Genomic DNA, 70,647 nt, shown 5'->3' on the forward strand with positions numbered 1-70,647 from the left:
ACACGGCTTTTCGAAAAGATTTACCTACGGGGGTGTACAACTTTACCCACACGCGCCGGCCGACTCTTAATGCCACTATAGATTAACACACTTCCTTGGTGTCTTTGGCGAGAGGGTGGTCGACCAAAACCTTTCCCTTACTTCGCCTATTCCATGAGTCAAACTAGCGGGGAACTCCGTCATCGTAGGTAGCCACTCTCGAGGCGGTCCCGGTCATTATGCGCGGGGGATCCGGTTCAATGCCTTCGGCATCCTTCACCCTAGCCACGCCTGTATGATGCACTTTGAAAACCTTTTCCACCTTTCCCCCATGCGTATGGCAAATGGAACTCGCAAACTAATTGACTCATGGGTAAGCTAGGTAAGTTCGGGCCAAGGGGTTCCCATGGGCCCCGTGTGGGCTGTACGCTCGGTCTTGGTTCCGAAGGCGAGAACTCGGGTCCTAGTATCGGCGAGAACGAGTCAAATCACCACATCCCCATGTGGCGGCCCATCCAAGCCTTTAAACATGTTTATTAACAACAGCTACGATCTTACCACGTCATCTGTCAAACTAGGTTCATTCGTAGCTACGATTCATCAACCGGATGGATCGGACTTCAACAACTAAGCATGGCTAAGCATAACACATATACGGCTCTAGCGATGCGAACAAGCTCGGACCTAGTTTCTTTGGGAGCGGTGGATCGGTAACTACGGGTTACAAGGATGGAATTATGCACACATAGGATATCTACAACTGCTCGATAAAACATATTTGAAGCGGATGCAATATGTAAGAACCAGAAGTAAAGCATTTCGAAACCATATATGAACCAGGTTAGGGCTTGCCTTGTCCCTCGTTGTTCGACGTCTGCTCTTCGGTGGCGTTGATCTCGAGGCTCGCGTTCGGTCCCTATCGATGAAGAACCAAACACGGAAAGGAAGAGCACAATCAAGACAAGGTACAATGCAATGCACATACAACATGATGATATGTCATATTAAAGGGGTTTGGGTAACCCTAGGTGCATCGATGGAAATTAAAGGGGTTCGGCTTCGAACCCAGACATATGAGAGGGTCAAATTAGGGTTTCTACTAAGGCTCATATTTAATTGGTTCAAAGATGTATGAAACATGGATAAACAACTAGGATTTGTTTTTCTGATCATTTTGATATATAATTTTATATTTTTCTGATTTAAAATGAATTATTTATGAATTTCCCAAGTTTAATTCATTTTAAATCAATTTCGAGAAAATTATATAAATAATAATAAAGTTGGACCCACATGTCATAATTTTATTCTTTTCTAAAATATTTATGAAATTAATAAAATTCTGACTAGGGGATCCACATGTCATTATTTTTCTATTTACAGAAATTACGAAATGAATTACTTGGAAAATGGAAAAACAATTATTGCGTCATGGCGACGTTATGCTAACGTCAGCGCGACCTTGAGCTCGCAGGTGGCGTTGCAATCCGGCGATTCACGCCGTAATCGCACGCGTGCGCGGGGGCAATAGATGCGGCTCGACGCGGGGAGCCGTTTGGTGGCGGCGCCGCTCGCGAATCGTCGCCCGGAGCATGGCCGGCGGCCATGTCGCGGCGGCGGCGGGGCGGGTGGTGCGGCGCGGCGGCGGTACGAGAGGGGAGAGGGCAACCCGAGGGTGCGGGGAGGGGCAGCGGCTCACCGCGAAGCTCGTGGAGGGGTCGGCGACGGCGGGGAACCTCGCCGGCGGCGGAGTCGGCCGGGGGCCGGCCGGCGTGACGGGTTAGGGTTAGGGTTCTTTGGGGGCTTCGGGGCCGCGGGGAAGGGGAGAAGTGGGGGATTAGGGTTAGGGGCGGCGGCGGCGAGCTGCTTGTAGCCGCCGGGGGCGGCGGAGCTCATCGCGGCCGCCGGCGCCATCGGGTGGCCATGGCGGCCGCCGGGCACTGCTTTGGCGCTGCGGGGAAGAAGCCCTTTTTGCACATACCCCCTGGAAAAAGTGTTGGGCTGGCAAGGGGTGCGGGCTGGGCCACTTGGGCCATGTTTGGGCTGCGGCCGGGGAGGAGAGAAGGAGAGAGAGAGGTGGGGCTGAGCCCAAGGAGAGGAAGAGAGGGGTTCTCTCTATTTTTTTTTTCGGTTTTTATTTCTCATTTCAAATTCAATTTTCAAATCTGTTTTGAACTTTGTTTGAACTCAAATTTTGCGAGAGAAGATATTAAACACACATGGACTTATTGAATAACAACAAAACCATGTTGCTTAGTATTAAAAACTTGGAAGATTTGAATGAGAAAGAGATAGAGAGGGATTTGCATAATTCAAAATGGAGATGCAAATTTTACTTATATGCAAACTATATGCATGCAATGCTCATGAACACTCATTTATTCAAGATAACAAGGTTGGGATGTTACAACTCTACCCCCCTTACAAGAATCTCGTCCTCGAGATTCCTAGATTTTAGAAAAGAAGGAAGGGTACTCAGATCGTAAACGATCTTCTCGTTCCCAGGTTGCTTCTTGCTCAGAATGATTAGACCACTTGAATTTTCGGGAACTTGATGCTCGACGTCGAGTTTTACGCTCGGCTTCATCAAGGATACGAACGGGATGTTCTCGATAAGTTAGATCCTCTTGAAGGTCAAGAGTCTCGTGATCAACACCACGGATAGGATCTTTGAAGCAACGCTTGAGTTGAGACACATGGAAGACATCATGAACTTCGGGAAAGTTGGAAGGTAACTCCAACTTGTAGGAAACATTACCACGCTTGGCAAGGACGCGGAAAGGACCAACATAGCGAGGTGCTAGTTTGCCTTTGATACCGAAACGACGGACACCCTTGAGAGGAGTGAACGAAGATAAGCTTGATCACCAATTTCATACTTCACTTCTTGATGATGGCGATCATAGTAGCTCTTTTGACGTGGTGAGCGGTTTTCGGACGCTCGCGAATGATGCGAACTTGATCTTCTGCTTCATTGATTATATACTGGTCCAAAGAATTTTCTTTCTCCAGTTTCGGACCAGTTCAAAGGAGTTCTACACCTTCTGCCATACAAAGCTTCAAAAGGTGCCATGCCCAAGCTAGATTGGAAGCTGTTGTTATAAGTGAACTCGGCAAATGGAAGACACTTTTCCCAATCTTTACCAAAGGATATAACACAGGCCCTGAGCATGTCTTCAAGAATTTGATTGACTCTTTCGGTTTGACCACCGGTTTGAGGATGATAGGCGGTCTTTGAAGGAAAGACGAGTTCCCATAGCTTGTTGAAAGCTAGACCAGAACTTTGAGGTAAACAGACTCCCACGATCAGAAATGATCTTCTTAGGAACACCATGAAGACTGACTATCCGTGAGATATACAGATCTGCTAGTTGACTAGCTTTTATGTCTTCTCGGATAGGAAGGAAGTGAGCAACCTTGGATAGACGGTCAATGACTACCCATATAGCATCTCTTCCATTTTTGGTCTTGGGGAGACCGGTAATGAAATCCATGCCAATTTCATCCCATTTCCACTCTGGAATTGATAGAGGTTGCAGAGTGCCGGCGGGTCTTTGATGTTCAGCTTTTACGCGACGACAAACGTCGCATTCGGCAACAAACTTAGCGATCTCTTGCTTCATCCCAGACCACCAGAATCTTTGGCGGAGATCCCGATACATTTTGGTACTACCAGGATGGATGGAGAGGGGTGATTCATGAGCTTCCTTAAGGATTAGCTCTTTGAGATCCGATTTATCCGACACAACTAGACGCTTACCGAAAAAAATGGTACCTTGATCATCAATGGAGAAACACTTAGCAACTCCGCTAGCAATGTTCTTCTTGATCTCGGTAATGCCAGAATCTTGCTTCTGAGCCTTATTGATCTGGTCTTCAAGAGAGGGCTTCACCTCTAGGTTAGCAAGGAATCCACTAGGAACAATCTCAAGGTTGAGTTTTGCAAGTTCCTCATAAAGATAAGGTTGTGCTTGCTTAACCATCAGATTGTTGCAATAGGACTTCCGACTTAGCGCATCAGCAACAACATTGGCTTTGCCGGGTTTATAGTTGAGACCCAAGTCATAATCTTTTATGACTTCCAACCATCTTCTGCATGCTGTTATTCGGATCCGGTTGGGTGAAAAGATACTTCAGACTTTGATGATCGAGTACAACTCGCAACGATTACCATAAAGGTAAGATCGCCATTGCTTAAGAGCATGGATCACAGTGCAAGCTCGAGATCATGAATAGGGTAATTGAGCTCATGTGGTTTCAGCTGTCGAGAGGCATAGGCCACCACATGGCCATCTTGCATCAACACACATCCGAGCCCTTGGAGAGAGGCATCGCAATAGACAACGAAGTCTTTGCTTGTGTCCGGAAGGACGAGTACGGAAGCGATAGTCAGCTTGGTTTTCAAAACACAGGAAACTCTCTTCGAGCCTTTTCGACCATTCGAACTTCTTGTCTTTCTTGAGAAGATCGGTCATTGGCTTGGCAATCTTGGAGAAATTTTCAATGAATCGGCGGTAATAACCTGCCAGACCGAGAAAACTTCGAATCTCTTTAGGTGACTTAGGTGTCTTCCAGTCAAGAACGGCTTGAACTTTATCTGGAATGACTGCAACACCTTTTCGGAGATAACATGACCAAGGAAGATGAGCTCTTTTAACCAGAACTCACATTTAGAAAACTTGGCGTAGAGACGGTGTTCACGAAGTTTGGTTAGCACCGGACGTAGATGTTCATCATGTTCATCTTCGGTTTTGGAGTAGATCGGAATATCGTCGATGTAGACCACGACGAACTTGTCAAGATACTCCATGAAAACGAGTTCATGAGCCGCATAAAAGTGGCTGGAGCATTTGTGAGGCCAAAGGACATGACGAGTGTACTCGTAAAGACCATAACGAGTTGTGAACGCTTGTCTTTGGAATGTCCTCTTTTCGGATTTTGATTTGATGGTACCACGATCTCAAATCCATCTTGGAGAAGACTGTGGCACCGGACAAGCTGATCAAAAAGATCATTGATTATAGGAAGAGGGTATTTGTTTTTGATAGTCAACTGCGTTGAGCGGACGGTAATCAATAACCAGCCGCGGAACGTTGGTATCTCTCTTCTTGACAAAGAGGGCGAGGGCAACCCCGGGAAGAAGTGCTGGGTTGTATGAACTTCTTCTCTTCCAACTCCTCTAGCTGCTTCTTCGAGTTCAACCAACTCTTCGGAGGCATCCGATATGGTCTCCGGGAAACGAGGCGATTCCGGGAACCAACTCAATGACAAAGTCCACACTTCGATCGGGAGGCATGCCGGAGTAACTCTTCGGGGAAGACATGCGGAAAGTCACGGACCACCCGGACATCGGAGATTTCTGGTTTAGGAAGGGCTTCAACGGCATACAACTCGGCTTCGGGGGTAAACCTTGCTGACGGAGGTATTGCGAGATGGAGCCCGGTATAGAATGCTTTTGCGGAAAGATCGGTCGGGACAATAGACACTGGCTGAACAATCAATGACAGCCTTATGCTTTACTAGCCAATCCATGCCCAAGATGACATCAATGTCGGTTGACTTGAGGGCAATGAGAGAGGTGGGGAACAACGGATGCCCTATGCTGATTATGACCTCACGGGTAATCCAAATGGTTTGCCAACGAGAACCGGGAGTTGTGATCTCTAGAGGGAGGGCATTGTCTCGAAGGGTATATCTTGCTTTTGTGCAAACTCTTGAGATATGAATGTATGCGATGCTCCGGAATCAAAACGGAGCTGTAGCTAGGATTGAGTTTATATAGAGCGTACCCATTAGGACGCTTGGATCCTCTTCAGACCTCATCGGCGAGAGACATGGGTCAAACGAGCACGACCGAGAGGAGGGATCAACGGAATGGATCTTGGGTTAAAGGCCAGCATCAAGTACTTAGATTCACATTAAGTGAACCCAGCACAATCCGGGACCTTCGGTTCAAGTCCAGGGGGAAACACAAATAAAGGGGTAACTACTATCTGAGTGACACAGATGACACTGCGAGGTAGTAATCACAAGGTAACTTAAGAAGCCATACCTAGCTTCAAAAGTATTATTCAAGAAAATTAGAAAAGGAAGGAGGCATCCAAGGTAAGAAGAAACCTTGAAGCCTAGAACGAGTTATGTGGAACCCACAAAGTAAAAAGATCATGAGAAACGGATTTCTTGGAAAGGATTTCAACGGAATGATAACATTCACTGAATGGAAGGAACAAGATTCATATCAACTGAGGTAACTTTAGGAACACTGAGCTAAGCAACCAAGTACGGAGTACTTTTTAGAGAAAACAACCCAAACCCGTAGATCCTATAAGTTTGGAAATAACAGGGTAGAGGTAAACCTTTTTCAATCAAAACAAGGTAAGATGACTCAGCATTAGAGTGACACCAGGTAAGGAATAAAAAGAGTCCTATTCAGATGTTTTTGCAAATACTTTTAGGTTTCAAATAGTTTTCACAACTACTAGACTCAACATCGACCGGTCGAAAGGGTTTCCTATAGGCGAGTCCCTGCTACGATACCAAAACACTGTCGGCACCCGAAGGTCGGGGCTAGACAAACCCGGATATCACATACGGCATAAGCCTAACCTAGATCTCTAGGGCCTACGGGGTGAGAATCGGTAACACAACGGTGACTCTACGGCGAAAGCAAATATATTACAACTCTTAGCGAGTTAAGATCCAAATTTATTACACGCGAGAGGTCAGCGACCACAAATCAACAAGCAACGGAAAGCAAATTATGTTATCTATATAACAAGAGCTGCAAAGGGCCTAAGAGGCCATAACATAAGGCGACGTCCCAGCCCATAAGTCTCGGGCTGCCGCACGAGGAACTCCGAACTACTCGTCGACGTCGAGGTAGAAACCACCATCTGTTGGAAGGACTTCGTACGAAACAAAGCATGCAAGGCTGAGTACGGGGACTCGGCAAGACTTAGTACAACCTGTTAGCAAAGCGGGTATGCGAGGCTTTATGTGGAGCTTATTTTGCGGAAAGCCGAGTTTTCCTTTGTAAACGGGAGGGAGCGAGAAGCTCGTCTATTCGGATCATTTTAAACGAGAGGTAAGAGAGCGATATCAACTCTAGCTCTAAGATCATCATGTTGAATCCACAGAATCTTCATCATTACCCGAACCTATCACCTAGGATCACCCCTCGACACCACGAGAAGGGATCCTTATTCACACATTAACATCAAGTTTTACGATTAGGTTCAAGTTGTCTATGATCACGGAATCCATCACCAAGTCGTCCATAACCGTGGACACGGCTTTTCGAAAAGATTTACCTGCGGGGGTGTACAACTTTACCCACACGCGCCGACCAGACTCTTAATGCCACTATAGATTAACACACTTCCTTGGTGTCTTCGGCGAGAGGTGGTCGACCAAAACCTTTCCCTTACTTCGCCTATTCCATGAGTCAAACTAAGCCGGGAACTCCGTCATCGTAGGTAGCCACTCTCGAGGCGGTCCCGGTCATTATGCGCGGGGATCCGGTTCAATGCCTTCGGCATCCTTCACCCTAGCCACGCCTGTATGATGCACTTTGAAAACCTTTTCCACCTTTCCCCCATGCGTATGGCAAATGGAACTCGCAAACTAATTGACTCATGGGTAAGCTAGGTAAGTTCGGGCCAAGGGGTTCCCATGGGCCCCGTGTGGCTGTACGCTCAGTCTTGGTTCCGAAGGCGAGAACTCGGGTCCTAGTATCGGCGAGAACGAGTCAAATCACCACATCCCCATGTGGCGGCCCATCCAAGCCTTTAAACATGTTTATTAACAACGACATCGATCTTACCACGTCATCTGTCAAACTAGGTTCATTCGTAGCTCGATTCATCAACCGGATGGATCGGACTTCAACAGCTAAGCATGGCTAAGCATAACACATATACGGCTCTAGCGATGCGAACAAGCTCGGACCTAGTTTCTTTGGGAGCGGTGGATCGGTAACTACGGAGTTACAAGGATGGAATTATGCACACATAGGATATCTACAACTGCCAGATAAAACATATTTGAAGCGGATGCAATATGTAAGAACCAGAAGTAAAGCATTTCGAAACCATATATGAACCAGGTTAGGGCTTGCCTTGTCCCTCGTTGTTCTGACGCTGCTCTTCGGTGGCGTTGATCTCAGGCTCGCGTTCGGTCCCTATCGATGAAGAACCAAACACGGAAAGGAAGAGCACAATCAAGACAAGGTACAATGCAATGCACATACAACATGATGATATGTCATATTAAAGGGGTTTGGGTAACCCTAGGTGCATCGATGGAAATTAAAGGGGTTCGGCTTCGAACCTAGAGCATATGAGAGGGTCAAATTAGGGTTTCTACTAAGGCTCATATTTAATTGGTTCAAAGATGTATGAAACATGGATAAACAACTAGGATTTGTTTTTCTGATCATTTTGATATATAATTTTATATTTTTCTGATTTAAAATGAATTATTTATGAATTTCCCAAGTTTAATTCATTTTAAATCAATTTCAGAAAATTATATAAATAATAATAAAGTTGGACCCACATGTCATAATTTTATTCTTTTCTAAAATATTTATGAAATTAATAAAATTCTGACTAGGGGACCCACATGTCATTATTTTTCTATTTACAGAAATTACAGAAATGAATACTGGAAAATGGAAAAACAATTACTGCGTCACGCTGACGTCATGCTGACGTCAGCGCGACCTTGAGCTCGCAGGTGGCGTTGCAGTCCGGCGATTCACGCCGTAATCGCACGCGTGCGCGGGGGGCAATAGATGCGGCTCGACGCGGGGAGCCGTTTGGTGGCGGCGCCGCTCGCGAATCGTCGGCCGGAGCATGGCCGGCGGCCATGTCCGGCGGCGGCGGCGGGGCGGGTGGTGCGGCGCGGCGGCGATACGAGAGGGGGAGAGGGCAACCCGAGGGTGCGGGGAGGGGCAGCGGCTCACCGCGAAGCTCGTGGAGGGGTCGGCGACGGCGGGGAACCTCGCCGGCGGCGGAGTCGGCCGGGGCCGGCCGGCGAGACGGGTTAGGGTTAGGGTTCTTGGGGGCCGGGGCCGCGGGGGAAGGGGAGAAGTGGGGGATTAGGGTTAGGGGCGGCGGCGGCGGAGCTGCTTGTAGCCGCCGGGGGCGGCGGAGCTCATCCCGGCCGCCGGCGCCATCGGGTGGCCATGGCGGCGCCGGCGGCTGCTTCGGCTGCGGGGAAGAAGCCCTTTTTTGCACATACCCCCCTGGAAAAAGTGTTGGGCTGGCAAAGGGGTGCGGCTGGGCCACTTGGGCCATGTTTGGGCTGCGGCCAGGGAGGAGAGAAGGAGAGAGAGAGGTGGGCTGAGCCCAAGGAGAGGGAAGAGAGGGGTTCTCTCTATTTTTTTTTTCTGGTTTTTATTTCTCATTTCAAATTCAATTTTCAAATCTGTTTTGAACTTTGTTTGAACTCAAATTTTGCAGAGAAGATATTAAACACACATGGACTTATTGAATAACAACAAAACCATGTTGCTTAGTATTAAAAACTTGGAAGATTTGAATGAGAAAGAGATAGAGAGGGATTTGCATAATTCAAAATGGAGATGCAAATTTTACTTATATGCAAACTATATGCATGCAATGCTCATGAACACTCATTTATTCAAGATAACAAGGTTGGGATGTTACACAAACTATTGGAGTGTGGTCACTTCCTAGCCTGGGTAAAGCTCTAGCACTCCCCAGGGGAAACAGAGCCTCAAAACTAGTATTGCAAAAGATTCTATCAATCCTACTCATAATCCTATTATTTTGATTATTACTCCAAGTAAAAGATCTACCTGCCAATCCTATCTCTACCAAAGCCCACATATCAATCCAAGCATTAAACTTGTCAGCCCATTTAAAATCAATAACACCATTACTCTTATCACTCTGAAACCTAACCAAGTTAAAGTCCCCTCCAATCATGGCAGGGCCATTCCAATTTAATAATAACTCATGCAGTTCTGAAATAAAAGACTCCTTACCCTCCTCATAAGGAGAGCCATACACTGTAGTTAACCTAATTACTACACCTGAACTTTTTATCCTAGCAATTGTGCTAACAGAGAAAGACTTAATGTCCCAAGAAATAACCTCAAAAATATCATTATTTAGGCCAACTAGAATACCACCAGCAGTCCCAACTGCAGGCATAAAATTCCACTCAAAATCTCTATTTCCTAGAATAGATTTCAAGAAAGACTTAGAGAATTTCTCTTTTTTTGTCTCCTGGAAACCAATATAATCTACTTTCAAAGGGATAACAGTATCCTCTAGGCATTTCTTCCTACCTGGAGCAGTGATCCCTCTAATATTAAAAAAGGAAACTAACATTGTAATCTCTTCCTGGGGTGTTTGCCCCGAGACTTCCTAATGACTTCTATCCAAATATCTTCCTCATCCTCATACTTCTCATCATCTTCCCTATCATACTTACCAGGAGTAACATCTAGAGCCTCACTATCAGAAATTAAGCCTGTTTTTGGAGATTCAAGATGTAACTTCTCACTAGGAATCTCCACATCTACTAACTCACTCCTAGGTGAGTTGAAACTATGATGATTACTCTCTACCCTACCATTAGCACTAATAGCAGAAATATCTACACCAACTTTTCTAGCTAGAGATTCAAGATAATCAGCATCAAGAGATTGAAAAACATTAGACTGCATTATACCTTTCATTTTCTTGTTAGGCTCCTCCAGATTACTCCTCTTCTTGTACTCAATTGCTTTCTTCATGACATCAATGGAAGTATCCACCCTAGAGCTCTGTCTGGTAGCTTGCACAGGCCCCCAAACCTTCTTCTTCCTTCCTTTATCCTTGTCAACTTTGTCCAGGATCACCTCCTTGTCAGGTTTCTCCAGAGTGGGAAGAAATTCATCTGGTAAAGCAGCCTCAAGATCATCTACCATCATCTCCACTGTCTCCATAGCCCCCTCCTGGTGACCAGCAAGAATCCCTTGTTCCTCCAAGAGAAAGTTCTGAGCTTCTTCTCCCACTTCATCCTGAGAGCAACTGCCATCATTCTTCCAGATGAACCTACCATCATCACCAACACAGCCATTTTTGAGCAGCAGGTCATACACCTCTGCACCACTGACATATTCCTTGATCTCTTCCCCATCAGCAACCAGTCTTCTCACCACAGACCCAGAGCTAGAAGCACTAGGAGTCATCACAGTAGAGTTGGCATTAGCACTCCATGCTGCATTATTCCTATCAGTTTCCATACCATCCTGCCTCTCACCATTTTGCCCTTCATTTCCATGTTCATCATCTCCATCTGAAGGAGGGGGAGGTAGAGGAGGGGGAGCCTCAGCCACTCCCATAGCAGGCTCTCCTTCTGCTTCAAACAACAGTTGATGAAACTTCCCTTGAAAATGGAACAGCCTACCAGCAGGAATCCTAGTGGCATCTCTGTATTTTATCCTGACCCTGACCACCTCAGCACAATCTTTGAACACACTCATCCAATCTATCTCCTCCAGAATTCCACATACAGAGATAGCTTGAGCAATACAATTCCACTCACACCATGGAGGTTGTAGGCCATGGATTTTCATCCAAGTTTCTTGCATGACAGCTACTGGATCTGGATCATCATCCCAAGCTCCACTTTCACCCAGACACCAGGTTTTGTCAGACCAAACCTGGGGTAGCCAATCACCTGTTCCACTGGGAGATGTGGTGGAAATTTGACCAGATAAGACCACTGAGTAAGCTCCCTGATCTGCCAAGGCCAGTTTGTTCTGTAAATCCCAGCAAACTCTTTAGCTAGCACTGCTTTGGTTATGTTGCCCTCTTCTATCAACACCAATCCACAGTTCTTGGTAGTAGCCACAGGGTTCATCACTACATCAGGAATCTCAATGTGAAAGAAACCCAGGCCATTTGCTGCACTCCCAATATACTTAGCTACCTGAGGAGGCCTCTTGATCACTGGACAACCCTCAACAGCATGATTGGTTGCCTTACAGATAAAACAAAAAGCCTTCTTATCACATGACTGCTTGAAATGCCCAGGTTCTCCACATCCCAGACAGATAGTGTCCACATAGGACATCTGATTAGGAATCACTTGAGCAGTTTCCCCACTCCCAGTACCTTTCTTCTTCTGCATCTGCTTGGGTTCTCCACCTTTTCCTTTAGCAGTAGTCACACCCTCTGTATTCTGATTGTTCTGGGAGAAATCTTCAGAATTTGGAGCAATCCACTGATTGGATGGATATCCAAACTGTTGTGGAGGGAATTGAGGATATGCACCCTGGAAGGCCCAAGGAGGAGGCATCCCTCCAGGCACGAAACCATAAGGTTGAGGAGGGAAAGTGAAGCCACCTTGATTATGTGGAAAATCTTGAAATGGTTGCTGTTGTTGCTGCTGGGAGTTCTGATTGAACTGGTTACCTTGTTGCTGCCGATTCCAGTTATCACCTCTCCCCCACCAGATCCTCTTCCCCTGTTTCTTCCACCACGGCCACGATCGGCCATGATCAGCTCCTCCACCTCTAGATCTATGACCTCACACTCTTCAGCCCCCAAGTAGCATAGGCCTGGTCTCTCTGGTGGCAATGGCGGCGGAGAGGGAGAACTGCGAACCCTAAGAAGGGAAGGAGGGTTTATATATGCCTCTCCCCTCGTGGGTGGCTTGGCCAGATGCTGTGGGATATTCCAGAGTTGCTCAAAAAGTAGCTCGATCTCCTTATCCTCCATATCCACCGCAGGTACACCTTTTGACTCGGTCCACTGCGCCATGGACAAGCTTCTGGAACCCACCACCACTTCCTCTTTCTCCCCTTTCCCGCCAATACTCAGAGTAGCAGTCCCTATCAAGTTTCGGACGCCTCACAATCTTCTACAGGCAAACTCAGCAGCTGCGCATGGTGATTGAGGATTAGCAGCGCAAGTGCCGCCTTCAGTTCTGAAACCGCCAGCCCCAGCGGCCGAGGTCTCTTGTTCCAATGCGAGGAAGCTGCGCATGAGCTCGCTGAACTGCCAAGTCGAAAGGGGATAATTGCTTCTCCAGGCACAAACCCCTCCCCACCGGGCGCCGCTTGATCACCGGCAAGCTCTGCGCCGTGTCCAGAAGCTCCAGATCTCTCTGTACCACTTCCTGCAACCTCACGAATCTCGGACCAGGCTTCCGCCCCTGCAACGGCGCCTGTAGCGCCAGAACCACATCTGCGGCGACTTTTGCTACTGGCGCCGCCTGAGACTCTAGACCCCGCCGCTGCCCCGAGGAAGGTGAGCTCGGGATCAATGGCGATTGGCCCAAACGAGCCCACGCAGAAGCTGAGGCCTCCGCACCGAGGCGATTGAACTCCGTCCTCACCATGCACCCTGCGTGACGCCCTCTGCCTCGCCATTGTGGGTCCAGCTTCCGCACCCGCAGCGCCCTCGTGAGATCCCACCTCCTCCTCCTCGCCTCCGACGCCGCACTCCCACCACAGCCGCTCCCCCGCCTCTTCTCCCTCCTCATCCGCGCAGATCGCCAGCGTTAGCCTCCGATTCGCTCTGGATTTCGGGAGAAATCTAGCTATCGGCGGTGAGCTCGAAGTGGGAGAGACTGGTGTTGTGATGGAGGCAAGTGGCAGAGGCGGATGTTCACGCGACGCGTGTAGAGGCGTTCTCCACCCCCTGGCCCGCCATGGACGCGGATCGAGGAGATCCCGCCATGAACAGGACCTCGGGTCGGGTTCGGGGCGGAGTCGCCCCAGAGTCGCGAGAGCATTTTTTTTCTTTCTATGTTGTTCCCCCTCTCAATTGCCCTCCTTTACTTTGGTCTTACTTATTTACCACTCTTTACTTTGCCAATTTATTATTTGCCCTCTAACAGGCTAGGCCCACACACTATGACCAAAATGCCCAAATACATGTTTGACGAGGATGGCTGGATCGATGAAGGAGAGCTCGGCCCGTTCGTTCTGTCTGGCTCCAGTTCACATCATTTGGCAGCGGCGGCGACAACCCTTATGGTGGCCAGAGGTAGAGAGGGCGATTGGCGGAAGGATTCGGAGGAGCACGGCGACAACTCCCTCGCGAGGCGGGCGCCAGCGACGGCGGGCACACACGGAGATCTACCGCGTCGCGCCGCCGAAGTGGAGTGGGCGACCGCCGGCGGCGCACCTGCAGGAACGGACATCTTCTTCTTCTCTACCTCTGGGGCTTTTCCCTGCTCTACAACGCCGGCGGCACACATGCACCCGATGTACCTCCTCTCCTACTTCGTTGCGCGCACCTATGAAGCGCGGATACTTCGCTTTTCTGCCGTACCGGTATCGGATACTGCTCAGATACAGGATACTTCCCGGATACTGCCCGATACGTATCCCATACGTATTCCGTGATTTTCGAATTAAAAAAAAGAAAAAAGATCACTGATACTTGAAGGATACCGAAGGGATACTGGAGGGGGTACGGGAAACACTGCGAGCCCTCCCTGGGAAGGCAGAATGCTCCATCTCCTAGTCCCCTCCCCTACAGCCTAGCACTCCTGCTCCATGGATTGATCTCTGGTTTTCTTCCTTCCTCATTCAGATCAGCAATGGCTAGCTGTAGTCCCCTTCCCTACACGTGCAGAGGACTTAGTTTGTGTGCATCGAAACTTCCGCCTTATATCCATGAGATCACCGGAGTATGAATCTGGCCCATCAAAATTCTGGGACATAGGAGGAGATAGCTATGAACTATTTGTTGGTGGTGCAGATTTCCTCCAGCAAGCTGAGTTCTCGCTAGATGAACCAAAATTGGAAGCTTTGTTGCATGATATTGGAGTACTAGACATAGAGGATGCTGCAACTGAAGTCATGGAGGAGTGAACTATTTAAGTTTATGCTTTGAATCTTATTTATATGCGCTCATTTTGTGAACTGATTAAGTGATTTGTGATCTTTTGGACCATGTTATCATCCATTTACCCTATGAAAAATCTTTAGTTTCTATATATATGAACGTATCCCCGTATCTCCATTTTTGGGAAAATGTCGTATCGCGGTATCCCCGTATCACGTATCGGATACGTATCGCCGTATCTGTGCTTCCTAGGCGCGCACCGCCGCTGACCTTGACCTCACCATGGATCTCGGCCTGCCCACGAAGTCCGTGCTCATCCTCTGCTGCTCTGCTGGATGGGCGGGCTGGACCCACGGCCGACGTCCTTCCTTCTCTCCCTCCGGCGCCGTCGCACAACAAGCTAGGGTTCTTCCACTCCGTTCACGGTTCAGAACAGGGGAGAAAAGGGGGCCAGATTTGTTTCCGACGAGTATGCAGCCCGGGGCAATTTTGTCTTGCAGTTTTTTTGCTAAATACTGGAAAGTAACGAAAATAATTTAGAAGGGCAAATCATAAATGGGCAAAGTAAAGAGTGGCAAAAAAGTAAGATCAAAGTAAAGAAGGGCAAATCATATAAGTACAAAGTAAAGTGGGGCAAAAAATAAAATTCCCCAGACTCACCAGGCCGGTCGGCCAAAAAAGTCCACGAGGAGTATGTGGTTGTGGTCACTTTTTTTTTCCCTAAAATTGATCGATGCAAAATGGAGAAAATATACTAAGTATATTTTCAAATCATGCTATTTTTCGTTATAACCTTTTGGCTAGCGACTTTGTTTTGTTACAAGAATCTTCGTGTAAGGGCATCTAACACGCTGCCGCTATCTCCAGGCGTTAGGATATATTTCCTGGTAGTTTTGCCTTAATCCCACCCCTGAGGATTCTGCTATACGTCGACGCTAAAAGTACGTCGACGCTAAAAGTTGAGCCGGACGCTAAGGCCTTTTCCAGCCGCACTACTATCTCTTTCTGTTCAAGCTACCGCCTCAAACAAGCAGCTGCGCTAGGAATCCAGACGCTTAGCTAATAATCCTGTTTTGTGGTATTTATCGTTTATCTCTTAAGCGTCTATCCAAGCGCTCTGCGATGTACATGCCCTAAGTTGACTCCGACAACGTGATGGGGATTCAACTGATGGCAAGGTGTGAACCGTGCCACGAAGGAGGATCTAGCGGTTATCTGCAGACCCTTTTGTCCCCTTTGCCATCTAAGATATTTGTTGATATAATAAAAGAAGATAAAAAAGTGTCTAGTAAAAATGACTCCTAAGATTTACATTCTTGGTTAACAGATGGACTACCAGTTGCCATTTTACGTTTTCGTGTTTAGTGACAGTTCTTCATGTAGGGTAACTTAAGACACTACCTATCATACATATTATCCTTCTATCGATTTTATATGACACACATAGAGTGGGAGAGCATAGTCCTAGTACGCCCAAATTTTGCTGAAGTGATCTTTGGATATAGAACGCACATGTTCCTTTTTTTTGTTGGGTCATATAACGTTGTGCCAGGGCAAGAGATCTAAGCATTGATTTTGCCCTAGGACTTCTTACGGTTGAAGGTGATGCTATTTCAACACTTCCATGTGTGCCATGAGCAAACGAGGATGATGAAGTAGAATGTGGTGTCTCGGGAAATTAATACGAGAGAAATGCTGCATGGAGCTCATGAATGATGGTGCCGAGGCGAAGGATCCATCGACTAAGGCCTAAAAAACATGTGACGCCCAAGGCTTCAAGTGAGACGCGCTAAAGGAGAAGCCATGCTCGCAGCAGGGTAGGATAGGCTTACAGAGATCAGGGATGTGAATCTAAAAGTTGACAAGGAACCAGTTGAAGAATATGTCAGGGTTCCAAATTGGTATCCGGAACTTTAGTAAAAGAAAGAAAAATAAGTAAATCAGATTTATCTAGATACGGTTATATCTAGACCTAAATAAAATTGAATCATTATTTCTGAAGCGGAGGTTGTTATATTTGAAGGAGGTTCACTTGTGATGAGAAATTAGACTGAAATTAGATGTATTGGAATTCAGTTTTCCTAAGAATTCAGTATTTGGAATCTGACTCCAACAGCGTCAACAAAGGTGAAAGAAACCCTTTGTCCGACTCTGCAAGCAATCAAAACAAGTTAGCAGCAGCAGCGGAAGCACAAAAGGAAGCAGATTTAGCGTCGTGCCTCTCGCCGGCGAGCTCGCTCCACCACCGACCGACCGACCGAGATCTACGCGCCGGCGGCAATGGCGGCGTCGGCGCGCGACGTCGGCGACGCGACGGCGTGGTCGGCGGAGGCGGCGCGGCGGGTCTGGGGCGGCGCCATACCGCTGCACGTCCACCTCCACGACGCCGACGTCACCGCGCTCCCGCCGCCCCCGCCCTTCCTGGTAACGCGGCCACCCTCTTCGCTCCCCCTCCGCGCCTCTCGGTTGATGGCGCGCGCCGCCCTAAGTTCCTCCGAATCTAGCTAGGAGTTTTGCTGACGCCGAGCGCAGGATTGTCAAATTCTTTCCTGCCGATATCGCAATTACGATCTTAGGGGCTCGTACCTCAGATTGCCTGCTGTTTTAGGGTTCGCAGACTCTTAATCAGACCCTTGCTCAAGATTCTCGAAGGTCTTCTGGACTAGTGGGAGCTCCGTCTGCTTGTCCCCAAATAATTTTAAGAGAAACACTGACACAATTTGCGATGTGATTAGTTTAGCAAGGTATGAGTCGTGACATGGACATATGAATGGAGTTGATTCTGCTCCTGGTTCGTCATGAACATGAAGCTCTCAGACAGACTCAGAGCTTACAAGGTCTAATCTAGTATATCCCACATCTCGTTTATGTAAGAAGCTAAATTTGTTGCCCGCCGACATGCCCACACCCACACACAAAATAAAGTCAATATATGTTTGATATGATGATGATATGTATACAAAATTCAGCGCACAGCTGTGAGAACACAATTAATTCTTGTGTTTCACTTTCGCATTGATTTGTGTTCTTAGATTGAAATCCAAGACGGTAGTCATATGGGAGAAAATTGCTTGTCTGTTCTGTTGGCAACTTATCTGCAAAGTGTCAGAACATGCTTTTTGTTCTTTTTTCTTATCCTCGAAGTGCAAAAATAATAATACAAGCTATACCTCTGCAAAGTGTCAGAACATGCTATATTTGATTGCTTATTTATTTTGTTGTTATTTATAATTTGAAAGGGTGTGTCTTCCTTTCCCTGCGAGTGTTCTCTGATCTCCAACTCGTTAAGAGACATGATGATTGGACTATTATTTGCAATACGTCATCATCTTGTCGTTCGTTTCAGTTATGGAGCTTTATTTTTCCTTGAACAGACTTTAGGGCCAAGGATTGGGTACTTGCCTCTGCTGGTGCCCATTATAAAGGCTCATTTCAGCAGCACACTCCCGCCAGGCGTTGATACCGTTTGGTTTGAATACAAAGGACTGCCTTTAAAATGGTAACAATATGCTCTCAGCTTACCAATATAAATGATTGTCAATTGCCTTATTGTATCTTGAGAACCTGTTGTTATTGCTCTTAGTTTTAATTGCTGGCTGCTCTTTTTATTATTGCACTGTTAGGTACATACCCATTGGAGTTCTTTTCGACCTTCTTTGTGCAGAGCCTGAGAGGCCATGGAATCTAATAGTAAGGCTATAATCTTGCATATTTGTTGTTAAATATTTTGGTTTGCTGTAAATATTTACATGTTTGCTATCAAATGTCCCTTTTTTGATCTAGTTACTTAAGTTAGCGATTCAGCTCAGTGAAGAGCCAGTCAGATCGGTGCAAAAAGCTTTATATGCATGCTGCAAACGTTGTAAGCCCTGGCTTATTGCAATCACCAGTGCATCAGCACATGAAGGGAGCCTTAGTAAAGTAGATTTCAGGTTTACAGTGCTTTATTCTAACAGGGTACACTATTACACTTTTTTTTATTTTATATCTACAATAGTTAAAGTTTCTGATAACATGAGAGCTCTATGTGGTTTTCTTGGCAACATGTTCCAGTTGGCTCTATCCACAAACTTATGCATAAAGTGGATGGGGGATTAGTACAAACCTTTTGATCACTCATGTACATTTTGTGTTAACATCTCAGTTTGTTGGAGATATTATTAGAGATATGCTATTCTGCTCGAATGTGGTTTCCTCTGTTGAATGTTCCAGTTGTTTGCTGTCCCCACACAACTTATGCATGAATTTGTAGGTTCATTTTAGGGGATATCCTGCAGAAATATTATCACCATGTGAAGGTGAAGATAGTGTGAAGTGGAGCTACAACAATTCCCTGAAAGAGGTTTGTTTCGAGAACTAGTGTCACCCAATCCCTTCTTCCCATCTCAAACAATACTGTAATCTTTTGTCTTGTACAGGCTGCCTTTATCATAACTGGGAACAGTAAGAATGTGATGAATATGTCCCAAGCTGATCAAGCTGCTATGTGGGAATCCGTAAGGAAAGGTATGCTCTCCAGAAACTATATACTTTTATAGTGGGTCTCATGAGCCTGATATGATGGTTGCTCAGAAATTGGGGCATCACACCCTCTAACTACCAGTAGTTGACTAGTTCTACTAGCTGTCGATGATCCATTCTTTGATACATGGAATATCTTCTCTCTGACTACAAATGTATTATTCAGGTGACATGGATAGTTATACGAATATCTCCACCAGGCTTAAGCTTGGACTGTTTGAAGAGGATTGGTCAGTAGCAACTTCCTCAGCAGAGCGTCAACAAGGTTCTGATGAGCCTGAATCTCCTGGATCTGTCAGACCATGTACATTCTTTTGCATCAAAATTTTCTATGTTATTTTTACTTGAACATTTCCGGACCGGAATTTTTCATATAATAGTTAACCGATGCATTATATTCAAGTTATACAATAATGGATTCGTGTCACGTTAAGAAATCTCTATCTGCTCTAATAGCTCTTATCGATTAATACCTGGTTAGGCAGGGTCCCTGTTCGATTATACGTGCGCAGAGTTCAAGAAGACCTTGAGTATTTAGAGGATGCAATAGCTGTCAGTGACTGGGAAAGTGTATCCTATATAAACCGGCCATTCGAGATCCGGAAGGAAGAAGGTATGTAGCTCTGTCGTGAACAATTATGTTATCGTTGAGTGCATGTACATAAATTTTGTGATACTATCTTGTTAATGATTGCGGTGCACACTATCATTTGCACGCGTTGAGGGTGTTCATCTGCCTCTAGCTAGAAATTGTAATTACCAAACTTGCAGCAGTGATATGCTCTATTTTGCTTTCATCTTTTCTGCCTTTCCCCTGAAAAGTGGTACAGGGATGCAACTTAACTCTCTTCTTTGAAAAATATTTCAAGAAGGCCATTGTAAACAAGATTTTCCTTTGTATTTTAATGACCCCTGAAACGTTACAAACTACACATTGCAATATATACTAGTATGATGTTTCTTACCAATTGTTGGCTGTTCACATCCTGTGTTTCATGAATCATGATGTTCTATGGAGCTGCGACACTTAATTTTCTTCAATTCGCTCTGTTTCGCAGGTAAAAGCTACATCACCCTGGCACGTGCTTTGGAAACGTTGCTACCAGAGTTCTTCAGCTCGAAGCCCGCCGCTGACACTCAACCTGTGGAGATAGCAGACTCGCCACCTGACGATTCAGACACCACTCCAAGGACTCCTCGTGACAGAGACCCAGCTCCAGCAAGCCAGCGAGGGGCTGATTTGACCAAGAACGCCACTGAGGTGAAGCTGGTGAGGGTGCAAGGTATCGATCTCCAAAACAACATGGACGTACCGTTCCTCTGGATGGCCAACTACCTCAAGAACCCCGAATGCTACCTCCATGTCTGTGTGTATGTTGGTGCAGGAATCTGAAAACTGGGACTGTAGATGAAAGGTTAGAGATACCTTAGGGGAGTGCCTCCCGGACCTGGGATGGCCTGCTTGTCTCTGAAAACTGGGGCTGTAGATGAAAGGTTAGACATACCTTAGGGGAGTGCCTCCCGGACCTGGGATGGACTGGTTGTCTTGTGTTCTTTGGTTAGACTGTACTAAGGTGTTTTTCTTCGTTTGTACAGATGGTAAAATCCTTATCATTTCGGTATGTGGATGTAAGATCCATTGGTGATTGATGGAAGGATGTTTGTTTTGAGATTCATGCTGAGGGAAGTTAGGAAGGAGCACTTTTTTTTTTTTTTTTTTTTGAAACGGAGGCAAAAGCTTTGCCTCATCCATTAATTAAGCAGAAAGTGCCCAGTTTTAGGAGAAAACCGGGCGAAAACCTACAACAACCGGGCTAAGCCCACACCCTCAACCACCCACACGTCACCGCGAGGGTCACACCTAGCCACCCTGGCTACCCACAGAAGCTACACAAACGTGAAGCTCAAGTCGGCCTATGCCAAACAGATGGCTCTTCGAGAAGAGGCCGGCAGCTCTGACGTCGAAGACGAGCCCTGGAGAGGAGATGCGCAAGACCCGCGCCGAATAGGAGCTTCACCGTCGGACTGCCCCCTGAAGGTCATCGTGCACCGCCGAGGCAGCTTCGACTTCACATCAAGAGAAGGCCAACACGAAGACACTCGGACACGCCGGAACAGAGCCGACTAACACGATCTGCCGCTACCAAACCTTGGTCATCACCAAAGTCATTGCCTCACAAGCCTCCACCCGGAAACGCCTGCATCTCTGATTGACCTCCTGCCAACCTAGATGTCGTGTGTGTCCAGCCCGTCGGGGCACGCGAAGAGGATCACCGGCTTCAAGACGACGCCCTCAAGAGGGGAAACGTTGATGGAACAACGTCGTCGTCCGATCCCACAAAGCGGGATCTAGGCTTTCACCCGGAGCCGTGAACCCGAGGTGAGCGAATGTCAGAGAGCTCCACAACCGCCCCCCAAGGAGGACGACGACATCCGCGGACGCCGCGCGGTCAGACTTTCGCCCGGAGCAATCGACCATCCACTTCCCCACGCGGCCGGACAGCAAGACGGAGACCGAAGCGCCGCCAGCCCGCACCCCACGGACACACACCTCCTGTGCGGCAACAGCGCCACCGTCGCACAGGAGCCACCGCCAACCCCAAAGCCAGACCGAAGAGCCTAGCGCGCTCCACCAGCACCGCCCGCACCACGCGGAGGTGAAGAGCTGAGCTGCACCACGGAGCACTTTTCCATGCATTATAATGTTATATATATACACTAAAGTTATATATCAACCTCTGAAACCAGGTGCTTTATCTGTCAATCTGAAAAGCTAGTATTGGAAATTGATCCCATTAGGCCATTATCCGGCTGATTGTAAAAAAAAGGCCATTATCTGGCTGATCAGATGACGATTTGATGGGCGGGGCAATGGGATCCTTTTCCTAAAAAAAAAAATAGTCCTACAATTTTTTTTAGCGAATTGGTCGGCTGGGTCTCAATGCTGCATCCAGGGAACTGCTCCCTTGCAACCCGTCTCCCACAATGTACTGCAAGGGGGTTGCTTCGCTGCTCACTCCCTCCATCGATTCGTCACTTAGCCGGACTCCCTTCTCCCAACCTGTTTTTCTCCATTGACATAGGCGAGGGAAACCACAAAGGTTGTGTACCGTAAAAGCAACCATGATGCAACTCAAATTTGAGATTACCCACCGAGTTGAGCCTGGGAGAGATGGTGGACCAAGTGGAACGAGTCTAAGATCGCTGGATGCGGCACTCAAGAGGCTCTGGTGAGCATTTGTTGCTGGTGAGCTCGGCCAGCGAGATCCGGGTCTAGAGATGAAGGTCTTTGATTTTCAATGTCCCAAATGTATTTTTTGACATGTTGCAACTTTATGTTTGTTTTGTTGCAAACACACGGACGTGAGGTAGCAACGTTTCCTGGCGTATTTGCAAATGTTGCCTTCTTGGTGTATTCTTTGTGAGCGAGATTCGTCGGTGAGCTCGACGGTGAAATCCGGGGTCTATAAAAAAGGTCTTTGATTTTCGATGCCACATATGTATTTTTTGACATGTTGCACTCTATGTGTGTTTTGCTGCGAACACCCTGACGTGAGGCAGCAGTGATTCTTGGTGTATGTTTGTAATGTTGCCTTCGTGGTGTATTCTTGGTGAGCCAGCTTTGTCACTAGTGAGCTCGAACAACGAGATCTGAGGTCTGGAGATGAAGGTCTTTGATTTTTGATGCCGCATATGTATTTTTTGACATGTTGCAACTGTGTGTGTTTTGCTGCAAACACACGGACATGAGGCATCAATGATTCTTGGTGTACATTGCAAATGTTGCCTTCATGTTGCAAATGTTTTTTTGTGCTGCCGCAAGCATTGAAATCCATGTTGCATACATGTGGTGATTTTTGGCTTTGACCAATGGAGATTTGTTGCACCAACATTTTTTTGCTGCATTGGTATTATATTATTGTGATTGGTATGCCTGAAATAGCTTGTTGGAAGAAATGTGTGATGATGTTGCAAAAGTTAGTGACCCAACTGTTCGTATCCCACAAGTTTTTCCCTCACACAAACGCGGCCTAGCAAAATAAAAACAAGAATATATCTAGGAAAGACCTTAGCATGAGGCTAAGATCTTCTTTGGTCGCAGCCCGACAAAGTTGGGCAATAAGTCGGACCCTCGTCACCCTTACGTGAATCCACGCTGGCTTCCCTCGTCCACGCCACTGCCTACGTCACCAAGGGCAGTTGCGCGACAGGACAATTCAACCACGTAAGTGTGACGCTTGGTCACGTAAGGGTGACGAAAAAGGAGATCGCACCTACATCAGTTCCTAACATCCCGAACTCCCATGTATGTGCTTGTACCTCAGAGTTTGACCTTCACTATGACACCGGAACAGTGCGCGGCAAGTCCGGGTGTACGGAAAGTGTTCTCAGTATGGGGTCTCATAGTGGAGTCCCCCACGTCGTACAAAGAAAGACGTGGACCATTCTCCTTCAGAGAACATGCCACCCCCTCTAAGTATAAATAGGCACCTCTACCACTAGGGAGAGGACCAAGCCAAGCCAAGCCAAGCCAAGCCAAGCCAAGCCAAACCAATCCAAGCACACGCCACAGAAAAACCAGACCAAGAAACTACAAACCTAAGGAACCATGGCGAACTAAGCCCAGTTCATCCCTCTCTCGCACTCGGAGATAACGAGGCGATGCGATCATACACTGTTCTTACCCAACCGGGGAGAATAGGCGCTAACTGACTTTCCACCAGAAGCCGGTAGCACCTCACATTTTACCAGCACCTCACACATATTAATCTCATCGACTCCACCAGGAAGTAGGGTTGTTACCGGTGATCTATTCCTGGGGCTTGAACATGTATATCTCTTGTGTGCGTGAGGTTTTACCCCATCGAATCGTTGCCACAAGTCCCCCACCTACATACGAATTTATGACCGGAAATCAAAACCCCGACAGTTGGAGCGCTAGGTAGGGGCTTTGCGCGCCGGGAAGCACTTCGATGTGTTCTTCTTCTTCTCCGTTCTTCGCTGACAGCCACACCGCTCCAACGACCCCGACCCCCGCACTTCTAGAGAGAATGTTGCACATTCAGATTTTGGTTCACAAGGGAGGATGGTTGCTATGGTCAATTATAAACGAGCGGGTTATTCTCTAAAGAGCTAAAATAAAAAAATCTTTTCTAATACCCCGCGTATACTAAAACTAGTTGAATGCCCGTGCGTTGCTACGGCTAACGGCCCTATTTCTATAAGATTGATTCTTGAAATTACTCCAATAAGTGGTTCAGGTATGTCTTACTTATAAACATAAAATGTACATAAATAATCGCATATATAGAAAGAAAGATATGCAAGCACCGTTAAAAAATATGTTTTCAACCATTGCATTTCAATCAAATGATTGCATCACAACCATTGCATCCATTGAGCAATACGATCTCGGTTTTTTCTGTCGGGGAGAGAATATCTTAATCACTGACGGGTAGCTGAGTATACATTGTCTGTTACAATAAAGTTAACAAGAAAATCAGGGGATGAAATACATTCTCTTCAAATTTGGAAGCAGCAAAATTCTCAAAAGATATTTTAAGATGGTTGATCTATCGTATACATAACATTTCTTTTCCTCGCAGGACGACAGGGTCCAAAAAGGAGGATGTTAAGGCCAACAATAGATGCTCTATCTTCACCCCGCCCCAGGGCATCGTAGTAGTTGGGAATTTTTTCAGCTACATACATTAGAACTTCACATGTTTGGTTTCAGATGACGACGGCGGGTGTGCTGCTTCCACTTTTAGAATGAAAAGCCTCATACACATTAGCCTTCATCCAAGGTTGCTTTGGATTTGCCCAGTCTTTATGTCAACTGGGAAATGATAGGTTGGGGAGCTTATCAGCAGCCTGGACGCCTACACTGGAGCACACAACCTTCCCGTTACATCTGATATCTCTTGCTTGTTCAGAATTCCCTGCCTGCAAGCAAGAAAGATAAGCTTTGTAGAAAAATCACCGAGTCACCAACAAAAGAAGCCTGGTGACCGGGTGTATACGTGAGCACGCATCCATTGGTCGACACGTGTCATGATTAGATATCTATGGTTATCCCCATATCCCGGTTAGCCATGCACATTATGACTTAACCCACAACCAAAATCAGATGGGACCCACATTTGAATTCAAAAAAGTGGACCCACATGCGCACTATTTATGCAGGCCCTACTTTTGAATTCAAATTTGGGGACCCACAAACTGGCCCCACATTTTTTGAATTTAAACATTGGGACCCATACTCTTTTTTTAACTTTAAACATTGGTTTCTATTACACGGTCTCATTTTCCAAACATGCAGTACAAAGTTCAAATTCTTGTTAAGTTGTACACCAGCATTCCGAACATACAGTACAAAGTTCAAATTCTTGTTAAGCTATACACCAGCATTCCAAACATGCAGTACAAAGTTTTTAATCTCGTGAAGTAGCCAGTCATAGTTTAGAGGTATTCTTTTTCACTCCCCTCGCACACAGCAAGAAAGAAACTCCTTTTCTCGCTCGAGCATAGCCGTTTACTCGTTTTTACAAAACATTACCAGAGGTTGGAGAAGATGAACACTACCTCCAGCTCGTTTCAGAAGAGGTGGGAGAAGATGAGCAGTATACATCTATCTATTTTATATACAACCGCACATAGAGAGGTAGGACAAGATGAGCAGTCAACCTGGTAATGTTTCTGCATCCACAGTCTGAACATGTCAAATCAAGCATCTATCCAGATTCCTCACTCACGGATGCCACAGTTGCCCATCTCACATATTTATCCTTATCATCTCACGCTCTAGTCTCACCTAATCATTATTTGCATATGCTACCACGATATTTTGCCTCAGTCCACTTAGTACTCAACTTTCTCACCTAAGTCTCTAAGATCTGAAATCAAGATTCCTCCTTGGCGCCCTTCTCCCGGCCGTCCCTCGCCGTACGCCGCCGCCGCCGTCTGTAGCTTCCTCGCGGAGGGAGGGGATCTCTCCATTCAGCGCTCGGTACAACATCGTCCAGTCAAACTCCTTTGTTCCTGCGGCGCCAGTGGAGGTGGCAGTGGCGGCGGTGGATGAGGTCGCACAGCCGCCACTCCCCTGTCCTCGGCGTCCCCTGCAGCCGCCATTCCCCTTGGATTCCCCACTTCCCTCAGCCGCGACCGGCGTCTCCGGAGGGAGCATCATCACCAACTCGATGTGCTCGTCACTGCCAACGCCACGGACACAGCAGCTCGTTGTGCTCGTTGTCTTGATCTACAACTGCAGCTCCGCAGCTAGTCATCGTCATATGCATCTGCATCCGCAACATCATTAATTATTCAGTCAACTCCAAGCTATAAAAAACGTCAGAGATGACTAACTATAAGTACGTTGCAAATTATATGTCCAGATGCGAGATGAATAGCCTCAAACCCTTCCTTTCCATGTGCAACAACAACACTAGATACTAAGAGTTGTTCCATTACTAAGATCATCAACAAAGATGTTGCAGGCCCATTACTATTGACATTCACTGTCATCACAGATAATAAGAGCTGTATTGTGAAACAGTGCAAACGTGTATGCGTGAAACAACAGAAACAAACTTGGGCTAGCTCTCATACTGAAACCAAGGATCTGTAGGAGCCATTATGCATAGATCCATTGATGTCTTAGCATATAGGTTTAACCGACCGCTACGTCTGTAAATTAGGGCTGAGCTGGAAAATGTAAAGAATGCTAAATTTGACACATATTATAGGTAGATAGCATCTCGAAGATATATTTAAGTGAAAGAAGGTTCAGTACGTATGAGTTTCAATCAAATCACTATACAGTCACAACACAAACAAAAACAAAGGGAGGCACCATTAGATATTTTGAGATTGTTTTACTTACTCAAAGAATGCTACAGATGGTAAGATTTTCCTTTTAAAAGGTAAATCTCTGAATGAACGACATAGTAAGTGTATTGGAATGCGAACACCGCAAGAACTCACACAACTACAAAAGGAATAAATATTAGTATGAATCAATGAATACATACTTTCAATATTAGGTGACTGGTAGACTTGTTATATCAGTTACTAACTACTATCCTAATTACATAATAACTTAAGAGACACTTCCAGGGGTTGAGCGCACCTCACAACAAACTGTAACAGAAAGAAACCCGCAGCTAAGCAGTAGAGGATGGCATGCCATAGACAAAGTGGAGTTAACGGAGGGATGAGCTACTGTAGCAAGAAATTACAGTTGATAGTTGATGACGCTAGACCTGATGGCTAATGGTTTTCCCACGAGCAACTACAGGCTCCCCAATTCCACGACGGAGCTTAGTAGTTCTTAGAAGATGAAACAAACCAAAATTCCACAGCAAGCACTCAATCAGCAGAAGGGAATTTATCAGAAGTGACTACAACTAGCAAATACTCCTAAAATCAACCACTAATTGCTACTGATCAGCCTCGGGCAATCGACCAAATCGAAGGCTCAAATCACCTTGCGGTGGCAACAAAGGAGAGGAGGAGCGAGTGCGATTGAGAGTGAGTCCTCACTTGATGGTGCGCGGGCGTGGGGAGGTGGAGGCCGCCGCGGAGGCTCTCGCCTGGGCCTGGGGCCGATGTCCGTATGCCACCACTGAAGCAACATGGGCGCCACCGAAGATCGTGGACGGCGACGAGCTGCAGGAGCTTCTCCGTCGGTCCGTGTCCCTCAAGGCGCCGCACCACCACCACCACCTCATCCTCCGTGCCTTCGCCGAGATCTGGAAAGAGGTCTTCTCCGTCTACGAGAGCTCCGCACCACCACCACCAAGATTGGAGCTCCGCCCTGATCTTGGCTCCTCAGATCGAGCACCGCCGCTCCAGATCCGGCCACCGGAGGAGGAAAAACGCATTTTGAAGTTGACCTCGATGCAGTTGGAGAGGGTGGCGACGCGCGCGACTGAGAGGAAGCAGCGGTGACACGCGCTAGGGAGACATGGTGGCGGCGACATGGGAGGAGCAGGTGGAGCATGGCGAGCGGCTGTGTGCGAGCAGGAGGAGTGGGCGGTGGTGGAATGGAGCGAGTGGGTGGTGAAGGGGCAAAACGGGCATGTCTTACGTTAAAAAACGGAGGGAGTAGGAGTCACGGGAGGAAAAAATCGGCTGGGAAGATTCCTCCATACCCCCGCCTTTTTCTACTCTGGCGCCAAAGACGGCGCACGAAAAATTTCCAGCCCAGGTATCGCTAATGATTGGCGCTACCAATCATAGAATCGCAGGACCCGCAGCCCACGGGAATGACGATTAGATAAGGATAAGACAAAGTTAGGGCATCAGATCCGGGTGAAGAGAACCTGATCTCAAAGCAAAACGTGTGGCATCTAGAGGGTGCTCACGTATACACCCGGTCACAAAATCCACACTCGAGTCACCAATTGTGCTTTCACCTTTATACACTATTTCATACCACATCTCACGTGCCATGCTCTCCAAAGGAAATGGAGAATCATACTCCTAGAGCTTCCAGAAGCTCATATTATTGACCTTTCCATGTTGTCTCTGCGACTTCACACATACATACCTCGGATACCTGGATAGAATAGGTTAACAGATGATCAGTTAATCACTTCAGACACAGAATCTAAAATGACAACATAAACACAAGAGCAGACAGTGTGGATTAAGAAAAACGAATTTCCATCGTGCAAACTACTCCCAGCTTGTGCAATATCCCTTCAAGTTGTTTACTATCTTTCTCTTATTGCCAATCTTTTCATCTGTTCACTGCTAAGCCCTATTCTCGTGTGGTGCGTATAAATAAAAGGATAATATTGTTCAGATCGAGAGGGCACATCACCAGGCAAGGTCCTTTGCTATGCTCGAAGGGGTTCGATTTACATCATTGTGTAACCAGATCCTCCTCCACCTTCTGAAAAGTCCACTCAATATTGTGCTTCGGATCTTTGATGTCAAGCTTGCAGATACCATCAGCAATTTAGGTATAGGTAACAAAAGGAGGTTCAAATAAGTTACCCAAGGGCACATCCCATCAAATTTTTAATTGGTTATCCAGATCATAACATCGACAGTGCCATTGGTGCCTTCCTTGTCATGTGGTGTTTTCATGCCACCCAAGTAGCGCATATTCATCTGCGCATGGTCAAACTATACTTGGTTTTATTGTACTAAGCTCGAAACAGTATATACTATGCACAGATTGTGTATATGTATTGTAAGATTCAGAAATGTAGAGTAGTTTGCTCTAATTTTCGCGTTATCAAACAATTAGGAGTATACGAATAGTACAAGTACACTCACGCAGATGAAAGGAGCGGTGACTTACATGGGAGATTAGGAGCATCACAGCTTCTGGCTGACATTGTCCTGCACGGTGTCCATGGTCGTGGCAGACGGGCAGTTCGGCATAATCACCCCGAACATGAGAACTGTCAATGCAAAGATGACAAGACCAAGATAAGTCAATGTGAAAAGAAACATAGTGGTAGTACTATTTTAATTGCTCAAGAGTACAGGGATTAACAATTCTTGCAGTTTGGCATAATCACTCTGCACAAATGTAATCACATAAACATCATGTACTAAAAATTCAATTCTAAAGAATACAGATGATTTTCATAAACCAAAAAACACCACATACTGAAAAGCAGTAGTGCCATGTAGCGCACACCAATATAGACTGGAGTAGCAATAGTCAGAGGTTATAGAGAAAATCTTATCAACACACTTGAGTGGGGGTTAGTATCCATCAAGAAGTTTCACCCAGAAGCTTAGAAGGAAAATGGCAAACATTAATTTATAAGCTTGTTTGCACAATGTCTATTTGGTAGAAAGAAAATGGCAAACAAAAAAAAACTGTTGTTGCCAGAATACACATCGGAACTGAAATATATGGCCTGGAGTGTAACCTGTATTGGCTCAAACTGGATGATCCAAGGCAACTTATCACTACAATACAGAAAAGTTAGTGAAAAGGCAGTCAAACCGAAGAGACAAGGAAAGAAACATTCCAACAAAAAGGTACCTGGAGGAGTGATCATTTTCAAAAGAGCAGCTTTGATGTAAAATGATGGATAGACCTGAGATTGAAACCTGCATATTTAACGGTAAGTTGGTAAGTCCCAAATACCATGCTTCTATTTATTAAAAGTGAAAAAAATGAAGGATGTACTCCTTGTCTGAGCTTTATTAGTACCCATCTTTAATAAGTGCAACAAAAAACAATGGATAAATTGCTCATGCCTTTGAACCTAATATTGAATACTACATAGACACCAATCAAAGGGAAAATAACATGCAAACCACTACTCAAATACAGAGAGTGAGACAATATAAGAAACTATAAATTCAATTAGTTGTAGTGAGACCATATAATGCGGAGCACCAAAATCCAAGCTATGATCTTTTAGTTAATGTGGAATTGAAAATGAATAGGGAATCATCAGAAAGGAAATATAGAGGAAAAACTTACAGGAAAAGTAATATCACTTAGCTCAATCACTGCCAGATTCAAGAGTAATTTTGTTTCCTGCAGACATGAAACAAAAAAATGACATATTCAGTAACATATAGCTATTTAGGAGGTCGAAGTAATGTATTGAGATGGTAACCTCAAACATTTTCTGAAGATACTCATGTGAATTACGTGATCTGAAGATACTCATTCAGAATTGCATGGAAACAAAATAATACAGTTTTTGCAACTACTGTTAAGAGTAAATAGCATCAAGATTAGATGTGATGACAACTGTGAACAATAGCTAGAAGTCGAAATGTGTGCAAGCATTGACTTGATGGTATTTGAGGAGTTAGGTTAAGCACCGGTAGCACAAAAGTTTCACCCAAAGCTCCCTTGACCAATCTGAGCATTAGAATGCATTTCACTTGATTTTCTTTACTTGATGATTTGTTATGATCCCCAAGTGTGTTTCATGCATCATCATAGATTGTGGTACGTGGACTGAGAAGTAAATGCTGCAACGTAGTACTCGACCTGCAAGAAGATGTCTGCACCTTCATCAACAAAAATCGTCCGTTCAAGTTATTTGCCGTGAACCAAATGATGGGCTTGCTGGAAGGAAAAACCTTGCTCGTCGTGATTCCTTGCTCGACCTGGAACTCACTCTTGACGGCGTGGGCGGATTGGAGTATGGCACCCGCCGGCTTGGCAGAACTGCGTGGGGGATCTTCTCCTCTCTGAGGAGCTTGTCCCGCCTGGCCGCGGCATTAGGGACCTTCAGCCGGAGCAGCTACCTGCGCGAGGCGTGCATGACGATGGTGTTGCGCGCGAGGGCCAGCATGTAGCCGGCGGCAGCTATTAACATCTTACTGCAGAGAATAGATCACTTGGCTTAGAGGAGAATCACGGTAGCCGGTAGGCTTATCCGATCACGGTGGGGAGATTCTCTTGGTTGTGCGGCGCCACCACGTCCTAATCAGCGATTTGCGACCTGCTGATGTTGTTCGTGCCGCGCCGCCCCCCGACGCGTGCTACTTCTGGTCTGGCCTTCCGCTGCTCCTTGAGGTTCGCGGCGGCAGGTCTTGGGCGGGATTGGTAGGAAGGCGACGTGGTAGGCGGGGCAGGATGCGGGCTCGGAAGGCCCATCTGGGCGTCTTGGTCACCAGGAGGAGGGGAGGCGAAGTAGAGGCATGGTGACCCGACCGGCGGTTCGGAGCGCTGGGATGGCCGGCAGGGTGGATGGTAGAGACGGCGGCGGCGCGATTGGATCGAGTTTTTTTTTTTGAGATTGATTGGATCGAGTTGGAGACAAGGGGATGGGGAGGCACAATCTGAGAGAGGTCTGCGGGCGGAGGGACGTTTCCAGGAGCGAGCGGGGGAGAGAGCATCTGACGGTGGATCTTGTCTGCGGTAGATTGGACGGACAGGATGCTTCCAATGACGACCACCAAAGTGCGTTGAGTGTCAAACGACCAACTCACATTTAATAATAGTAAAGATAAAGATAGTTTCTCACAGAAGAGAGAGAATTCCAAAAAGTGTGAGGAAAAGGCTCCGGCCGTTAACTTCGCGCGCGTCTCCTTATTTGCAACAATGCTACACGTACGGAATGATCTTACGGAATTTCTTACGGACGCGTTGATGGCATCCCTCAATTGGCCCAAGCAGAAGCAGTTGGTCCGCACGTTCAGCACACGACCAAGCGAATTCAGCCACGTATGTCCGTAAGCGAGTTTCCGTAACAATTTGTCCGTAGACATAGCATTATTGCCTTATTTGCGCTTCCCTGTTTCCTTGTATAAATAGCCAGCGTTGTCCCCTTCTCCTACCTCCGACGACCCTCCTCTTCCCTTCCCACAAAAACATCTCCCTCCCCACGTACACGCGACAATGGCGGACGAGAAGCTTGCCAAGCTGCGCGAGGCCGTCGCCGGCCTCGGCCAGATCAGGTCGGGATCAACATTGCTGCAATGTTGTCTTCGTCTTGCCTCTGGATACCAATCTTTGCATTCCTCTCTCTGTGTCTGTCTTGCCTGACGGATTTGCTTGATTACTCTGTCCCCGTTTGTAATTGCATGCAGCGACAACGAGAAGTCCGGGTTCATCAGCCTCGTCTCCCGCTACCTCAGGTAATCGACTCAACATCTCCGCAGAGGCGATCGTTTCGTCTCCGTTCATTGATGATCTGACCTGACCGTGCTTCATGCATGTTTGTCGACGGTAAGTGGCGACGAGGAGCACATCGAGTGGCCCAAGATCCACACCCCCACCGACGAGGTGGTGGTGCCCTACGACACCATCGACGCCCCGCCCGAAGGTGCGTGCCGCGATGGTGGGACGGCCATCTTCCTCTTTCTCTTCGTCCCTTTCTTATTATTCGGAGACGATACCATCCTGGATTTAATCTGGATGTTGCCGTCGATGACCGGCTCCTGAAAAAAAATGCAGACCTGGAGGCGACAAAGGCGCTGCTCAACAAGCTCGCCGTGCTCAAGCTCAACGGTGGACTCGGGACCACCATGGGATGCACAGGACCAAAGTAAGTTACCACATCCAGGAGAGGGACAGAAGAAACGATTCGCTTGATTCCTCCACATGCATGGTGCTGAATTTGATATCGACAAACAAAATTATATGTCGATGAACGTTGCAGGTCGGTCATCGAGGTGCGAAACGGGTTCACCTTCCTCGACCTGATCGTTCTCCAGATCGAGGTGGGGGCTTGAACTCAAACATCGCGCACTGTTCATCACTCACTCTCACATTTCAGATTCAAGCAACAGTTTACCGTCTTTGTAAGACAAAATTCAGTGATACTCTTTCGTTTTACAGTCCCTCAACAAGAAGTACGGCAGCAACGTGCCGCTGCTTCTGATGAACTCCTTCAACACCCATGACGACACCTTGAAGGTATGCTCATCATCAACCAAATCTCCCTTGAAATCGGCTATTTAACTGGATGATTTTTCTGAATGCTGATTGGTACGCTTGTGCTGCAGATTGTCGAGAAATACGCCAACTCAAGCATCGACATCCACACGTTCAATCAGGTATGTCAAACCAGATTTTGTTTTTCTTACAAACTTTCTTGCATCATGCTTGTTCTATCTTCCAAAATATGCTACTGACATTTTTATTAAATGCTTCAATACAGAGCCAGTATCCTCGCGTGGTAGCTGACGAGTTCTTGCCATGGCCTTCCAAGGGGAAGACTGACAAGGATGGCTGGTAAAGTATTCTTGTTCATAACCATATCACCAAATTCATTTTTAACGTAAAAACATATCAATTTTGTAACTATCTTTACGCTACATAAATATGAAGGTATCCTCCTGGGCATGGTGATATCTTCCCATCCCTGATGAACAGCGGCAAGCTCGATCTACTTCTCTCACAGGTTTGCAATCATCTGGTGAATTTTTTTTACCATCCCAAATATTCCATGAATGTAACATTACTCTTTTGACATTGCAGGGAAAAGAGTATGTGTTCATCGCAAACTCAGATAACTTGGGTGCTATAGTGGACATGAGTATCCTTACGTAGACACTATATTCATTATTATTTACTTTGACAAAACTTTCCAGTAAAGAAAAAGAGATAACCTGCTTATTTTCTTAATTATGGAATAGAGATACTGAACCATTTGATCCACAAGCAGAATGAGTACTGTATGGAGGTATGTAACTGCATAATATCTAGTGAAGAAATATTGCCTTTCGTTGGTCAGTAAAATTTAACAGCCTTCCTTCAGGTTACCCCGAAAACTTTGGCCGATGTGAAAGGCGGCACACTGATCTCCTACGAAGGAAGGGTTCAGGTTAACTTATATTTCCTCGTTGTCGTAGAAGTTTGCAAACCAGTTTTATGAATGCTTGTTGGAACTGAATTAAGTCTGGAAACATAACGACAACGATTTTCCCTTTCACTTTTCAGCTTCTCGAGATTGCACAAGTTCCTGATGCACATGTAAGTCATAATCTAGTAATTGCAATGACATAACAAATGATTAAAAAATCAGACATAATTACTGTAGATCTTTTTGTGAGTTTGCTTCTGCATTTTGCTGAAACTTAGGTGGATGAGTTCAAATCAATTGAGAAATTCAAGATCTTCAACACCAACAATCTGTAAGTGAATTCATAGAGTCCATTTCAGTTTTAAAAGATCATTCCAACGTCATATAATACTGCTGCCTGCTTTATTAGATGGGTGAACTTGAAGGCTATCAAACGCCTTGTCGAGGCTGATGCACTCAAGATGGAGATCATTCCAAACCCTAAGGTAATATTGCATTTCGATGATCTCTTCTTACAGAAAGATTGCTTCATGAGCTTGTTACTTCTTAGCTATGATTTGTGAAGAACTTAACAAAGCTTGTGATGGACAACAAACACGTTTCAGGAAGTTGAAGGCGTGAAAGTTCTTCAGTTGGAAACAGCAGCTGGTGCCGCAATCAGGGTACTACCAAAATACCATTTAAAAATATATTGATTATTATAACTGTATCCTGCATATAAACATGACAATCATATTTTGTCGGAACAGTTCTTTGACCACGCCATTGGTATGAATGTTCCAAGGTCCCGGTTCCTACCAGTAAAGGCGACATCAGATTTGCAGCTAGTACAGGTTTGCATGATTTGGCGAATAAACTCTTCAGGTCAACTCTCCTATTTATAACTGAATTTTTTTCACCTTGTAGTCTGATCTGTACACCTTGGTTGATGGCTTCGTTACACGGAATTCAGCTAGAACAGATCCATCAAATCCCTCGATTGAGCTAGGCCCTGAGTTCAAGAAGGTCAAGCTGTAACCTTAATTCTTCACAAAAAAGGAACATCAGTTTTTTAGAGCTCCAAATGCAAATAAGGTGGTCTTCTTTCTTCATGTAATGGCAGGTTGGGAGCTTCCTCGGTCGCTTCAAATCGATTCCAAGTATTGTTGAGCTCGACAGCTTGAAGGTTTCCGGTGATGTTTGGTTTGGTTCTGGCATCGTGCTGAAGGTATCTCCAACAATTTGTCAAACTATTACAATCTTTCTTGTAGTACCAGCTCTGAGACGACATTTCCAGAATATTTGCTACATGCATTTTTAATTCTTACACAAATCTTTATCACGATAATGTGCAGCTTTGCTTCTCACATGATTCTTGTCCTGAGTTATGACTATTTAAGAAAATACATATCTCACCATATTTAAAACATGGATGATGACACTTTCAAATTTTATAGGGCAAGGTGACCATCACAGCAAAACCAGGTGTGAAGCTGGAAATCCCAGATGGCAAAGTGATCGAGAACAAGGTATCTTTCCCCAAGATACACACACTTACCGGTCTTTCAAGAATTTTGCAGTTTAAGAAAAAAAATCAAAGTTCGAGTGTGCTTATTTTTTTACGTGAGGTCTGTGGTAATTTTGAAGTGAAACGGTTGCATTAATAACATGTCTCAACAATTAGAATTCCTACAAAATTGACTATTGTTCAGCATTTCATGTCTAGATCAAAAGGCAATCTGGCAGCACCCACTGATTTTGCTTTTAAACAAGAGTATGTATTCTTTTATTTCAGGACATCAACGGCGTTGAGGACCTTTGAATGAGCACCAGATCGTGCTGTCTTCACAGTGGCGGATGAATATGACCATTTCTATAGAATCATACAGGCACCATAAAATTGTGGTGAATATGTTTTGTACAATTTTGCTGCAACACGATTAATGATAAATCCAAGTAACGATTTTCACCTACTTAAGTTTTGCTTCTGGTACTGGAATTTGCACGTTCCAAACAAGTCCTTTCCAGGCATACAATTTTTGAAAAAATAAAGCAAAAGCTTTGCATCTCGACACATCGATAGATATCCATGCAAAATATATTGTCATCGTATTTCTCACGTACAGGTATGGTTAACGAGAACGAAAAAAGTATAAAATAGGCACATTCCTCTAAAATTTGTGAAACTTCACAAGTACCTCATCAATCTTTCACATCCAGTGCAAAACGAGAATGGTCAATTTTCTGCAGGAGGGATCACTTGCAAGAGCTCTATATTCAGTTCAAAACTAGCATCAGGCTGCAAAGAAGCATGAAATCAAACCATGGCGCGTCAGTAAGTCAAAGTGCTCAGATACCTAATCAGACTACAAGACACTGGAGTTTTACCGGTATCTCGTTCAAGCCCTTTTTCGCATATCCGAGCTCCGGGGGAACAATGACCCTCCTCTGTACAACAAAAACAGAGGATCAGGTCAGTAGTAATATAGCAAAGAGGGAACGTCCCTTCACTTGTGCCAGTTCTCCGTACCTTCCCCCCCACTTTCATCCCCTCGGTGATCATGTACATAGCTGCCGGAGGCTTTGGCGAAGCCTGTGCGGAGTACAGCCCGTTGGCGGTGTCCGCGAAGTCCCGCTTCCGCTCTTTCCCAGGCAGCGATCCGACAGTGAACACGTAAGGCTACTAGAGGAAGACACGCAAACATCTTAGTTCTGATTGTCCTAAACGAGTATTTCTACCACTAGCACACAAAGATGGGGGAGAGTACTCAGTCAGTTTGCAACATAACCTGCGCGATGCTCCGGTTCCCTGCTAGGAGCTTCGCTTCGCGGCTCGACACCACCGTGATGCTCCGGTATATGCAGTCGAAATGCACCTTCAGCAAAGAACATCAGCAGCAATCAATTTCAGTTTAGGAATGAAGGGTGTTGCTAGCATTTTTTTTCCAATTAATTTACCTGAACAGTTGACCCCTTCTCAGCAGTTGGGCCCTTCCCTTCGACAAGATCATAGTACTTCAAGCCCTCAGCTGCTCACAATAGTTTCCCAGGTCAGATTAATCAGATATCGCAAAGTGGAGCTCAAATTTAGGCACTAGAAAGTCTATAATTTTTATCGTGAGCCGTATTTGCAATTACGAATACCAAACAGATTATTTAACAGCAAATAATCTGACACTAATCAGCGTCAGTCGGGATTCGGGAATGAGCAAGCTTTTGGGGAAAAAATCTGAGCAGAAACCAAGAAACCAGCGGCGCAGGTATAAGGGACACGCGCTGACGTACGTGTAGACGCGTAATCCTCTGGCCGTACGGTCTGGCGGCCCCTCCTTGCGGCGAGCGCTGGCAGCGGGCAGACGGCGGTGAGGAAGCCGGCCGAGAGGAGGAGCTGCGCGGCCACCCTCCGCCGGGAGAGGCGGCATGCCACGGCCGTCTCCCTCGGAGGAGGCAGCGTAGGGGGAGCAGGGGAGGGGAGCGGGGCTCGGTGGAAGGTTCTAGAAGGCAGTGCCGTGGGAGCCATCGACGGCGGAGGAGACATGGGGAAGGATGGCGCGCGCTCAACTGACGCCACTACATCAGCTCAGCATATTATCCAGAAGGTACAAAAATATCAGAATATTCCATTTTCCCTTTTATACCTCCCCATTTATTTTATTTTAGCAATATTATTCAAATTGTATTTTTTGTGTACTTTAGTTTATGATAATTGATGTATACGGTACAGTACAAAGTGTGGAATGTGTAATAAGAGGAAAAAACATTGTTAACAAAAAAAACTAGTACTACTACTACGTGTAATATTCTGGATGAGAGCTTCTGCATGTTTGGACTTTATAGCCTTGTGAGACTGCAGCTTCAGCTTCCAATGGTGAATGGTGATGGTCTTCTTTTTTTTTATTTACAAACATTATCCTTGTAATTAATTAATTGCACTTGAATCAAGAACATCGAAATTATTTGCCCTGGCATAGAAATTCAAATCTCTGCAGTTTCACACAAAATAAAATGAAAGATTCGCCTGTCTGCTCACATCTATTCAGGGTCAAGGTAGGCAACAACCATCTAAGATAACTCTGACTTTTCACTCAAACAAACACATTCCTTCCATTCATAATAACATCAAGGACAAGAGTTGCTTCTATACAATTTTCCATGATGGCAGATACCTAAGGAACTCAAATCCCCTACACAGCCTCTCAACCTATTTCCCCGTCAATTAGATTGGGTAAACTGACCCGCAAGATGTTGCATCTTGGGTCGAAAACATAGAATAATATATCTTAGCTTTATACACATCAACTAGCTTTCTATATCAATAACGCTGCCATTCCTAACTGGCCTTGCAGGCCTCTCGATGTCAAGAGCAGAAAGACTGCCTGTCGAGCTCGCAGGCAGGCTCTGGGACCGCTTCTTCCTGTTCTTCGGCGGCTCCTTGTCATCGACGAACGAGATAAATCTTCGGAGGCTCTTCTTTGGCTCGTGTCTCAGGTATTTGCGTAGCATGATGCCGAAGTAGATGAGCAAGGCGAGGATGCACGCCACACCGCAGATGAGAAACAGGCCCCAGAAGCTCTCGAGGCGGAGCTGGTTCGAGTCGATGAACTCGTTTGTGTCAGTCGCGCACTCGCCTGTCTTGAGCCACTTGTCGTGGATCCGCTGCAGCTCCCCGTTCTCTGAGAGTGACAGGATCGCGGTGGACAGGTCTACTTGCAAAGGGGAGTCCCTTGGAAATGCCTGGTAGAATGAACTTCCGTAAGGTGCTACTTTTAATTTGTGAAACAAAGTAGGCATAGTTTATAGACTTCAGCCACAGAGAAGTGCAGGAAAGGTTGCATAATACTAAACAGTGGGCATAGCTCTTATAGACAATGGTTAAAATGTACTTACAAAGCCCCATCCTCTGCTGGTGAAATCTGAGCCAGCTACTGCAATCTTGCAGTAACTTGACAAAAACAGTTCGACATACGGTCGCTCATCGATAATGGCCATAACGCCTCCTTTCTTAGGGCCTAGCTTGAGGGCTTCAGCGTACTCTTGTGGGGAACCGAGAGGTCTTAGCCTTGAACGTGATATGTTCAGTTCCTTCACCATGTATTCTTGTGCAAAAGAACCAACTTGAAAACCAACAGGATCATCGCTATTTTTCAGGTCATCAATTCCTCTTATAGAAGTATCAAGTTGTTGCACGGTCAGGATGGAAGTAAGACTCGCGGTATAGCTGGATTGAATGATCAAAACAACAAAGAGCCATATGAGCAGGACACCCCGCCCTAAGGTGCTCATTGTGTTTTCTCCTGCGAAAAGATACAGATGAAATAATGAAACACATGCCATACAGCAGAATGTTTGCTTATAAAAAAAACAGAATGGAGATGGTTAGTTTACTCACTGTGTGCAAAGAATAAAGTCGAAAAGCTGAACCTGCAGACAGTCAAAATTGAGTTATAATTTGGGAACAAATAAACATGACATCATAAGAACATTTGGCAGTACATGTGGAGACATGAAAGCATAAGATAAATACAGTAACACATCCTCATATCATATGAAAATAGACTGCATATCCTCTACAACTCTCACCACAAGACTTAAATTCATTAGTAATCACTAGATGCTTTGTTTGTGTACGTTAACTCTCAGGGTTGTTTTAAGGTGATAGCAGTGTACAATATATTAGAGAAGACTCGTAGAAATGTCAACTTTGTAAGGAAACTGAACTGACATGCATGCAGCCGACATAAAAGTCAAAAGCTGTAAGTCAGCTCCTTACCAGAAGATAGTTATCATTTGTTGTCGTGGTGAACCGCGGAATTCGTCATTGATTCGATGTTCAAGAACCCAAACAACCACACCCACAACAAGAAAGAACACCCCTGTAATACACCACATCTCTAATGTAAATGGCTGCAAGAATGCCCAGGACGTCGTAATATGCTTTTTGACTGGAGACAAGATAACCAAGCCTGTTTCAATGAATGGCTGGGTGAAATCAACAATAACTGTCCGGTTCATTGTAATTGCGATATCCCCTATAGCTCCATCAAATTCCTGCAGGATAAGATAACCCTGGTCAGTATGGTATGATGGAATGTGTAGAAGAAGGACAAAAGCATTACATACTTACATTTGATTCGACCATCTGTACTAGTTTGTCATAATGAGGGTTTTCAGTACCACTACCAAAAGGTACGAACTTGAAGGTCACTGGATAAGGAAGCAAAGCCAATGCCTGAGTAAAGACATCGATGCAATAACCCTTCATTGACCCAGTAACATTGTCTTTCGTGACGAACTCTTTGAAGCTAAATCTGTTGGGAACACCAATTTTCAACTGCTTGGCATTGGAAGGAAAAACCCAGCCTCGAGGTCTCTGTGCAGTCTCCCCAGGCCAAATAACATCGTAGAGACGCTGATTGGCTAGAGAAGTATTAGGGGGCTTTGAATATAGATCCTCTGGAGGGACAGTCGACAACAAGCCAGAATAATTTGACCAAAAACCAATGGTCCGCATGCCATTTCCGAGGACATTTATGATGTCATATGCAGGATGAATGAGGTCACCCGAAGCATCAAATTGCACTTTCCCAGACACCCCAGTGAAGTTTACCTTTCTAATCTTCTCGAGTAATTTATTTCCCATGTCAAAAATACTCATTGCTTCAAGATGAAGAGTTCCCCCCCTTGCATCTCGCAACCTTGAGTCGTTTGAAAAGGAAATCCTCCCACCATCATCGAAGAAGGCATCCAGAGCATGAGCTAATGCCCAGACGCTATCATAAACATAAAAACCATAGGAACTCAAACGGAGATCACTATGGTTGTACTTCTTACTTTGCCTGCTCCACTTGGAGACCAAATTACTCTTCATCATTGAGTTTGGGATGTGTGGCCGCAAACTAAGAACACCTTGCATGCCATATATAATGTCAGCAGGAACTGATGAATTAGAATCAAGATAAGCAGAAAGCCAGTCAGTTGCAATCCATACATAGCCATTGCCCATCATGTTTAGTCGGTTCGCCATAGAGAAAAGCTTGAGTCCAGGTGCAGCACCAGTATGGAGGATGATAATGCGAGACTCCATATAACTGACACTAACCAACAAATTTATGAGGTCACTATTTTTAGCATTGGCAGGAAACCCAACCTTGTAGGAGATTTTGCAGCGCTTTGCAGTAAGTGCATCATCCAAAGCAGCAATGCCATTCCGACCATAATCATCATCAATGTATACAGCAGTCACTATTTTCCACCGGTTGTAGTCAACAACTGCTGCCACAGCCGCCATTTGGTAGAGATCACTGGGAGCAGTCCTAACAAAGAATGGGAACTGTATCGATGAAAGAGTTGCATCAGATGCAAAGGACATCATAGGGACTCGGAGCTCATTTGCTACAAATGAAATGATATGAGCAATTGTTGAGCACTGGGGGCCAACGATTGCAATAACATCAGCCTCCATGAACTGCAAAGCTGATACAAGGAAAGACGGTATCATCGTCACAACTCCAGAACAGAAGCAAAACTATTTTAACAATGCAAAATGAATCCAGAAGACAAGCAAAAAACAATTTTAACAATGCAAAATGAATGAGTGACATTATAGTTGGTCTACCTTGAACCATGCCAAGGAAACCATCCAAGCAACTTGCATCCTTTGTTTCAACATTTAATGTAGTCCCATTTAGAACTGTTGGATCAGAGTTGATATCCTCCAAGGCTGCATGGATGGCAACCGCCGAAACACCTCCAGTTGTGGAGTTCAACTGGAGAATAGACCCAATATTCACAACAGGAGGCCTTGCAGCTAAGCTCTTGGAGATGCTATTAGGGAACAGAAGCAGGGACAGAACTAACAACATGAGAAAAGCTATCTCCATTGTGCCTCAAATGGTGCAAAAGCTACTGGACGCTTATCCACATGCTAGCAAACTATGAATGAGATGAAACCCCTGAAGAAAACAGAACAATAGAGCAGATGTTATTCTGATACCAATACTTAATTGCTTATTTCCTAAATCAACATACTCCATGTAGAAGAGCGCCAGCATTCGAAACTTCAGTTTAAAAGTTGAAAGGAAAACAGCAATGAAGAAGTAAATGTCAATTTGAAGGAAGCAATTACAGTAATCCAATCAACTGTGGATTAAATATCTCAAAGAAAACAGTTTTGAGAAAAATTATCTCGACGAAAAGTAACTTGACAGAAGAAAGACAGATGATTGGATAAAAAACATTCATTTGTGTAGTAAGCATCACTTGTACCATTTATGTCATCCACTGATACTACTCCTACGAAAAAGATATATACTAGATCCTAGGTTGGCGCGGCAAGGCATCTCCCATTTTTGCTCATACATGTGGCCTCATCAAAGGAAAAACCAAGAAGCAATGTGGTCCTTGAGTGAAATCCAAAGATGTGGCGTGGGCATCCAAATTTCTCCTCAGAATCTGCGGGGCCAAACTTCGGATTATTATGTGATGCATTTATTATATTCCTTGGGTCAATCAGGCAGCAAGCAAACAAACAGAATATGCGCAGGATACTATGCTTAAGGCCAAGTACTTCCTGCAAGAGGAAAAAAGAAGCAATGCCTAAAATGGCAAGCTACCAAAGGAAGCTAGGCACAGATTCCAGCATTCCATGCGTTTTGTGCTTATTTAGCACTAGCTGGAGATAAACTAAATGGGCCGAAGCACAGAGGAGATCACACTTTGCGGCAATCCATCAAACACCTTAAGGGTGGCAAGAAGCAGCCGGTAACACCTTAAGGCTGGATTATGCAACGCATTTATTATATTCCTTGAGTCAATAAGACAGCAACCAGGCAAGCAAATAGTAAGCCACAAATCAACTAAGCACAGATTCCAGCATTCCATGCCTTGCATGCTCAAGTGAGGATAAAGCAAATGGACTGAAACACAAAGGAGATCAGACAGACCGACACTTTGCCGCAATCAGTCGAACACCTTAAGGTGTCAGCATTAATTTGTTTATTCCCTAAATTATCATAGCCCATGTAGAAGAGTATCATCATTTGGAGCTTCAGTCCAAAAGTTGTAAGGAAAACAGCAATGAAGAAGTAAATGTCAATTTGAAAGAAGCAATTACAGTAACACGATCGATTGATGGGTTGAATATCTCGAAGAAAAGCAACTTGACAGAACAAGGAAATATGATTTGACGAAGACATTCGTTTGTAGTAAGCATCACTCGTGCCATTTATGTCACCCAGGGACTACTCCTAGGAAGAAAGATATATAGATCCTAGTATGGCCACGCAGCATGTTTGGATTTCACTCAAGGACCACGTCGCTTCTTGCTTTTTTCCTTGGATGAAGCCACATGTATGAGCAAAAATGGGGGATGCTTGCCCGGCGAACCTAGTATCTCCACAGAAACTGCGGGGCCAAACTTTGGATTATGCAACCTCATTTATTATATTCAATCACCCGGTGTGTCAATCAGACAGCAGGGAAACGAACAAACAGACTGTATCAGGATATACTATGCTTAAAGCCAAGCACTTCCTGCAAGAGGAAAAGAGGAAGCCATGCCTGAAATGGCAGGCGAGCGGGGCAACCGAGCACAGGTTCCAGCATTTTCACGCGTTTCGTGCTCGGTTAGTAACTGAAGATAAACTGAAACAGACCAGACGGGCCGACAGCTTGCGGCAATCAGTCGAACACCTTAAGGGCGGCAAGAAGCAGCAGGAAACAACAACCGCGGCCGCCGTTACCCGCGGATCAGCGGCATGGGATGGGGGAGCAGTCCGAGAACGCGGCCCGCCCTCGAAATCCTCAGTCGGAACCCAAGAAACGGCGCGCATTGGCAGGAGGGGATTCGAGAGCAAGAACAGAGAGTCAGACAGAGGAGAGATTTCGGGACTTACGGGTTGGATTCAGTCGTGGAAAGAGGGAATCTTGGCCTCCTCCTCCGGCTGCTTGCTGGTTGCTGCTGCGGCGGCGGCGGCGGTCGAGTCCTCAGGCGGCAGGAGAGGAGGAGGAGGAGCCCATGACGGCGACCGGGAGCAGCTGCCGTTGAGCTCATGGTATTATTTTTAGGTGAAGGGTATTATAGCGGAGGGAGACAGGCAGGGCCAGGGGAGAGGAAGATGGAGATGGAGATGGTATCACTGACACGGGTGGGGCCAACAGAGAAAGCAGAATAACAAATGCTTTTCCCGCACATGGTCTGCCATGTTTAAGATCAAAGCTTTGTTATGACTATTTTCAAAATTTCAAGAATGCAATTTTTTTTTGCGAATGAAATGCAAATATTGATCAAGTATATATACATATACGTACTAAAATCTACAGTATGAAAATGGTACCATTTCATAGTATATTTTCTTGAAATTATTAGGATGTTTGCATCCATGACTTCTTTATTGAAGATCATATGGGCAAGATTGGTCTTACCAACCGCGATCATGCCAACAATGGTGAACACCATGATGTTGTTGCCACTCGCTATTTCTGTCACCGTCGTCTCAATCGGCGCTCTTATGTCTTCTTTCATCTTCACTCCGACTATTCCAAATTGTTGTGCATATTACCTTTGGTCAAAGTCAGATTTGACAAAGTTTGATCAAGTACATGGGAAAAATTATTAACATGTATAACATCAAATCGGTATTGTTTGAGCTATCAAGAAACATATTTTCATATTATATGCACTCAATTATGCAAACATTGATATTTTACTACATGGCTAGTAACTAGTAAGACTTCACAATGTTGATGTGGGTTGCATCAACCCCTTGCTCTTTTACCGTCACTTCTCCTATCACTTAATGTTTGCAATAAATTTGAAAGTTGTGTTTTGCCAACCACATCAATATCGGATTTCTCCGTATGACTTTGTTCAAAACTAATATGTAGAGTGAGAGTGATTTTAAACGCATGGACTATGTGTGAACGTTGTACTCAGTGCTTTTTGACTTTCTTCTTTCTTGCCCTGCGTGATACACATGGTAGACCAGAGCTCATCATCCACCAGTATATCCGACGTGTTCTGCATACAACCACGTGGCGGTATAGCGCTGGTTACGTGTCCGGCCGGTCACACCGATAAGCTTTTTCTCTGGTCATATACATGTACAGTACCATGTCGTCTATATTCTACTCAAGATTTGTAGGGTCTAGCCAAGGCACGTATATATATAGGTAGCTGTGGGCCGTTGCTGCCTCTCCATGCAACCTCGAACCCTAGAGTGCGTGGTCGGGTAAAGAAAGGTATAGATTTTGCAAGCTGCACAATATTTAGAACAGATCAACATGCATGCATGTGTGTTCACTTGTTTTATGGTCACATCACAATGATTGGATTCTGGTGACGACACTTCCTGATTGCTGCTCGATTAGATTATGGTAAATGTGGATTAGCGTCCATGTAAGTTGGACAATTGGTCGTTGCTGTCTTCTTGTCTGATTAGCTGATGTATATTAGTGGATTAGTACTTCTTTTGGAATGCTATGCTAGAACCTTGATTTGGATGTGGAAGGGCATGCGCGTCACGTGTGAAGAATTGTATATTCAGAATGACAGGGACTTCTTGCCAGGTGATTCGACTCAATCTCAGCTGTTACAGATATCCAGAATGAGAAATGCATCAAGCTGAAGCATCACTCTCTCCCCGATAGACGCAAGCTCACGATCAACTAGCTGTATTCTGATCTGTGCAAAAGAAAGTTGAATCCTAATTCAAGCTGTGAGCAGAGGTGGGAATAGTTAGATGTGCTAATTGTACGACTTCTGTAGAAAAATCGGTTGCTTGATGCATCTCCAAAAAGAACATACACTTCTCATATATGTGGTCGGCGTTGGGTATTTGGATCTGGCCCTGCAGCTACTAGACTCTAGCTAGGCTCTTTTGTACTGATAGCTTTGGCTTTCTGGAGCCAGTGGAGTTGTGGTGGCAGTTAGAAGAATAGGCTTTGTGTCGGGGAGCTACCACCCCATGTTGACAGCATGAACTTGCCGCTTGCGGCGTTGCTGGACTTCTTTGCCCCTTATTCTATATAATTAATAACCTTTCATGGTGTATTCTTGAAAAAAAAACTGTACTCCATTCGACCTATAAAGGCTTTTTAAAATTTATTAAAATTTAGATATATCAAGATAAAACTTAGTGAGACGGAGGGAGTATTACATACTGAACAAGCTAACTAACTACGGTCAGGTGATTAATCTTGCTAATATAGCTTGCTTCACATGTAAACCTATATTACATTCCTCTCTGATGTCATCACTCCATCCACAAAAACAATCTTTTGTAGCTGTCAAAGCAGTTGATTTTGTACAGTACAAACTACAAAGCGCACGTTTGTGGAAAGTCAAAAAGGGACAGGACTTGGTAGCGAGGCTCACATCTCCACTAGATGTTCATTCCGTACGCCTTTTTACTTAATCATGCTTGCTTCACATGTAAACCTGTATTTATGTTCCTCTATGCATGTCATCACTCCATGCACAAATACGATCTTACAGCTATCAAACCAGATGCTGCTTTATTTCTGCCTTTTCTACTGATTTCCCCTTCTTTTGAGCACATAAAAAGGCTCTTTTCTTGAAATTCAGTAAAGAAACAGTAGTGAGGCTTACATCTCCACTACATCACATGCATGTGACTAGTATCTGATTCTGCCGGGAGAAATTCTCTAGGCTTTACGTTTAAAATTGCTCGTGCGCAACGTATGTACAATGTGAACATGCATGGACATGTTCCCATTGTCTTACTTAAAACATCACAATCGTGCATTGTACCAAACAAACTCAATTTTCCGATGTTTCATACATCAGCAAGAAAAGAATCATGTAAAGTAAATTGATGCTGTGTTTGGTTCGAGCAACATGATAACGAGTGCCGTTCAATCAAACCCAGCTAACAATTGTCATCTCAGACCGAACACCCACATATATATGTGACCAACTTGGCAGATTCGAGGTTCGAGGGACGGCGACATCCTAGTTCTACCAGGATGGGTTCGTCCATTGATAACTAACCGAGTACTAAAGTGGTAAGGTTATGTGGAGTCGTTATCTCCTGTGTTTGTGCATCTATAATTTTTTTACTAGTACTAGTGTTTTAGTAGGTCTTAAGAAAATAAAAATACATCATTCTTGTAAAAAAGATCCAATAACATTTCTACAAAAATCTATAGCAGTACATTAATGATAAAAAATATATCATTAAATTTTATTAATATATAATATTTTAACCTTGTACTCCCTCTTTCCAAAATTACACTGTCTATTTGTTTTGGTCAAAGTCAAATCTTATTAAGTTTAAAAAAACATATAGAAAAATATCAACATCTACAATATCAACTCAATGGTATTAGAACCATCAAGAAATATATTTTCATATTATATTCCTTTGATAGTGTGAATGTTGATATATTTTTCTATATAGTTAAGCAAACTATGTAAAGGTATACTTTGACCAAAACTAATTGGCAATGTAATTTGGGCGAAAGTGAGTAATAACTTGTTTCGCTAAATTGATCAAAGTGTACACAACCCATGTGTATTCTCGAAAAGGAAAATTTGAAGGGTACAATGATCATGGTGCTGGCACAAATGGAATTGTGTGCCCATGATAGACACCCTTTACTGCTGCTAGTAACAAAACAAGTGCATTTTCTAAAGCCAACATGAACGAAAACATGTGTGTCCGTCACATATTTGGTCACTTCATAATGATTTGGGTTAATTGTTTTATGCTTTCAAGTTGGTTCCTGATTATTCTTTGCAATCATTGAGGACTTAGTTTGAAATTTGGAATTAAGTAATGGTACTTTTTTTCTCGAAATGGGGAATAAAACCCCAGCTTCTGCATCATATTAAGTAATGGTACACAATGGAAAATCATATTCGTGCATGTTATTCGTATAAAAAATATACTACTCCCTTCCTATCCATAATATGTGTTGTGGTTTTAGTTTTCAAATCTAAACTAAAACCACAACGTCCGAGGAAGCATCGATAGTGACATGGACTTGAATCTGAACGGGCCGGGCCACAGATATGCAGCACAGCAGACCAAGCTTCCAATCATTTTCATACGCACAGTAATCCGTCTTAGCTACCACGTGATTGAAAACCTCACCAGTTATATATCGCTAGCATGAGAAAATGAAATCGAACGTGTATTGCAAGCTCAACAAAGCTGACACATCACTCCTGCATCCATCCAGTGTATCTGCTAAATCTAGGAGGCGCGAACCTGTCTTTCAGGCGGAATAGTTTCCATAAATATCATCACTTACAAATGGTTGCTTCATGTAGACATCTAGCCGTACGTATGCATGCAGCCTTTATGTTATGCTTCGTCGCCGTGACAAGCTAGGTATTTGCATCTAGCTTTGCAGCTAGCTAGATGCATAAATTAACAGGCTGATATAAATAATTGCCTATATAGCTTGTTAGTGTTATATTCATTTATGCATCAATGCATGTCATGCATCATACTACGTACATAAAAAAATGTACTAGTATGTCGCTAAGCTATGAAATCGGGTAAAGTCTGCTGCAGCGCACGTCAAAGGTGGCTCGCTCGGCAAAGCCTTTGCCGTGCGATTTTCGCGCGACGCACGGTGAAAATGGCTTTTCCGGCCGGAACGTTGCCGAGCATTCTTTGCCGTGCACGGCCGCACGGCAAAGGCTTTGCCGAGCAGAATTCGACTTTTGCCGTGCGATTTAGGTGCACGACAAAGAACAATCCTCCTGTAGTGGGGTGCTGCTTAATTTAGTTATTAAATTTTAACACACTAAAGGACACATTTCCTAAAAGTTCAAAAATGGGAGAGATATTATATTACTCCCTCCATTCTTGAATACAAGGCCACCATGGAAAATATAATTATCATCTATATAAGGTCACTCTTTTACCGAAAGAATTGATTAGATTTCTCTCTGATACAATAGTGTTCATTGAGATGATTCAACAATCCAAAACATATATACCTCTTATATTGAAACTTATATAATTTAGAAAGTTGGTATTCGTAAATTTTTTATGCATATTCACTTATACACTACTAATCATAAAAATATCCTAGTAATGTGTGCGAATGCATATACATGAACACACATGCATGAATAAAATCGTGGATCAACAACTGACTTTTGGCCCCATGTGTTGGGACGAAACAAAAGAAAAAAATGGTGCGAACGACCGTGCGCGCATTGCACCGGCCAGACGAAGCATCTCGATAATTTTGATGTTTCACACATCAGCAAGAAAGGATCACTGAAAGCAATAATGCTTCGTTCGATCTCAGCTAACTTGTCATGTCAGACCAAACATCCCACATAACCACTACGGGAACCCGCCGACGTGCCGACGGCCAGAATCTGTGCCGACGGTCGCCGTCGGCACAGCCTCACTCGCCGTCAGCCCAGCAAAGTGGCCTTCGGCACAGCCTGGCCGTCGGCACAGAACCACCAGAGCCGACGGCCGCCGTCGGCACACTTTAGCCGTCGGCACAAACCCGATCCGTGCCGACGGCACGTAGCCCAGCCGTCGGCACATGGACATATGGTGGGGCCACAGACAGCCACCGGACAACGGCGTCGGCAGGTGGCAAACGGCGTGATGTGGGCCGACGGCCGGGCCGTCGGCACAGCTTCCCGCCAATTTTTCCTTCTTCCCGCCCTTTTTCGCGCCATTCTTTTCGCGCCATTTTCTATGTAGGTCGACGGCCAGGCCGTCGGCACAGGTTCCCGCCAATTTTTCCTCCAACATTCCCGCCATTTTTCCCCGCTCCTTCCCTCCCGCCATTCTTCTCGCGCCCATTCTCTCCCGCCAATTATTCCCGCCGTTTCAGCCCTCGTCGTCCTATATATAGCCATGTCTTCTCAACACTAACATCACCAGCAACATTTCTCTCCTCATCAACTCTCTCATCCAAAAACACCACGGAATCCTCTCGAGCTCAGCCGCCGTCGAGATGGCTCCTCGTCGCCGTAGCAACACGGGCTTCATCGGCGTTCGCTAGCGGGCTGCGGGCCATTTCGCGTCCGAAATCTCCGCCGGTGGTGTGCGTGTGTGGCTCGGCACCTTCTACACGAAGGAGGCTGCTGCCCGCGCATACGACGTTGCGGCTTGGAGGTTTGGCCGGTCGCGCCACGAATTGAACTTCCCGGAGGTCGGGTCTCGACGGAAGCCGAGAGTCTCTCTACCGAGCCGCTACTTCGCTCGGAGGGTGAAGCGCAGCGGTTCGAGAGATGGCCAGCGGCGGATTGATACCACCGAGGCGGACGAGCGGTTCATGGCACGGTGGGCGCGAGACCATCCCGGAGACGTCGCGGCCACGCGCGCATTCCGGAAGGAGAAGCAGGCGTACGAGGAGAGAGAGGAGGGCGGGAAAGCGGCGAGAGGAGGGCCGAATATGACGCGGAGTACGCCAAAGGAGATGCGTCGACATGGGGGGAAAATGATGAACGGTGGTTTTCGTACCTCTCAAGTACCGCTTCAGAGGACACCCCTAGCGAGGACGAAGATTTCGAGAACTGATTAGTATGTGTGTGTGTCGAGTCCGTGTGTCTAACGGGTCATGTGTCGACCCGGTGTTAAGTGCTTTGTTCGTGTGTGGGTTTAGTTTTTTAAGTGTTTTGGTTTGTGTGTTAGTAGTGTAGTTTTTAAGTGCTTTGCTTCGTGTGTGGGTGTAGTTCTTTAAGTGCTTTGGTTTGTGTGTGGTCTAGTTCTTTAAGTGTTTTGGTTTGTGTGTGGGTCTAGTTATTTAAGTGCTTTGTAACGTGTGTGGGTCTCAAGTTCTTAAGTGTATCATTATTGTGTGTCGTCAGAAATCGAGCATCGGAGGGTGGGAATGGTCCCAAAACTCAGGCAGATTATAGACCGTAGGGGTAAAATCCAGGATCCGTATGTGGAAACTCCGAGTACGGCTAAAATGGAGCCTATTTTATGGTAAAGTAAGCCCAACCTATGGTTTCCCATGTACATATGTCCTAAACAAACCAAAGCAAATAAAAAAAATCCATTGTTACACCGTCACACGGAGAAAGCTATAGGGGTAGATCTGCGGGGTCCCCGCCCTAGGGTTTCCGAAGATACGGATCGGCGGAGCGTCGGAACCGCTTAAAAACTTGCATATGTCCCTAGCATATGTGCACAAGTGTGATGTAGGGTTTGGCCAACCTTGCATGTACCGGTGTTGACGATTTTCACGGACATGGGCCAGCACTTGGTGAAAATCCGGGATCCGTATGTGGAAACTCTCGGTACGGCTAAAATGGAGCCTATTTTATGGTAAAGTAAGCCCAACCTATGGTTTCCCATGTACATATGTCCTAAACAAACCAAAGCAAATAAAAAATCCATTGTTACACCGTCACACGGAGAAAGCTATAGGGGTAGATCTGCGGGGTCCCCGCCCTAGGGTTTCCGAAGATACGGATCAGCGAGCGTCGGAACCGCTTAAAAACTTGCATATGTCCCTAGCATATGTGCACAAGTGTGATGTAGGGTTTGGCCAACCTTGCATGTACCCGGCGTTGACGATTTTCACGAGACATGGGCCAGCACTTGGTGAAAATCCAGGATCCGTATGTGGAAACTCTCGGTACGGCTAAAATGGAGCCTATTTTATGGTAAAGTAAGCCCAACCTATGGTTTCCCATGTACATATGTCCTAAACAAACCAAAGCAAATAAAAAAAATCCATTGTTACACCGTCACACGGAGAAAGCTATAGGGGTAGATCCGCGGGGTCCCCGCCCTAGGGTTTCCGAAGATACGGATCGGCGGAGCGTCGGAACCGCTTAAAAACTTGCATATGTCCCTAGCATATGTGCACAAGTGTGATGTAGGGTTTGGCTAACCTTGCATGTACCCGGCGTTGACGATTTTCGCAGACATAGGCAAGCACTTGGTGAAAATCCAGGATATGTATGTGCAAACTCCTGGTACGGCTAAAATGGAGCCTATTTTATGGTAAAGTAAGCCCAACCTATGGTTTCCCATGTACATATGTCCTAAACAAACCAAAGAAAATAAAAAAATCCATTGTTACACCGTCACACGGAGAAAGCTATAGGGGTAGATCTGCGGGGTCCCCGCCCTAGGGTTTCCGAAGATACAGATCAGCGGAGCGTCGGAACCGCTTAAAAACTTGCATATGTCCCTAGCATATGTGCACAAGTGTGATGTAGGGTCTGGATACCTCCTACGCACCACCTATCACATGCCATATGCGCGCGGTAGCCATCTGGGAATCCCTCCCGCTTCCTGCGGTGTCCCGCCGAATCCGCTGGAAACTGACCGGATTTGAACTGGGGCGACACTTTCCTTCCCTCAATAAATGGAGGGAAAAATGGTTTTAGGTCTATGACGCGTCATTTTATGTGCTAAATGTTTTCCGTTTCGCGCGTTGGCGGACGGGTGCAACCGCGCGCCCGGTACGACCATACCGCATGTCCGGCGGCCCCGTTTTGCACGGTTGGCGAAGTAAACGAAGTCATAAAATCGCGCGGAGCCGCGTGGCGTCATTTTATGTGTCCTAGCAACCACTGCAAAAGACGGAACTGGGATACGGCAATTATCTTGAAAAACCCTTCACGAACAGGGCTATCACGTCCGGAGTTCTATGGCTTTTACGGGAAATGAGTAGGAAACGGCCCGTTTCACCACATAGTTTGTCGGAACGAGGCCATATTTGGCACGTGCATGGGCCCTAGGATGGGAAGCAAGGCCCCGGTCGCGGATTTCCAATCCGAACCACGGGCGACGGTTTTTCCATTTTCGGGGTGCCGGAAGGGCTTTTTTTGTGAAGCAGCTACATGGTGCGCATTTCAGTATTGCGCGGGGCCTCCGCGCAGCGGTAGGATACCTCCTACGCACCACCTATCACATGCCATATGCGCGCGGTAGCCATCTGGGAATCCCTCCCGCTTCCTGCGGTGTCCCGCCGAATCCGCTGGAAACTGACCGGATTTGAACTGGGGCGACACTTTCCTTCCCTCAATAAATGGAGGGAAAAATGGTTTTACGTTTATGACGCGTCATTTTATGTGCTAAATGTTTTCCGTTTCGCGCGTTGGCGGACGGGTGCAACCGCGCGCCCGGTACGACCATACCGCATGTCCCGGCGGCCCCGTTTTGCACAGTTGGCGAAGTAAACGAAGTCATAAAATCGCGCGGAGCCGCGTGGCGTCATTTTATGTGTCCTAGCAACCACTGCAAAAGACGGAACTGGGATACGGCAATTATCTTGAAACACCCTTCACGAAACGGGGCTATCACGTCCGGAGTTCTATGGCTTTTAGGGGAAATGAGTAGGAAACGGCCCGTTTCACCACATAGTTTGTCGGAACGAGGCCATATTTGGCACGTGCGTGGGCCCTAGGATGGGAAGCAAGGCCCCGGTCGCGGATTTCCAATCCGAACCACGGGCGACAGTTTTTCCATTTTCGGGGTGCCGGAAGGGCTTTTTTTTGAAGCGGCTACATGGTGCGCATTTCAGTATTGCGCGGGACCTCCGCGCAGCGGTAGGATACCTCCTACGCACCACCTATCACATGCCATATGCGCGCGGTAGCCATCTGGGAATCCCTCCCGCTTCCTGCAGTGTCCCGCCGAATCCGCTGGAAACTGACCGGATTTGAACTGGGGCGACACTTTCCTTCCCTCAATAAATGGAGGGAAAAATGGTTTTACGTCTATGACGCGTCATTTTATGTGCTAAATGTTTTCCGTTTCGCGCGTTGGCGGACGGGTGCAACCGCGCGGTGGGTACGGCCATACCGCATGTCCCGGCGGCCCCGTTTTCCACAGTTGGCGAAGTAAATGAAGTCATAAAATCGCGCGGAACCGCGTGGCATCATTTTATGTGTCCTAGCAACCACTGCAAAAGACGGAACTGGGATACGGCAATTATCTTGAAAACGCTTCACGAACAGGGCTATCACGTCCGGAGTTCAATGGCTTTTAGGGGAAATGAGTAGGAAACGGCCCGTTTCACCACATACTTTGTCGGAACGAGGCCATATTTGGCACGTGCGTGGGCCCTAGGATGGGAAGCAAGGCCCCGGTCGCGGATTTCCAATCCGAACCACGGGCGACGGTTTTTCCATTTTCGGGGTGCCGGAAGGGCTTTTTTTTGTGAAGCGGCCTACATGGTGCGCATTTAGTATTGCGCGGGACCTCCGCGCAGCGGTAGGATACCTCCTACGCACCACCTATCACATGCCATATGCGCGCGGTAGCCATCTGGGAATCCCTCCCGCTTCCTGCGGTGTCCCGCCGAATCCGGTGGAAACTGACCGGATTTGAACTGGGGCGACACTTTCCTTCCCTCAATAAATGGAGGGAAAAATGGTTTTAGGTCTATGACGCGTCATTTTATGTGCTAAATGTTTTCCGTTTCGCGCGTTGGCGGACGGGTGCAACCGCGCGCCCGGTACGGCCATACCGCATGTCCCGGCGGCCCCGTTTTGCACAGTTGGCGAAGTAAACGAAGTCATAAAATCGCGCGGAGCCGCGTGGCGTCATTTTATGTGTCCTAGCAACCACTGCAAAAGACGGAACTGGGATACGGCAATTATCTTGAAAAACCCTTCACGAACAGGGCTATCACGTCCGGAGTTCTATGGCTTTTAGGGGAAATGAGTAGGAAACGGCCCGTTTCACCACATAGTTTGTCGGAACGAGCCCATATTTGGCACGTGCGTGGGCCCTAGGATGGGAAGCAAGGCCCCGGTCTCGGATTTCCAATCCGAACCACGGGCGACGGTTTTTCCATTTTCGGGGTGCCGGAAGGGCTTTTTTTTGTGAAGCGACTACATGGTGCGCATTTCGATGTGCGCGGGACCTCCGCGCAGCGGTAGGATACCTCCTACGCACCACCTATCACATGCCATATGCGCGCGGTAGCCATCCGGGAATCCCTTCCGCTTCTGCGGTGTCCCGCCGAATCCGCCGGAAACCGACCGGATTTGAACCGGGCGACACTTTCCTTCCCTCAATAAATGGAGGGAAAAATGGTTTTAGGTCTATGACGCATCATTTTATGTGCTAAATGTTTTCCGTTTCGCGCGTTGGCGGACGGGTGCAACCGCGCGCCCGTGCGGCCATACCGCATGTCCCGCGGCCCCGTTTTGCACAGTTGGCGAAGTAAACGAAGTCATAAAATCGCGCGGAGCCGCGTGGCGTCATTTTATGTGTCCTAGCAATCACTGCAAAAGACGGAACTGGGATACGGCAATTATCTTGAAAAACCCTTCACGAACAGGGCTATCACGTCCGGAGTTCAATGGCTTTTAGGAGAAATGAGTAGGAAACGGCCCGTTTCACCACATAGTTTGTCGGAACGAGGCCATATTTGGCACGTGCGTGGGCCCTAGGATGGGAAGCAAGGCCCCGGTCGCGGATTTCCAATCCGAACCACGGGCGACGGTTTTTCCATTTTCGGGTGCCGGAAGGGCTTTTTTTGTGAAGCGGCTACATGGTGCGCATTTAGTATTGCGCGGGACCTCCGCGCAGCGGTAGGATACCTCCTACGCACCACCTATCACATGCCATATGCGTGCGGTAGCCATCTGGGAATCCCTCCCGCTTCCTGCGGTGTCCCGCCGAATCCGCTGGAAACTGACCGGATTTGAACTGGGGCGACACTTTCCTTCCCTCAATAAATGGAGGGAAAAATGGTTTTACGTCTATGACGCGTCATTTTATGTGTTAAATGTTTTCCGTTTCGCGCGTTGGCGGACGGGTGCAACCGCGCGCCCGGTACGGCCATACCGCATGTCCCGGCGGCCCCGTTTTGCACAGTTGGCGAAGTAAATGAAGTCATAAAATCGCGCGGAGCCGCGTGGCGTCATTTTATGTGTCCTAGCAACCACTGCAAAAGACGGAACTGGGATACGGCAATTATCTTGAAAAACCCTTCACGAACAGGGCTATCACGTCCGGAGTTCAATGGCTTTTAGGGGAAATGAGTAGGAAACGGCCCGTTTCACCACATAGTTTGTCGGAACGAGGCCATATTTGGCACGTGTGTGGGCCCTAGGATGGGAAGCAAGGCCCCGGTCGCGGATTTCCAATCCGAACCACGGGCGACGGTTTTTCCATTTTCGGGGTGCCTGGAAGGGCTTTTTTGTGAAGCGGCTACATGGTGCGCATTTCAGTATTGCGCGGGACCTCCACGCAGCGGTAGGATACCTCCTACGCACCACCTATCACATGCCATATGCGCGCAGTAGCCATCTGGGAATCCCTCCCGCTTCCTGCGGTGTCCCGCCGAATCCGCTGGAAACTGGCCGGATTTGAACTGGAGCGACACTTTCCTTCCCTCAATAAATGGAGGGAAAAATGGTTTTAGGTCTATGACGCGTCATTTTATGTGCTAAATGTTTTCCGTTTCGCGCGTATGATTGTTGTCCCAAAAACTGTCTTTTGTTTTGGAAAGAGTTTGCGGATGACAAATATTGTAGCAAGTGTGGGTCCTCTAGGTATCATGAGATAACCAGAGCTAATGGTGAGAAGGTGCAGAGAAAAGTCGCCGTGAAGATTCTTCGTTATCTCCCGTTCATAAAAAGAATCCAACGGCTTTACATGTCCGAGGAGTCAGCCAAACAGATGACGTGGCATAAGAACGGGTTGAGATTCAAGGACGAGGAGGGACGACTAAACATGGGGCACCCATCCGATGGTAAAGCATGGCAGAACTTCGATGCAAAACACCACGATAAGGCAAATGATGCTCGGAATGTCGAATTGCGATAGCAACCGATGGATTCAATCCATATGGTATGTCAGCATCCGCGTACGGTGTTGGCCCGTGTTTGTTATTCCGCTCAATCTCCCTCCCGGAGTCCTTATGCAAAGGAAGACCATATTCTCGTCGATGATCATTCCGGGGCCTGATTACCCGGGGAAGAATTTGAGTGTATTCATGCAACCGCTTGTGGATGATTTGCACCACTCTTGGCACCATGGGACCTTGACATACGACCGAGCAACGAAGACAAACTTTGTCATGAAAGTTTGGTTCCAATATTCCATGCACGACCTACACGGGTACGCTCTATTTTGCGGGCATTGTACGGCTGGTAGGTTTCCATGCCCGAGTGTGCGAGCACCGATTGGAGTTCATTTGGCTGAATGCGGGTCGCAAATATGTCGCATTTGACAAACATCGAAAGTACCTCAAAAGAGGGCATCGGTTCGGAGGAGACAAAAAGAACTTCACAAAGGGCAAAGTTGTGCGTGAAGAAGAAACGATACCAAAGTTCAATGGTGAAGCTGTTGATGGTGAGCTACGTGCTCTCCAGCGTAGTAAAGAACCCGGCAAAACATATGTGGGATATGGTGAGACACACAAGCGGACTCACGTGCCGGGCTTAACGCAGCTCGAGTATTACAAGGATCTCGAACTTCCCCATAACATCGATATGATGCACACCGAAAAGAATGTGGGGAGTCCGTTTTTAACACCGTCCTGAACATTCCCGACAAGACAAAGGATAATGTCAAGGCTAGAGTCGATGTTGAGAATGCGTGTGACGAGCAAAGACTACACATGCATCCTCCTGAGGGCAATAGAAAAAATTGGGTCAAGCCGCATGCCAACTACGTGCTTGATAGTCTCCAGAAGAAGGAGGCAATGATGTGGCTGAACTACGCCGTTATGTTCCCAGATGGCTATTGTTCGAATATGAGTAAGGGAGTCAATCTTACAACAGGAAAAGTAAACGGGCTCAAGAGTCACGCCTATCATATATGGATTGAGCGGCCGATGCCGGTGATGGTTCGAGGGTATCTCCACGAGCATGTCCGCGAGTGCTTGCGGAGTTGAGCCATTTCTTCCGCACGGTCCGTGCTAAGCGGATATGTGAGTCGGTGATTGCGAAGTTGCATGATCAAGTGCCGGAGTTGTTATGCAAGTTAGAGATGATCTTTCCACCAGGTTTCTTTACTCCGATGTTACATCTCATTGTGCATCTTGCGAACGAGGCACTCTTGGGTGGACCGGTGCGATATCGTTGGCAGTTTTGTATTGAGAGAGAGTTCAAGTATATTCGAAACAAATGTGGCAACAAAAATAAGATTGAAGCATGCATAGGCTGAGGCAACTATCCTCCGGGAGATGGCGGACGCCACGACAACGTACTATGCGGATGATGTTCCCACTATGCATAACCCGATATCTCGGTACAATATCGACGAGCCCAAGCATGACCCCAAGCTCCTCCTCTTCAAATGTCACGGTGGCAAGGCTGGTGCCTCTAAAAAGGGCATCTTGACAAAGGAAGAGAAAGATTGCATAATGTTTTATGTGGTTACGAACATGCAAGAAGTGCTCAAATTCATAAGGTAAAATGGTGAACAAATTACTTTGCAATTAGTAACTCGATTTTGGTCTAATACGTTTTTTCTCCCTTTTAGCCAATACAAGGATGAATATTGGACGAGATCGACGGATCCCTACGATGCGGAGGTGGAGATTCTTTTGAAAGAGAGTCGTCCGGAAAGAAAAAATTCCTGGATTGGTTCTACGAAAAAGTAATTTCTAACAAGTCCCTTTTAGCCAATACTTTTGCAATCCGTGACTTGTCCCTCTTATTACACGTAACTAATGCAAAGAAACAATTTGAACTGAATTTGTAGGGAGGTGATCCCAACGTTGAGATGACGAGATGAGCTGAGATGTGTTTCCCGGGGTTGCAACCGTAGAATCTCAATGTATGAGAAGTACGATGTGAATGGGTATCGCTTCCATACGAGTATCACCGGAAGAATCGGCCTAACCCAAAAACTATAAATACGGGGTCTTCACCAAAGGATCCGATGACATAGAATACTACGGAAGGTTAGAGAATGTATACGAGCTGACATTCAATAGGACAAACATACAACTCAATCTCGTTGTGTTCAAATGCCATCGGTTCGACCCACAAGTTGGACGAGAGAAGCACTCCTTCCATTGGGTTAGTTGAAGTTAGGCCTTCAACTTCTGCTATAGCGGAGCCGATGTCTTTGTTGTGGCTCACCAAGCCAAGCAAGTTTATTATTTGCCCTACCCATGTCAAAGGAGTACCTCAAAGGCTGGGAAGTCGTGTTCAAGGTATCACCACATGGTAAGCTACCCATGCCCTCGGACGAGGATTACAACAACATTGACCCCTGTAACATACGAGGGAATTTTTTATCAAGAGCAAGAGAACTTTGGGGATTTCGAAATAGAAATTGGTCTTGAGGACCTCGAGAACGAGGCACATCTTCATGGTGAAACAGATGGTGGACCTAAAGGACATACAAATGCTCACCAAGTTACATGAGGGCAATGGGTTCAATGATGAGCCTCCACCGGACATTCCCACCCAACCTCATTACTCACATGATATCGATAGTGATAGTGAAAATGAGAACCCAATGCCTCGTTATGAGAACCCAATGCCTCATTATGATAGTGATGATTCGAGGTGAGGGTCCTTTATGCCTTTATGCTTAGTATCTATTTTTCCATATGCTTCTTATACTTAGTATTTATTTTTCAATATGCTTCTTATGCTTAGTATCTATTTTTCAATATGCTTCTTATGCTTAGTATCTATTTTTCAATATGCTTCTTATGCTTAGTATCTATTTTTCAACATGCTTCGCCATATGTTTTTTTTGCTTAGTGTCTACATTTTATTAAGGCATGAATGCTTACTTGTTTACTCTTTGTCAATGCAGGTGATTGATCAATATGAGCGGAAGCAAGCAATCCATGAACTCCATTTTGAAGAGTATGAGCCAACGAAGTTCACCGGGACCACTAGAAGTGGAAGACCAACGCGTGCCAGCTCGCGTTACGCGGACGATGACACGGGTGGAGTTGGAGGTGGAGGTGTAGGTGGAGGTGGAGGACGTGGTGGAGGTGGAGGTGGAGGTGGAGGTGGAGGTGGAGGTGGAGGACGTGGTGGAGGTGGAGGACGAGGTGGAGGTGGAGGACGAGCTGGAGGACGAGGCGGAGGTGGAGGTGGAGGACGAGGACGAGGTGGAGGTGGAGGACGAGGACGAGGTGGAGGTGGACCTTTCCTTGGTGACATACCCTGCGCTACGGCGACGTGGCTTCCCGGTCCGCTCACACACGATCTGCGAGGGGAGATGGAGGTGGAGATGGAGGTGGAGATGGAGGTGGAGGGGCGAGGACGAGGAGGCGGAGAGGGAGATGGCGCCGAAGAAGTTGCGCATTCGTGGTGAAGCGCAAGTCCACGATGAGAGGAGGGAGCCTACTAGCCAGGATGCGAAAGCCCTCATCATCCCGAACGAAAAAGAGTAAGTTTAATTTTGAACATTTAGATTCATTTTGCTATGTACTAATGTTTTCATTATTGTGCATAACTGATTGGCATACTAATGTTTTGATTATTGTGCAGCAATTGGACATATGACAAGGGGGTTCGCCAGCCGTCGAGCATGATTGGAGCTCTTATTAGGCGATGCGGCGGGCTTTTACACTCCGGTCCCGGCGGCGAGAAGAAGCTAGCCGAGACTTGGGCGGACTATGAGGCAGCTCCTTGCACGGGCTTTGGGACAGCTTCGACGCCGTGTACACCAAGTTTTGGGTAAAGCATGCTTCTCGAGTTTACTTCATAGTTGATGACCACACTATGCTAACTCATGTCTCTCTCACAATTATTCTTATGCATGATTGCAGACCCATTATAAGGTGCCTGATGATATGGTTGAGCAAGGGAAGGCGGTACTGACTAGGGCTTGTCAGAGGTTGACAAGGCAACAGTGGTACAATCAGAAGCATACCTGCATCGGGCACTTCAAGGCTGAGCAGGGCACGAGGGTCAAGAAAGCTGACAATATCAGGGACGATCCTCAGCTGACAAAGGAAGATTACTTCAAGGTAAGTAAATATTCAATGAGACTCTATGTTGCTGCATAGTTGGGATTGCATTATGTGTTCTTCAAATGAGTTTTGGTTTTCGAGGTTATGCCCCTATGGTGCGAGAATAAGGAAGACGCATTTGAGGCCTTGGTAGCGAGGTGGGTTGGCGAAGACGCCGACTTCAACGCCAAGAGCGCGCGCAACAAGGCAAACCGGGGCACCGGAGGAACACACAGTGCGGGAAGCCGCAGCACTGAGCGCTACAGGAAGCACAAGGTACATATATACATGGAACAACTTGCATTTATTTCCCCTCATATTACTACTTGATACACATAACATTTCTCTTGCTGTGCAGGAGGCGGAACTCGGGGAGCCTCTCACCGAGGTGGGAGGGTGGCAGAAGATGAAGCCGAAGCAGCCCGATCTCGAGCCAGCCTCAGCCCTCGCTGCCCGAGTACTTCGGCTTTGCCGAAGAGGAGTTGGACAAGTACTGCTCGGTGTTCAAGGGTCTTCATCCGGAGGTGGATGATCCTATTGAGCAGGAGACCGACTTGACGGCGATTATGGTGGCGGGGAGCGGCGCGGAGCATGGCCGCACGAAGCTTCTTAGTGGGGTGATCAAGCCGCGAGAGGACCCTCACGCAGATCAGGTCTACCCTCACCACCGGCGACCCACCGGTCGCGCCTCCTCGACACCGTCGTACGGATGTAAGTTTTCTCATTTCCATCTTCTTTCCAACATTCATCCCTGAATGGCTAAATTGACATGACTCCTTTTCTTGGAAATTGTAGGCTCACTTTGAGGCCGCCTACGCGGCCGCTTATGAGAAGTATTTGACGGTTGTAGCGAGTGGGACCTCAAGAGAGCGGCTTGGGAAGAGTACCAGGAGGCGACGAGTCGTGTAAGTTCCAATCTTTTATGGTTCGAAGACATGACAAGTCCCACCTCCCCTTTTTTTATATCTGCGGCGCTTGACATCTAAACTATCTTGCAGGCGGTCAGGACGTTCTTCTTGACTGGAGAGAGGATCGCACTTCCGGCCGAGGAGCCAGCTAGGCCGGGGCCGACTCCAGTGTGCCCATCGAGGAAGCTTTCGCGGCCACATACTACGCACGGACTCCGGTAAGTCCTGTGCCTAACCATTGTCTAAGCTGCTTTCACCGCTTTCCTTTCGCATGTCTAAGATGCTAACTCTTGTCAAACATGTAGGGCACGAGAAGTTCGCGGAACCGACCCTCTCCTGGTTCGTCGCGCGAGGGCACACCGATGCACCCCGGCCGCCATTCTCCCGGTGCTTCAGCTTTTTCTCCTGCTGGCGATGGTTCAGGCCATGGTTCTACTTCGGTCTACCTTGACAAAGGCCGGACGCCTGAATTTACAAGTCAGGAACTTGGTTGGACCCCCTGATCTTAGTTCCCCCTTAGCTAGGTGTCTAGCGGGTGTGTGTCGATCATGTGTGCCATGTGTTGACGATGTATGATGATCGTGTGTGCTACATGCCACATATTTGTATCACGATGATGTTGTTGCTACGTTTGATATGATGACGATGATGATTATGTGCTGTGCAATATTTGTGATGCATTTCAATGTATATTACTGCTATTTTTGTTGTGCGTGCTGGAAAATGGAGCGGAAAGCCAAATGGTATGGTCTGGTAGGCGGCCAGCAGCTGGGCGGCGCTGCTGCGACGCGGCTGGGGCTGACGAGGCTGGGCCGACGGCTTGGCCGTCGGCACAGAAGCTGAACGGGGGACGCGTGGCAGGCTCTGGTTGTCTGAGCGACGAGGCTGGGCCGACGGCTTGGCCGTCGGCACAGAAGCTGAACGGGGGACGCGTGGCATGCTCTGGTTGTCTGAGCGACGAGACTGGGCCGACGGCCTGGCCGTCGGCACAGAAGATGGGCTGGGCTAACGGCCGTTTGGGCGTCGTGGGGCCCACGACGAAGGGGCCGACGGCAACTGTGCCGACGGCAACGTCCCACCGTCGGGCTACCTCCGTGCGCGACGGCCAGACGTGTGCCGACGGCGAGGCAGGCTGTGCCGAGGCCACCTTGTGCCGACGGCAAGGTGCCGACGGTGGCCGTCGGCACAGGCGTGGGCCGACGGCGAGGCAGGCTATGCCGACGGCCGCCGGCCGTCGGCCCCTCGGCGGGTTCCCATAGTGAACCAACTTCCTCCGATCTGAGGTTCGAGGGATAGTGACATCCCAGAGCTACTAGGCTGGGTTAGTCCACTAGTTATACATAAAATATATCGTAAACATATTTTTCATTATGAACATTTAGCCTTTATAACAATGTGTTTGATGGAAATTGGGGATCAAAGTGTCACATATACCAAAAGAGAAGTGCAGGAGAAGAAACGCGTGGACCATGGTTCTGAAAAAAAAAGAATTGATTGTCCATGATAGAGAAGTGCAGGAGAAGAAAAACACAAGAGATGGCGGAGAGATCCTTTTGCACTGCAGAACCTCTTGTCTGCGACAAACGCAGAAACGGCCGTGACTTTGGGAGTCAGCCACGAACCGGATTCGCTTCTCTGCACCTTCTTTTGACAACACAACACATAATGTTTTCTCAGCCGAATATTAACACTGAGACAAAAGTAAATATTCTTTCTGCTCTCTTTCCCTTGATAATGATCCAAGTGGACATACATATTTCCCAGATAATTAATTTGCAGGAGACGGTGCATTTTTAGGGCACGACAGGACTTCAAAGAATAATATTAACATGTAACTTGATATACCCAGAACGTTCAACAATGGCACATACAAATATCGTATGCAAATATAGTAAATTATAATGATCACACACAATGGCAGAATGCATGCTTTCTATGAATCTCCAACTGCCTGGCTCAAAGCCAAAGGCCGACTAGGGCCTGATTTGGGTTCTACAATCATTGCTCGTGTTTCCTTTTTATTTTTGGACTGCTGCGAAAAACACCATGTGATTTCAAAGTAGCCCAATCTAATTCAAAAATTCCTCGTAGTTGAGAACTCCTCACATTTTTTTACAATAGCAGGATCAAAATATCTTCGTTACGCCTACTTTGTTCAACACTAGATTTGGATGCTGCTCTTTTAAAAGGGACGTCCTACTAAACAATTGGAAATGTTTTGAAAAAATGTAAGCATAGGACACAAAAAGCTTATGTCCTTCTTTGTCTCTAAGGACAGGACCATCCCCATTGTCCATTGAGCCTGCTCTGAATAATCTTCCTTTTGCCGGATTATTACCAATGCAATCTTTGCTCGTGTTTACCTAAGCAAATTCAGATTCATGCAACAATCAAATATGTAAATATTAATCATTTACAAAACATTTTGAATTGCCATCTTTGCCACAAACTATAACGTTCAATCTCCTTCAGGGTGAGATGGTGGACTACTATGCGAACAACAATAGAGTGCGAAATTTGTGCTTAAGTCATCATGGCAATGAAATTGGTTATATTTTTTGCGCAAGGTCTGCCGATCTATTCATAATCCTCAGCAATAGTATAAGAAAACCTAAAATTAATACAAATTACAAAAAGGTCTTTGGACCATCTAGCCACTACTACAAGTACTCGAATGCCGTGAAGGTGTGCCACCGTCCTCGCCCCTCTCTCATTGGAGCCGGGCAAAGCTTGTTGTAATGGACAGATGGAAGTTGTCATGCTGAGACCAGATGGAAGCCCCAAAGAACCAACACACGAGAGCAGCAACCATCACCAATAAAGAGATGCTGAGATCAGAAGGAACACATACCAAATCCAACGATATCCGCAAGAGACAAACCTCCACATACCCTCCGATGACTTTACCATCTTCATCTCCAGGGAGTCGCCACCGCCACTTCTTCATGAGTGGGACACAAGCCCTAAACAGACTGAGGAAATCAACAAAAAATGGAGCCCTCCCCCCCGACAAGAAACGAGATCCTACAGGCCTCCATGGCCCTTGGCAAGCTTCCTAGGATAAACTCCCGGTTTTTCCATGCCTCTACTCATGTCACTAGATCAAATAGAGCTTAACCTTTCGAAACAAAAGAAAACCTATCATGTGAATCAAGGTCATTGCACAATTCAACTCAATCAAAAATTTCTAATGTTCCGCACATCACCAAGAATGAATAATCAACAATATTGTCGTGTTTGGTTCGTGGAACAAAGAAAATATTCTATTATGTGAATCGATGTATCGGTTCTCCATGTAAGCGCATGTAATTATCGTGCTATCCTACCTAACCTTCCTTCTCTAGTCCCCCTAAAATTCTCCGGTAATCGTATACTAGGGTTAGAATATTGGGTCGGTGTTCCCCTCCCGCTCATGTATCTGTGTATATAAGCTCACCCCAATACATAAATATATTTGTGCCTTGCACAATTCTTCCTCTCTTCACTCGAGACCAATAATTCTGCCCATCTAAATTCCTACTTTTGTTGTCTTCTCCTAATTAAGAAGATCGGGGATCCTGCGCGACTTGAGGAGAAAATTCTCTGGCTTTACACTAAAGATTTAGTGTGTAAATGCATACATATAAACATGCACGAACAGTTTGCATCATGCATCAACTGGCTTTAGGGCCGCCTATTCAGACGAGGTAAAAGAAAAGAATATAGAGTGATGTGTCCGATCGTGCGTTGCACCAAACAACTCGAATGTCTGATGCTCCACGCATCAGCAAGAAAGAATCGAGGAAAGTAATGGCCTGTTCGATTCCAGGAACATTAGATCGATCAACCCCAACTAGCTTGTCATCTCACACCAAATACCCAAACATAACCAACTTGTCCAATCGAGATGTACTATGTATACCAGGGTTCAAAAAATATGATGTTGCAGAATCTGTCATTTAAAATTTCATGGAAATTGATGATCAAAGTGTTGCAGTATGTGAAAACGACACCACGATGCTGAGACAAAATGGAATTGAGTGTACGTGATGGATGGACACCGTTTCCATGTTGTCTATAGCAAGCAAAGAAGCGCATGCAGGAGAAGAAACCCACACATACAAGAGACGCTTTTGCAATGCAGAACCTCGTGTCTGCGCAAAAGGCAGAAACGGCCGTGACTTTGGCAGTCAGTCACGAACCGGATTCGTTCCTCTGCACCTTCTTTTGACAACACAACATATAATGTTTTCCCTGCCGAATCTGCCGTTGAGACAAAATTGCAAATATTCTTTCTGGTATAGCCCCTTAACAATGATGATGAACCAACCAAAATACATATGTAAATTTAATATGTTATATACTGATATAGGGAATATATATAATTCGGACAGTACCCTGTCCTTACTGCCACCATAATGAAAAAGTCGGTGGTGATTGGCCAGCGGCAGGTGAAGTCAAATCTCAATGAACTGCATTCTGTTCCAAGTCCATTTCACGGCATATGTTCCCTCTTCTACAGTTCTACTACCACTCAAAGGAATAAATAGTAATGATTTTTCGAATAAAAAAGGAGGTTTTTTTTTTTGCATATGAGTCAACTTCTCGGTTGTTGAGATCATCCGGCCCATTTAAATTCCTGATTCTCCTAGCTAATTAGAAAGAACTTATCCAACACTAGTCCACCTTTTTGCTCTGCTTGGGGTCTTTATCTTCTCCCTCGCCGGCTCCCTCCTCTTCAGCTTGTTTCTCGACGAATTCCAGCAGCTGGAAACGCAAAATAGTCAGAAACAACGAAATCTTGCGTTTTGACTACAAAGGAAAAAAAACAATAGGGACGTAGCACCACAGATAATCACAGCAAAGGAGCAAACAACTAATTGGCATTAGTTTTGCAACATGCATGAGTATTCTTTACCAGAAGCCACGGAGCTTCAACTAGAGAGTTGGAGACATACAGTTATGCAGAAGTAGACATTTTTACTTGAGGCAACATCGAAGGAGGCTCCAGCTAGTCAACTAATTTCTCTCATTACAGGACTACTTAACTTCAGAATATGGGAATATCAAACTGCAGCTTTTCTATCGGGAACTAATATTTGTGTCAGACGATGCCTTTCTTGCCAGCCATGTGGAAATATTTTGGTTTGTTAGACTTTTAAGAGCAACAATGTCAAAACTTTTACAAATAAAATACCACTACTTAAAATACCCTCAAGTTCAAAGTAAAGAACAAGGTAGGAAGCTTACCGGCTTCACTTCTCCATTCCACATGGAGTGAACAGCGACGAAACCAGTCACACCAGGAACGATGTATAACAGAGCAGGCTGCGTATCAAAAAAGAAAAGATGGAGATAAAAGGTGTTAATATCTTTTTTCAGAGATCGACATGGGTCAAGAGCAGCAATGGATGAAAAGAGATACTAGGAACAGGACTAACCTGCGCAGCTTGAAACCAGTTCATCACAACTATTGTTGCTGTTATACCCGCAGCGTATCCCAGAAATGCACTGTTGAAGTAACGGTTCTTGATCCCCCTCGAGACATCAAAACGCAGAGCAAGTGCAACAAAAATACCTGGAGTCGGAATTAAAACTACACGTTATTATGTGTTAGGTTACATGCCTATGGAAACATGTGATCTTTAGAAATTTTTTTCAATATTGAATGATACAGAACTAATTGTTGATTTTCTACCACCAAGTCTGAATAGGTAACTGTTTCTTTTCTATTTTCGTGAAAACTATAGAATCTCCTATCCAACTCTAATAATATTATGTGTTAAGTAAATGATATCTGACTACTCCCTCTGCCCCGAAAAAGATGTCACAGATTTATCTAAATTTGGATGTATGCAAACACTAAATATTGTTTAGATAGATCCAAATTTAGACAAATCTGCGACATCAAGCGCTGAGACGAGTTTCTTTCCTCAGCTAAAACACCTTATATCAACAGCAATCCAGTTGTTATGACATTGCAATAGATCATTAGTGAGAGCAGAGCTTTCACTCATAATCTAGCTGCCAGTACTATTAAACAAGAAATCGGAAAAGGGAATCAAGTATCACTGCAAATATAGCATGCTTATCACTAACCAGGTATCACGATATCACCAAGGCCAAGCATGGAGAAAGGGCGTGCAGCATCCGCAGTGGGAAACAGAAGCTGCACAAAGAAGAGAAAAACAGGTGAATAAATTAAATTATTTGCAATGAAATGGAAGAAAATGTCGAGGGCAAAAATCCAGTCAGACAAAACACTAACCTTTATCGGAGCATCAAATGATTTAGCAACAGTGACCATAACTGGAGTGAAGAACACCCAGAAGATGTCATACAGAAAAAGTCCAGCCTGAAATTCCAGAAGGAGTTGAGCAACCATTCACACGACAATATAAGAAATACTCAACAAAGGTTCAGTAACAGTATGTGGAACTGCAGTAACAGAAACTGATGGCATGACTAGACTAGCATTTTTATGAGCCAGACACAAGCAAGAATTTCGATAGCTTTAGAATAAGTAACATAGTAAACAAGTTGAACTTTTCATATTATTCAAATCACGAGATAGTAGGATCACAGTTTAAAACTCCTTGCTGGAGGATGGGTCCACTACATCAAATACTGGAAAAGGTAATCATGAATATTAAATTGCCAACAGGATACCATCAAAGTAAAAGTAATCCATGATTGAAAATCGATTCGACATTATAAACAAATTACGAAAACAAGGACAAAAAACATTATCTGCAATGCATTTAGTGAGCTGCTTGGAAATTAATATTTGTATTAAGAGAAGAGGGACGCAACAACATGATAACCTAGAGATGCAAACTGCAGGTCATTAACACGGTTAGTAAGCACAACATATCATTAAGGCTTCCTACAAATTTTGCAGACTGCTCTTTTCATATCAAGAAGAAAGGTACGCAAAATTTATAGGATATCAGAGACTTAATTTGTATTTAAGGTGCCTACATGTCATGCTATATTCTTCAAATTGTATTTATGGTAGGTAAATGTCATGCTCCACAGAGTACTAATATAGCACAGAGCTGAGCAAGAGAAAGACAAGTCGGTGGCTGAAATAATGGAAGGCGTACAAGATAAGTTAGTTCGCTATGAGCTTTGAGTGAACACATACCAAGAGAATACCACCGGTTGTGAATGATCCTAGTGATAGCATCTCAATTCCCTGCAAGATTAAAACTAAAGTATTAAGGTTTTGTTGATAAAGTAAAAAAAGGAAAGAGATGATATATTTTATGAAATCTTTCAGCCAATAACTATTCTAGCAATGCATATTAACCTTAAACTCAAAGTAGCAGTAAGGACAAACCTGAATGCAGAAAGCAATTCCCAAAACATTGTTTGCTAGCCAATGCTTCTTCATGGCATACCATGTACAAAAGAAAAATCCTGGGATTGAAGCAACAACTTGAGACTTGGTGAACTCCACTGAGAGTGCTGAAATGTGAAATTAATAAGGTTAAACCAGAAACAAGTCTCAATCTTAGGTAAGAGCATGATAAATTATAATATGGCCAAGAAGGCGAAATCATTGTCTTGTCAATAAGGCAAGACGGAAGTTAATATGGAACTCAAAGAAAAGGGTCATATTATTACATCACAAGCAGCAAAAGCATTGCAAATCTTGCAATATGTATCCAGACACCCAGTACAACCAGAAAAATGAGACTCCATATCAAATGAAACATTGTCAACGAAATGTATGTTTACATGCCAGTTAATTGTTTATACACAGCTGAATACTCTATATATAACTTCAATCTCAGATTTATTTATTTATTTGTCTAAAATTTATCAACTTGTATGGGGCAACTCAGCAATATCATGTTGCCAGGACACATTAGAGACAGTTTCCCAGTTCTCCTCTTAAATGGATTGGTCTAGAATGCATATATGCTCTTAACTGTTCACTATTACCTCCGTTCCGGACAGAGGTAGTAGGTAGGATGTTCAATTAGGTCAGCATACATACTTTTGGTTGGCATAATGGTATTCCAAAGTATGTCAGGTTGAGAAATACTAGAGGTGCGGCAAAATAGTGCCTCAAAGCAGTACATTGGTAATAGAAATTTAGCTGTACTAATATGACATGAGCTACAGAATGTACAGCAAAGCGAGCACCCATCAAAATGAAGGTGGGGGATCATACAGTGGAAGTATGGAGCACGCCACACGATGACGTTATCATTCCACCCTACAGGAAGAAACCGTTCGACGGAAGGAAGCAGCGTGGCACTGCATAATTCAGAAAGCAGGGAACAGTTGTAAGTATGTATATATGTGGAAAAACACACTATTGAAAGAGCATTTGGAAATTACCAGAGGGCGGCA

At 45.8% G+C, this 70,647-nt stretch overlaps 5 protein-coding genes and 1 long non-coding RNA gene across 6 annotated transcripts in view; 2 read left to right on the forward strand and 4 right to left on the reverse strand.

Annotated features, from left to right (window-relative positions):
- Positions 1–17,078: 17,078 nt before the first annotated feature.
- Positions 17,079–20,995, forward strand: LOC124691456 (autophagy protein 5-like). The gene is made up of 8 exons (XM_047224735.1): positions 17,079–17,222; positions 18,173–18,297; positions 18,422–18,488; positions 19,051–19,140; positions 19,217–19,304; positions 19,486–19,623; positions 19,801–19,932; positions 20,378–20,995. Exons 1-8 carry the CDS (start codon positions 17,079–17,081, stop codon positions 20,710–20,712), a joined length of 1,119 nt encoding a protein of 372 aa, XP_047080691.1. The 3' UTR covers positions 20,713–20,995.
- Positions 20,996–32,655: 11,660 nt separating this feature from the next.
- Positions 32,656–36,425, forward strand: LOC124691458 (UTP--glucose-1-phosphate uridylyltransferase-like). The gene is made up of 21 exons (XM_047224736.1): positions 32,656–32,714; positions 32,847–32,894; positions 32,991–33,082; positions 33,214–33,304; positions 33,419–33,479; positions 33,598–33,675; positions 33,765–33,815; positions 33,920–33,993; positions 34,090–34,162; positions 34,240–34,297; positions 34,398–34,444; positions 34,520–34,585; positions 34,702–34,734; positions 34,843–34,895; positions 34,974–35,049; positions 35,170–35,226; positions 35,314–35,397; positions 35,471–35,569; positions 35,667–35,771; positions 36,001–36,072; positions 36,339–36,425. Exons 1-21 carry the CDS (start codon positions 32,656–32,658, stop codon positions 36,363–36,365), a joined length of 1,404 nt encoding a protein of 467 aa, XP_047080692.1. The 3' UTR covers positions 36,366–36,425.
- Positions 35,096–35,656, reverse strand: LOC124691460. Its single transcript, XR_006998960.1, has 2 exons — positions 35,464–35,656; positions 35,096–35,358 (listed from the first exon to the last, which is right to left on the reverse strand). It is a non-coding gene; the product is annotated as an uncharacterized LOC124691460 (long non-coding RNA).
- Positions 36,426–36,591: 166 nt separating the features above from the next.
- LOC124691459 (peptidyl-prolyl cis-trans isomerase FKBP18, chloroplastic-like) lies at positions 36,592–38,129 on the reverse strand. The gene is made up of 6 exons (XM_047224737.1): positions 37,829–38,129; positions 37,502–37,572; positions 37,333–37,419; positions 37,074–37,223; positions 36,932–36,991; positions 36,592–36,842 (listed from the first exon to the last, which is right to left on the reverse strand). The coding sequence occupies exons 1-6, from the start codon at positions 38,079–38,081 to the stop codon at positions 36,780–36,782; spliced, it is 684 nt and encodes a 227-aa protein (XP_047080693.1). The 5' UTR covers positions 38,082–38,129; the 3' UTR covers positions 36,592–36,779.
- A 505-nt stretch (positions 38,130–38,634) lies between these two features.
- LOC124691462 (glutamate receptor 3.1-like) lies at positions 38,635–44,573 on the reverse strand. Its single transcript, XM_047224738.1, has 7 exons — positions 44,437–44,573; positions 42,159–42,495; positions 40,668–42,016; positions 40,314–40,591; positions 39,933–39,964; positions 39,431–39,837; positions 38,635–39,277 (listed from the first exon to the last, which is right to left on the reverse strand). The coding sequence occupies exons 2-7, from the start codon at positions 42,421–42,423 to the stop codon at positions 38,843–38,845; spliced, it is 2,766 nt and encodes a 921-aa protein (XP_047080694.1). The 5' UTR covers positions 42,424–42,495; positions 44,437–44,573; the 3' UTR covers positions 38,635–38,842.
- A 22,148-nt stretch (positions 44,574–66,721) lies between these two features.
- Positions 66,722–70,647, reverse strand: part of LOC124686118 (signal peptide peptidase 2-like) — a 4,581-nt gene continuing 655 nt past the window's right edge. The window contains exons 3-11 of the mRNA XM_047220117.1: positions 70,636–70,647; positions 70,466–70,551; positions 69,626–69,753; positions 69,431–69,481; positions 68,552–68,638; positions 68,383–68,452; positions 67,725–67,861; positions 67,534–67,611; positions 66,722–67,050 (exon numbers count right to left, since the gene is read on the reverse strand). The exon at positions 70,636–70,647 is cut by the window's right edge and continues 140 nt beyond it. Of these exons, the coding sequence (XP_047076073.1) occupies positions 66,961–67,050; positions 67,534–67,611; positions 67,725–67,861; positions 68,383–68,452; positions 68,552–68,638; positions 69,431–69,481; positions 69,626–69,753; positions 70,466–70,551; positions 70,636–70,647 (739 nt within the window). The 3' untranslated portion in view covers positions 66,722–66,960. The remainder of the gene's footprint in view (positions 67,051–67,533; positions 67,612–67,724; positions 67,862–68,382; positions 68,453–68,551; positions 68,639–69,430; positions 69,482–69,625; positions 69,754–70,465; positions 70,552–70,635) is intronic.

This window comes from Lolium rigidum, chromosome 2, assembly GCF_022539505.1.
Source record: "Lolium rigidum isolate FL_2022 chromosome 2, APGP_CSIRO_Lrig_0.1, whole genome shotgun sequence".
Taxonomy (NCBI): Eukaryota; Viridiplantae; Streptophyta; class Magnoliopsida; order Poales; family Poaceae; genus Lolium; species Lolium rigidum.

Coding starts and splice junctions, on each gene's coding strand:
- LOC124691456 (XM_047224735.1), top strand. CDS start 17,079: ATGGCGGCGTCGGCGCGCGACGTCGGCGACGCGACGGCGTGGTCGGCG. Junction 18,298..18,421: donor AAAGGACTGCCTTTAAAATG/GTAACAATATGC, acceptor TTGCACTGTTAG/GTACATACCCATTGGAGTTC. Junction 18,489..19,050: donor AGAGGCCATGGAATCTAATA/GTAAGGCTATAA, acceptor ATGAATTTGTAG/GTTCATTTTAGGGGATATCC.
- LOC124691462 (XM_047224738.1), bottom strand. CDS start 42,423: ATGGAGATAGCTTTTCTCATGTTGTTAGTTCTGTCCCTGCTTCTGTTC. Junction 40,592..40,667: donor TACAGATGGTCGAATCAAAT/GTAAGTATGTAA, acceptor CTTATCCTGCAG/GAATTTGATGGAGCTATAGG. Junction 39,965..40,313: donor CAAATGATAACTATCTTCTG/GTAAGGAGCTGA, acceptor GACTGTCTGCAG/GTTCAGCTTTTCGACTTTAT.
- LOC124691459 (XM_047224737.1), bottom strand. CDS start 38,081: ATGTCTCCTCCGCCGTCGATGGCTCCCACGGCACTGCCTTCTAGAACC. Junction 37,573..37,828: donor AGAGGATTACGCGTCTACAC/GTACGTCAGCGC, acceptor TATTGTGAGCAG/CTGAGGGCTTGAAGTACTAT. Junction 36,992..37,073: donor GGATGAAAGTGGGGGGGAAG/GTACGGAGAACT, acceptor TTTGTTGTACAG/AGGAGGGTCATTGTTCCCCC.
- LOC124691458 (XM_047224736.1), top strand. CDS start 32,656: ATGGCGGACGAGAAGCTTGCCAAGCTGCGCGAGGCCGTCGCCGGCCTC. Junction 33,083..33,213: donor CATCGACGCCCCGCCCGAAG/GTGCGTGCCGCG, acceptor AAAAAAATGCAG/ACCTGGAGGCGACAAAGGCG. Junction 33,816..33,919: donor ACATCCACACGTTCAATCAG/GTATGTCAAACC, acceptor GCTTCAATACAG/AGCCAGTATCCTCGCGTGGT.